The 72,089-nt window shown below is 42.4% G+C and overlaps 1 long non-coding RNA gene across 1 annotated transcript; it reads left to right on the top strand.

The window, feature by feature from the left end:
* The first annotated feature begins 26,178 nt into the window (after positions 1 to 26,178).
* On the top strand, positions 26,179 to 65,566 carry LOC120524059. The gene is made up of 4 exons (XR_005632740.1): positions 26,179 to 26,427; positions 26,793 to 26,954; positions 45,863 to 45,987; positions 65,089 to 65,566. It is a non-coding gene; the product is annotated as an uncharacterized LOC120524059 (long non-coding RNA).
* The last annotated feature ends 6,523 nt before the right edge of the window (positions 65,567 to 72,089 follow it).

The raw sequence follows: 72,089 nt of genomic DNA, 5'->3' as shown, positions 1-72,089 counted from the left end.
GAGAAACACGAAGGCAACAGAAGACGAGCCGCGGATGAGTTAAACTTGGGATTGATGTTGTTCCACTGTTCACGGAGACGATGCTTAGACCTGATGATCGTCTCCTCTTAGTACCGTACTGAGTAGTCTGGCCTTGATCAGCTGCTAGCACAGTACTAGGTCAGGTACGCTGCAGCTGATCCTCTATGTTGTCACTTAGGTGTGTCTGAGGGTCTCCTTCAGGGATTGTCTGAGATAAGCACCACCACTACAGGGGGTGCAGTAGCCAACTCTCATATCTCCTTCTCTCTTATCACCCACAGTTCAGAGAAGACATCTACTGCGGGCCACTGACCACACCCCCTTCTGGTTTGGGATCTATAAAAGCGAGGCACTCCCCGTGTCCAGCAGAGAGCGCTAGCTCCATGTGATATGAGCTCTTTTTGTAATTGCGGCGTGTTACATAACCGAATCTACACTCACCTAAAGGATTATTAGGAACACCTGTTCAATTTCTCATTAATGCAATTATCTAATCAACCAATCACATGGCAGTTGCTTCAATGCATTTAGGGGTGTGGTCCTGGTCAAGACAATCTCCTCAACTCCAAACTGAATGTCAGAATGGGAAAGAAAGGTGATTTAAGCAATTTTGAGCGTGGCATGGTTGTTGGTGCCAGACGGGCCCGTCTGAGTATTTCACAATCTGCTCAGTTACTGGGATTTCTAGGGTTTACAAAGAATGGTGTGAAAAGGAAAAACATCCAGTATGCGGCAGTCCTGTGGGCGAAAATGCCTTGTTGATGCTAGAGGTCAGAGGAGAATGAATGGGCCGACTGATTCAAGCTGATAGAAGAGCAACTTTGACTGAAATAACCACTCGTTACAACCGAGGTATGCAGCAAAGCATTTGTGAAGCTACAACACGCACGACCTTGAGGCGGATGGGCTACAACAGCAGAAGACCCCACCAGGTACCACTCATCTCCACTACAAATAGGAAAAAGAGGCTACAATTTGCAAGAGCTCACCAAAATTGGACAGTTGAAGACTGGAAAAATGTTGCCTGGTCTGATGAGTCTCGATTTCTGTTGAGACATTCAAATGGTAGAGTCAGAATTTGGTGTAAACAGAATGAGAACATGGATCCATCATGCCTTGTTACCACTGTGCAGGCTGCTGGTGGTGGTGTAATGGTGTGGGGGATGTTTTCTTGGCACACTTTAGGCCCCTTAGTGCCAATTGGGCATCGTTTAAATGCCATGGGCTACCTGAGCATTGTTTCTGACCATGTCCATCCCTTCATGACCACCATGTACCCATCCTCTGATGGCTACTTCCAGCAGGATAATGCACCATGTCACAAAGCTCGAATCATTTCAAATTGGTGTCTTGAACATGACAATGAGTTCACTGTACTAAAATGGCCCCCACAGTCACCAGATCTCAACCCAATAGAGCATCTTTGGGATGTGGTGGAACGGGAGCTTCGTGCCCTGGATGTGCATCCCACAAATCTCCATCAACTGCAAGATGCTGTCCTATCAATATGGGCCAACATTTCTAAAGAATGCTTTCAGCACCTTGTTGAATCAATTCCACGTAGAATGAAGGCAGTTCTGAAGGTGAAAGGGGGTCAAACACCGTATTAGTATGGCGGTCCTAATAATCCTTTAGGTGAGTGTATATAGATATAATATAAAAAGGTGATACCGCTCCCTTAGTGATACAGCGGTAAGAAATCACATAGGAGGAATAATGACAAAACCCAGTCTGGGAGTGGGGGGCCCGAGGTGTAGAGTCCGCCATCATCGTCGGCACAATGGAAGGATTTTCAGGAACATTCATCCGTCAGCTTTTAAAGGTGTGTGCTTGGCCGTTTTCCAAGGCTTTATACTGTTTTTTCCATGTGCAGACCCCCCTACTTAGGTGAACATGCAATTCCAAGCAAGGCAATGGAGTTTAAACAATTCCATGCTGACTTGACAGATAGAAAAACAGTACACAGCAGCTCTCAGTCTGACTGCACGTTTTCCTGTTGTTTCAATTTGTCTTATGTCATACTGCTTGCCTAGTTGTGAACCCCTGTGCATGTGAGTAGAAAAAGGCAGATTTCTAAGTGTCACACACATGCAACTAAGAGGGAGCCGAGTGGACCAAGTAGAGGTAATTACCCACCAGGCCAGGGGGTGGCAGGGTGCCCTAAACCTACCTCTGTTATCTCTGCAGGCCAAAAACGGGAAAACCTGCCTGATTCAACATCACGTCCGGTTCCGGTGCCCAGACTGACGTCACTTCTGCCTTTCGGCTTGTAAAGCCGCCATCTTTACTCAACTGGGCGGCATGGTGTTACAGTGGTAGCACTGCTGCCTTGCAGTTAGGAGACCTGGGTTCGCTTCCTGGGTCCTCCCTGCATGGAGTTTGCATGTTGTCTGGGTGGGTTTCCTCCCACAGTCCAAAGACATGCAGGTTAGGTGCATTGGCGAACCTACACTGTCCCTGGTGTTTGGGGGTGTGTGTGTGCCCTGCGGTGGGCTGGCACACTGCCCGGGATTGGTTCCAGCAGACCCCCGTGACCCTTAGGATATAGCAGGTTGAAATATAACTGACTGACTTTTCTCAACTAGTCAGTTCTAGTCAGCTATTTCAAAATGCTTTTGCAGCCAGGGACAATATACGGGTGGCTGCCCCAAACCTTTTTGTGTGTGTCAAGGCTGTTCATTTCACAATTAGATATATTTGCAGAGAGCACAGTGACATATTAAACTTATACACTTACTGTATTACACTCCCAAAAGGTGGAGTGTCACTCAGGAGATGAGTTAACCGCATTATCGAGCTCTGGACCCTGTCACTGGACCACTCTCCCGAGCCTATCATTTTGTTGACGCGCCTGTTATTTCAACTCAACTGGGTGGCACGGCTGGCACCCCAGCGTTTAATTTCGAGTCCTGTCCGTCCTTTAATTGACTTAACAATGTCAAATCCTTAATTTCTTATAGCAGAAGTGATGGCCAAGGACAAGAAAAGAGAAGGTCAAAGCTTTTGGGATGTGCCAGATGTCGAATCCCGAAATCTTTGGAGCTGTGGACCGCTCTCGGTTCTGAAAGTTGGTCTCATTCAGGAGGCATAAACATTTGGGCACTCTACCAGGCTTTGTACGTTTAACACAGGTGCTTACAGCTTCTTTTCGTTTTCACCTAAATCTGCTGAGACGTCTACTAGGAATAAAATGGACTGCTGTGGCCCATTGCACATAACGTAAGTGACATGTTAGATTAGCATATCATAACAAGGGGTGACGTAAAGCTTTCCCAGCTCTTGAATTGAACGCTGAATGCTGAATGCTGGGGGCCGCCGTGCTGCTTTGCCCCGCGTGGCTCTCTGTTAGGAAGCCTAGAAATTTGCCTTTCTTGGGTCACGTTAACTTTGTGCTTGGTTGAGGGAATGACGCGCCGTTTCCCTTTGGAAAAGTTTTTCTTTGTGCAGCTGATATCATGCCAAGTGAAAAAGCAAAAGAGAGAGAAAGGAAAAAAAATGAAAAAAAGCGTCTGGCTCCTGGCACAGCTGCTTTAGCGTCCAAGCGGTCCGGCACCCTGAGGAGACAAGGCCAGCGTCTGCACTTTTAATTCAAATGTGAAAGGGCCGATTTGCACTTGGCACATGTCAGTCTGCTTACTTCTTTCCCAAAGGCCATTTTCAACGATGTCTGCGGCAATTTTTACACACTAAGCTTTTATGTTTGCTTTCAGGGACTAAAGAGATGGGGGCACAGGAATGGGGGTCAGTCATTTTGATTTTTGACTTCTGACTCAGTCAATAAGCAGAAATGAAAAAAAAAATACTTTAAAAAAAGTCTGCAGGAACAAATGTGAGGCAGCTTATGATGAAGTGCACCACCGAATGTCCACCAGGCTTGGACAATTCATGGGCTCCTGGGGTACAATAACGACCCCACCTCTAAAATATGGAACCCACCCCCCTACTATCTGGTCCAAGAAGTCAAATTCAGAATAGGCCTGGTAAGGCGAATGATGCAGCTAGAAGTGGATTCATCATCATCATCATCACTTTATAGAATCAGATGATGTTAAAAGTGTCGTCCAGCAGGGGTCAGTGAAGGGGCTGCTCTTCTCTTTAACATACACGAATGATCTAACAAGAGTCTAACCAATAAGCCAGTTAAGTCTGAAGATGATGCCAAACTAGGAGGATTGGCAGATGATCTAGAATGAGAGGGATAGGCTTGAGTAGATTTATGGCAGATGAAATTTAATGTCAGTAAAAGTATAAAAAAAACATTGATTTGGAAGGATTAGACCAATGTAGATTATTTTTCTAAATTATATAATTTTGTATTTTAAAGCTACAAATAGAAGAAGAAAAAGGGGATGAGGAACAGGAGGAAGAAAAAGAAGGAGGAGGAAGAGGAGGAGGAGGTTGAAGAAGAAGAATGAGGAAAAGGAGGAGGCTGAAGAAGAAGAAGAAGAAGAAGAAGGAGGAGGAGGAGGATGAAGAAGAGGAGGAAGAGGAAGAAGAAAAAGACTTTGCATTTATATAGCGTTTTTTAAGAAACTCAAAAATCTAAAGATCAATTAATTTAGATTGAGAGAAGGGGAGGCTAGACAGAGGGACCGAACTGGAAAAGATGTGCAGCAGGTTAGGGAGATAAAGGATAAAGATGGAAACGTACTGACAAGTGAGGAGGGTGTGCTGAGAAGATGGAAAGAGTACTTTGAGAGGCTGATGAATGAAGAGAACGAGAGAGAGGAGGTTGGATGATGTGGAGATGCATAAGGAAGTGCAACGGATTAGCAAGGAGGAAGTAAGGATAGCTATGAAGAGGATGAAAAATGGAAAGGCCGTTGGTCCAGATGACATACCTGTGGAAGCATGGAGGTGTTTAGGAGAGATGGCAGTGGAGTTTTTAACCAGATTGTTTAATGGAATCTTGGAAAGTGAGAGGATGCCTGAGGTATGGAGGAGAAGTGTACTGGTGCCGATATTTAAGAATAAGGGGGATGTTCAGGACTGCAGTAACTACAGGGGGATAAAATTGATGAGCCACAACATGAAGATATGGAGAAGAATAGTGGAAGCTCGGTTAAGAAGTGAGGTGATGATTAGTGAGCAGCAGTGTGGTTTCATGCCAAGAAAGAGCACCACAGGTGTGATGTTTGCTCTTAGGATGTTGATGGAGAAGTAGAGTGAAGGCCTGAAGGAGTTGCATTGCGTGGACCTGGAGATAGCATATGACAGGGTGACAAGAGAGGAGCTGTGGTATTGTATGAGGAAGTTGGGAGTGGCAGAGAAGTATGCAAGAGTTGTACAGGATATGTACGAGGGAAGTGTGATAGTGGTGAGGTCTGAGTGACGGAGGCATTCTAGGTGGAGGTGGGGTTACATCAGGGATCGGCTCCGAGCCCTTTCTTATTTGCAATGGTGATGGACAGATTGACAGACGAGATTAGACAGGAGTCTCCATGGACTATGATTTTGCTGATGTCACTGTGATCTGTAGCGAGAGTAGGGAGCAGGTTGTGGAGACCTAGAGAGATGGAGATATGCTCTAGAGAGGAGAGGAATTAAGGTCAGTAGGAACAAGACAGAATACATGTGTGTGAATGAGAAGGAGACCAGTGGAATGGTGAGGATGCAAGGAGTAGAGTTGGTGAAGGTGGATGAGTTTAAATACTTAGGATCAACAGTACAGAAAAATGGGGATTGTGGAAGAGAGGTGAAGAAGAGAGTGTAGGCAGGGCGGAGTGGGTGGAGAAGATTGTCAGGAGTGATTTGTAACAGACGGGTATCAGCAAGAGTGAAAGGGAAGGTCTACAGGACGGTAATGAGACCAGCTATGTTATATGGGCTGGAGACGGTGGCACTGACCAGAAAGCAGGAGACAGAGCTGGAGGTGGCAGAGTTAAAGATGCTAAGATTTGCATTGGGTGTGACGAGGATGGATAGGATTAGAAATGAGGACATTAGAGGGTCGACTCAAGTTGGGCGGTTGAGGGACAAAGTGTGCTAATGATAGAGCTGCCAGGCAAGAGGAGAAGAGGAAGGCCTAAGAGAAGGTTTATGGATGTGCTAAGAGAGGACATGCAGGTGATGGGTGTGACAGAGCAAGATGTAGAGGACAGGAAGATATAGATGAAGATGATCTGCTGTGGCAACCCTTAACAGGAGCAGCTGAAAGAAGAAGAGACCAATGAGAAAGGTGGCATAAAGAAGGAAGACTGGAAACAGACCTGGCAAAACCCACCTAAGAGAAGAAGAACTTGCGCTGATAGAATGAAAATCAAATTCATTTGAAAGTCATCCCACTGTGTTACTGTGTCGAGGGTATCGCTAAAATATATGAAAGTGTACTTCCATACCAAACTGCAGATGCTGCTGATTGTGAAGTAACCGATTTCAGCATGGGACCTGGATGGAGTCTCCTACCACGGCTAATTTGGTTTGCACTCCGCTTATAAAAGGTGTTCAACAAAATCAATGGCCTTCTGCTCACGCACCTTACAGCAGATTGAATGAATCGTACCTCTAGAAGGCAGCAGAATCTGTCCTTATTTTGTGTGCAGTGGTCTTAAGATGAGGGGGAATACATACCGGGTACAGTGAAGCAAAATCGTATGTCTTCAAGTGAGGATGAAGAGTAGCAACAGGCAGTAAGCTTAACATGCAGCACAGGAGAATTAATGGAAAGAATTATAAAGGACAAGCTGTGTAAGCCCGTGCTGTAAAAAGAAAACTAGAGTTTTAGTAGAAACTATTGAACTCGTCAGAAAATAAACTGAAATGTCGAGTTGTCAGGTTATTGAAAGGAATTTCCCTGGGCAGCTCTCTCCTAGGAGGATTTGTTTTGCCGATGTGCTCGCATCGTTTGTGTATTAGCGGCGGGAGGAAAAGTAAAAGGGATACCGTTTTGTCGATGTTAGCAGCTAAGCGGCATTGCCTTTCTTCTGAGGTTTCGTTTTGCCGACGTGTTCGCCTGGCTTGTGTTATTAGTGGCTAAGTGAGTTGTCTGTTCCCTCGGAGGTGGAGCCCTTACCTCTCATTTCCGGGCTGGACAGACTGACAGACAGACACACTTCCACACATAGAGGTTTATATACAGGGTGGTCCAGATCTAATTATGCAGATCCAGATCGTCTGGATGACTTTGATTTATGCTGGGACGATTCCAGTTCGGCGTGAAGATGATTCTTCATGTCGTCAGTCCGCACACTTCTCGATGGTCCGGGCTTTAACGGGTGATTTTCTATGTAATAAACTTAATAAGTTATAGTGTAATGAAAATTGCATAATTAGATCTGGACCACCCTATACAGTAGAGTCCCGCTAATCTGAAAATCCGCCTAATCCGAACAGGACTAGGGAAAAAAAATAATTTTTATAAAATTTCTGATCTGGGAAAAGTAAAGAAAACAAGTTTTTTCAAGTTATGTCGTACGTTTAGTGTACATTTAAGAAACTTGCAATTTTCAATTTCGCTGTCTAACTAAAAATCCAAAATACAGCCTTACTTAAAATTGAAACAAGTTCGAATTTACTCACATATGTAGAATCCATGTTCTGTACAGCATTTACACAAAACGTAAAAAGCAAACCATTATCTAAGAGATAAAGTCAGTGATCTTCTTCTGGCGCAACAAACAAAACGGCTTGAAGAAGCAATGTTTCGCCAACGCCGCATAAACATAACATCTGTTGGGGTTGCATCGCGTTTTGCTCAACGTAGCGCAAAGCGAGATCAAGGGCACTGGCTGCGGCAGTGTGTGGAACAACATCAGTCGGCGCGTCCCCTTCCTCCTCACTGTCGTCTGCGTCTCCCTCTTGTGATGCAAGACAAAGCTTTAAAGTTAAGTCCTGTCTCATCTGCGTTGTAAACTTGCTGGGGCGAGTAGGAAGAAATGATGCATTTGAACTCCTCAAGGTATTCAACAGCTGCTTCGTTGTCCGCTGACAGTTTCTCCCCAGTTATTGTAAGCTGCCTGATTCCGTGTCTTTTCTTCCATCGGTCTAAGAAACCACAACTAGCCGTAAATGATACGTCACCGTCCATGAGCTTGTTCAATTGAAGCACCTTTTCTTGAATTAGAGGGCCAGTGATAGGGACTCCTTTCCGTCTTTCTTGTGTAAACCATAAGAAAAGTGTTTCATCCAATTTTTCGTAAGAAGACACTGTCGTCTTGCTACGTTTTTCAATCGTTTTTTCACTTGTGGTAGTGCAAAACTGCTCAATTTTACCTCTGTTCTTTTTCCAGTCGGAAATTGCTGCTTTCCCGACACCAAATTCCTTCGATAACTGAGTGGCACTTTCACCTTTGTCAAGTCTTTTAAGCACTTCCAGTTTTTCTTTTAATGTACACGAGTTATGTTTACGTTTGCTTGCCATGATGATTAACAGCAGGGACAAGCACAGAAGGTAAAGAAACCACACTACACACCACTCAGAAGGACTCACAAAACACAGGGCAAGTGCGCGCACACGAACAATAAATAACATTGCACAAAACACATCACTCAGCAGTAGCAGGTGGCACACTGACTCAGTGACTCATAGTTTGGGAACAGAAATCAAGGTCTAGGTCACTGCCCTTCCGCTACTACTCACCTATCGCCCGTCATATCGATTTTACCTCCGATCACAGTCACACTACAGTGCAGTGTACTAGAATACGTAATGTCTTACCTTTAATTCTTGACACATCAGACGCTTAATACGCCTCATAAAGTCAATATATGGCATTATATGACAAAACTCCACCTAATCCGAATTTTCGTTAATCCGAACAGGGTTCGGTCCCAATTAGTTCAGATTAGCGGGACTCTACTGTATAAGATAAGATGAACAAACACTTGGCAAGAACAGAAGTTTTACTGAACAGTCAGCATGGGTTCAGAAAATGTGGTCATGTTTTACTAACACGCTGGAATTCTATGAGGAGTCAACAAAAGGATATGATTAAAGTGGAGCAGATGATATTATTAATCTGGACTTTCAGAAAGCATTTGATAAGGTGCCACATGAGAGGGTGGACATCAAATTAAAAGAAGTGGCAATTCAGGGTGATGTTTTTAGATGGGTGCAGAATTGGCTCAGACACAGGAAGCAGAGGGTGATGGTGTGAGGAACCTCATTAGAATTGGCTGGCATTAAGACTGGTGACCAGCAGGTCGGACCAGCTGGTACGACCACCCATGTCAGTGCTGGGGCTGCTGCTATTTTTATATAAAACTGCTCAAAAAAATTAAAGGAACACTTTGAAAACACATCAGATCTCAATGGGAAAAAGAAATCCTCCTGGATATCTATACTGATATAGACTGGGTAATGTGTTAGGAACGAAAGGATGCCACATCGTTTGATGGAAATGAAAATGATCAACCTACAGAGCCCTGAATTCAAAGACGCCCCAAAATCAGAGTGAAAAAATGATGTGGCAGGCTAGTCCATTTTGCCAAAATTTAATTGCAGCAACTCCAAATTGTACGCAGCACTTTGTATGGCCCCTGTGTTCTTGTATACATGCCTGACAACATCGGTGCATGCTTCTAATGAGATGACAGATGGTGTTGTGGGGGATCTCCTCCCAGATCTGGACCAGGGCATCACTGAGCTCCTGGACAGTCTGAGGTGCAACCTGGTGGCATTTCATGGACCAAAACATAATGTCCCAGAGGTGTTCTATTGGATTTAGGTCAGGAAAGTGTGGTGGCCAGTCAATGGTATCAATTCCTTCATCCTCCAGGAACTGCCTGCATACTCTCACCACATGAGGCCAGGAATTGTCGTGCACCAGGAGCCACTGCACCAGCATAGGGTCTGACAATGGGTCCAAGGATTTCATCCTGATACCTAATGGCAGCCAAGGTGCCTTTGTCAAGCCTGTAGCGGTCTGTGTGACCCTCCATGGATATGCCTCCCCAGACAATCATTAACCCACCACCAAACTGCTCATGCTGAATGATGTTACAGGCAGCATAATGTTCTCCATGGCTTCTCCAGACCCTTTCACTTCTGTCACGTGCTCAGGGTGAACCTGCTCTCATCTGTAAAACGCACAGGGCACCAGTGGTGCATCTGCCAATTCTGGTATTCTATGGCGAATGCCAATCGAGCTGCATGCTGCTGGGCAGTGAGCTCAGGGCCCATTAGAGGACATGGGGCCCTTGGGTCACCCTCATGAAGTCTTTCTGGTTGTTTGGTCAGAGACATTCACACCAGTGGCCTGCTGGAGGTCATTTTGTAGGGCTCTGGCAGTGCTCATCCTGTTCCTCCTTGCCCAAAGGAGCAGATACTGGTCCTGCTGATGGGTTATGGACCTTCTATGGCCCTCTCCAGCTCTCCTAGAGTAACTGCTTGTCTCCTAGAATCTCCTCCATGCCCTTGAGACTGTGCAGGGAGACACAGCAAACCTTCTGGCAATAACCCGTATTGATGTGCCATCCTGGAGAAGTTGGACTACCTGTGCAACCTCTGTAGGGTCCAGGTATCGCCTCATGCTACCAGTAGTGACACTGACTGTAGCCAAATGCAAAACTAGTGAAGAAACAGTCAGAAAAGATGAGGAGGGAAAAATGTCAGTGGCCTCCACCTGTTAAACCATTCCTGTTTTGGGGGTCATCTCATTGTTGCCCCTCTAGTGCATCTGTTGTTAATTTCATTAACAGCAAAGCAGCTGAAACTGATTAACAACCCCCTCTGCTACTTAACTGACCAGATTAATATCCCATAAGTTTCATTGACTTTATGCTATACTCTGATTAAAAAGTGTTCCTTTAATTCTTTTGAGCAGTATATATAGATATATAGAAATTATTTAGATAGGAATATAAACAACAAGCTGGTTAAGTTTGCAGATGACACCAAGGTAGGTGGATTGGCAGAATATTTGGAATCCATTGAATCATCACAGAAGGACTTGGACAGCAGACAGGCTTGGGCAGATTTGTGGATGATGAAATTTAATGTCAGTAAATGCAAAGTGTGACACGTAGGAAGTAAAAATGTTAGGTTTGAATACACAATGGGAGGTTGGAAAATCGAGAGTCCGCCTTATAAGAAGGACCAAGGAGTCATCATAGTGGACTCATCATTATCTACATCCAGATGGTGTAAAGAAGCGATCAAGAATGCTAATAAGATGTTATGTTATATAGATGTGTGGAGTACAAGTCATTGTTATTTAACAAACTGGTAAGTCCTCACCTGAAGTACTGTGTGCAATTTTGGTTTCCAAATTAGAAAAAAAAAGACATAGCAGCACTAGAGAAAGTCCCAAGGTGAGAAACTAGGCTGATTCAGAACTGAGATATATGAGCTGTGACGCGAGATTGAAGGAGAGGAATCTTTTCAGTTTAGGCAAATAGAAATTAAGAGATGATGTGATTGAAGTTTTGGAACTATAAAAGGAAACAGTCCAATGGATCGAGACTGTGACATTACGATGAATTCAGCAAGAATACGGTGACAGAAGTGGAACTTGAGTAAATTTAGCACAAGCATTAAGAAGTTTTTCTTCACTCAGAGAAGCACAGACACATAGAGTTAGTGACCAAGTAATGGGGTAGATAGTAGGACTTTAGGGACTTTCAAAACTCAACTTGATGTTATTTTTAGAAGAATTAAGTGGATAGGACATTGGCGAGCTTTGTTAGGCTCACTGGCCTGCTCTCACCCAAGTTGTTCAAATGTTCTAATGATTTTTAAAATCTTTTATTCTAAAAGTCAAAGTGGAAAGGTATTTTTTCTTCTACACAGGTGTGGTTATGGTTCAAAGGACTGGACCTTGGGTTCAGGGAGCTCTGATGTCAGATGTTGATACCCCATAATAACTTCTTCATCCCACAGAGAACCACAGACACATGTAGTAAATGACCAAATGGTGTGGTGGACAGTAGGACATTCAAAACTTTACTTTATTTTTGTGGAATTAAGTGGATTGGATTGACAAGCTTTGTTGGGCTGACTGGCCAGTTCTCATCAGACGTTTTTCTATTATTCTAATGTTCTAAATGCCAGTTTGATGATTTTTTCCAGGTTAGCCCCCTCAACTGAGTAAGCGCCTTAATGTAGCAGAGTGGTTTTAATGATCATTGATCCCCGATCGATGACGTTGTACGCTTGGGAGCGATGTCAGAGGAGAGGTCCTTCTAAGAATGACCCAACCACCCACCAAGGGTCTGGACCACCTACAGCAATGTCAGAGGAGAGGTAATGTCTACTCATGTCAATATCAGAGGAGAGGTCCTGTCTATGACCCAACCAACCACCAAGGGTCAGAGGAGAGGTCCTTCTAAGAATGACCCAACCAACCACCAAGGGTCCAGCCAAGGGACCACCCATGTCGGCAATGTCAGAGTAAAGGTCCTGTCTAAGAATGACCCAACCAACCACCAAGGGTCCAGCCAAGGGACAATCCATGTTGCCAGTGTAAGAGAAGAGTCCCTGTCTAAGACTGCCAAAACCACCCATCCCACCAAGGGTCCAACCAAAGTGGTGCAGCTTCCTGCTGTACCTCGTCATCTTGCACTTGGCATTTCATGTGAATTCCTGACAGGAAGTGAAGCCATGTGACTGAGGATTGCGCACCGACACTATCACCAATATCAACAGGCTCTTCCTTCCATCGATCTTCCTCATCGTTTCTCCTGCACTAAAGTCCAACAGCTATGGGCAACAGACAAAGAGAACTGCCATTGGGTGATGGTGTATGTTGTTAGTATGGAACCCACACGTATGTTGGCATTGGTGTGATGGCCATTTAGAGGCAAACCCAGGACAAGTACCTCGATCGTGTCCTGCCACCATGGCTAGGCAGCCTTTTTCAAGGATAGCACTGCCCACCCCTGATGGGGAGGGGTCCTAAACAAAGTCTGTCCCATCTTTACTCAGCCAGGCAACTACACCTGGTGAGTCACCCCTCAAAAACAATATTCTTTCCACCAAGTCTTTAAACTCTACAGTCATAGCCAGAAGTTTTGAGAATGACCCAAGTATTGGTTTTCACAAAGTTTGCTGCTTCAGTGATTTTAGATCTTTTTGTCAGATGTTTCTAAGGTATACTGAAGTACTTTGTAGAATTATAAGAATTTCATAAGTTTCAAAGCCTTTCATCGACAATGACATGAAGTTTTCGCACAGGGTCAATATTTGCAGTGTTGGCCCTTTTTCCTTTTTCAAGACCTCTGCAATTCACCCTGGCATGCTGGCAATCAAGTTCTGGGCCAAATCCTGACTGGACACATTCTTGCACAATCAGTGCTTGGTGTTTGTCAGAATTGGTGGGTTTTTGTTTGTCCACCTGCCTCTTGAGGATTGACCACAAGTTCTCAATGGGATTAAAGGTCTGGGGAGCCTCCTGGCCATGGACCCAAACTTTCGATGTTTTGTTCCCAAGAACTTAGTTATCACGTTTGCCTTATTTCACAGCTGTACTCTTTGAGATCTTGAACAGCTACAAGCTGAGAACAATTTTTCATAATTTTTCAACACCACCTCCAATCACATCTTTTTCTTCAGTCTCCCTTTGGGCCTCATTCCATCCACCTTCATCCCAGTGCACCTCTTTACCTAGTCATCCTCACTCCACATGCCCATGCTACATCTACACCACATCTTTCTCATTGTCTTTCTTGTCTTCTTAGGAAATCAAGGCATGGGCTATCAAAAAAAGGTCCTGTTAAAGCTTATTGTGGAATTCCTTGTGTGATGTTGAGTTGTACAAGAAATACATTGTTGTTGCTGCAACTCATTTATCTTCCTCTTGCTCCAAGACAATACCACATCCACCAAGTCTTTCTCATCTTTGTTCTTTTCTGCTTTGCTTATTTTTCCACCGTAATCAGCCATGTCTCATATTACTCTTTACAGAGTGTCCCTTTCAGTGCCAAAGAGATTTAGAATGAGGGAACAGCTTCTATGAGGTGTGATTCCTGCCACTAAAATACCAAACTGATGCCTAAAATCAGTTCACCCAAATTTAGTCCCAGGCCTAACTACGGGCCTCCATCCTAAATAGTGTCAGATATCACAAGAGTTATGTGTGTAATGCCAAGATGGAAAAATGACAGAGTGATTTGAACTTAGGAGGATTAGGAGATGAAAAGGAGGAATCAAAATGGTGGTCAAACGGAGAGGTGGAAAATGTGATGAAAGCTAAAAAGGAGGTAAAGAAGATATGGCACCAATCAGGCAGTGAGGAGAAATGTATAGGTAGACAAACAAGGAGGTAAAGAGGGAAGTGGCAAGAGCTACAGTTGTGCTTGAAAGTTTGTGAACCCTTTAGAATTTTCTATATTGCTGCATAAATATGACCTAAAACATCATCAGATTTTCACTCAAGTCTTAAAAGTAGATAAAGAGAAACCAGTTAAACAAATGAGACAAAAATATTATACTTGGTCATTTATTTATTAAGGAAAATGATCGAATATTACACATCTGTGAGTGGCAAAAGTATGTGAACCTCACAGGATTTGCAGTTAGTTTGAAGGTGAAATTCGAGTCAGGTGTTTTCAATCAATGGGATGCCAATCAGGTGTGAGTGGGCACAACTGTGTTATTTAAAGAACAGGATCTATCAAAGTCTGCTCTTCACAACACATGTTTGTGGAAGTGTATCATGGCACGAACAAAGGAGATTTCTGAGGACATCAGAAATAGTTGTTGATGCTCATCAGGCTGGAAAAGGTTACAAAACCATCTCTAAAGAGTTTGGAATCCACCAATCCACAGTCAGACAGATTGTGTACAAATGGAGGAAATTCAAGACCATTGTTACCCTCCCCAGGAGTGGTCGACCAACAAAGATCACTCCAAGAGCAAGGCGTGTAATAGTCGGCGAGGTCACAAAGGACCCCAGGGTAACTTTTAAGCAACTGAAGGCCTCTCTCTCATTGGCTAATATTCATGTTCATGAGTCCACCATCAGGAGAACACTGAACAACAATGGTGTGCATGGCAGGGTTGCAAGAAGAAAGCCACTGCTCTCCAAAAAAAACATTGCTGCTTGTCTGCAGTTTGCTAAAGATCACGTGGACAAACCAGAAGGCTACTGGGAGAATGTTTTGTGGACGGATGAGACCAAAATAGAACTTTTTGGTTTAAATGAAAAGCGTCATGTTTGGAGAAAGGAAAACACTGCATTCCAGCATAAGAACCTTATCCCATCTGTAAAACATGGTGGTGGTAGTATCAAAGTTTGGGCCTGTTTTGCTGCATCTGGGCCAGGACGGCTTGCCTTCATTGGTGGAACAATGAATTCTGAATTATATCAGAGAATTCTAAAGGAAAATGTCAGGACATCTGTCCATGAACTGAATCTCAAGAGAAGGTGGGTCATGCAGCAAGACAACGACCCGAAGCACACAACTCGTTCTACCAAAGAATGGTTAAAGAAGAATAAAGTTAATGTTTTGGAATGGCCAAGTGAAAGTCCTGACCTTAATCCAATCGAAATGTTGTAGAAGGACCTGAAACGAGCGGTTCATGTGAGGAAACCCACCAACATCCCAGAGTTGAAGCTGTTCTGTACGGAGGAATAAATGATAGGTTTTAGTGAGGGAGGGCACAAAGCAAAAACTTTAAATAGGAGTTGTTTTGCATTTATTTAGCAAAAATATCTGCCAATGGGATAAACAAAATTTACTTGACAAGATTTCTTAAATTAAGCTAAAATATCATAATACACATTTTTTAATAAATCAATAATGCTTACAATAAGAAAAACAAGATTTAGTGTCGTGACATCAGTACTCTTCATTTGATTAGAATTTATTTTTTGCACTATGTGAGGTCTTTTTTTTTTGGCTATAGCCAAGTGGCTTCCAGGTTTTTACTCCTGTTGGCAATCATAGGATTCTGACGTCACGTCTCATATTAAGTCCTCTAATTACACCTATTTAAGATGGCGGCACAAAGGAGTCAGTATCCTGAGAGTTGGATTTCTTTTGTTAGAACAATTCCCGAGCTCAAATTACTTTCATTCAGAGGAAAGCTACTCAAATAAGTTTTAAAAATTGTGGCTAATGGCCACCTTTATGCTTTGACTGTGTTCTTGCCCAACATTATTAAGGATCTGTGTTGTTATCTGGAAGGTTGCCCATTCAAATCCCGTTACTGCCCAAAGGGATCCCACTCCATTGGGCCCTCGAGCAAAGCCCTGAAAATTGCTCCAGGGTGCTTTGCAATGGATGACCCTGTGCTATGACCCCTCAAAGGTCAGGCGAAAATAACAAAGTATGTCACATTTTAAAAAAATCAAATTTCTGTTTTTCTCTCATGATTTTTTTTTCCTTTGAGCTTTCTGGCCTGTCTGTTGTCTATGCTTCTTGTCTATCTACAGTTTGGTCCATTTCTTCAATTATTTCCTAAACCACAGTATTCATTTTCTTTTTTTCACTCTCATCTCCTCCTTTGTCTTTATAAGTATGTCTTCATGGTATTGGTTATCTGCATGGCAGTAACCCGCATTACAATGTAGTGAGGCAGAATTGGTGCACCTGGATTTAACAACGTTTACTGACAAATCACGTTACCTTGAAGAACTTTTTGCTACCTTAGCCATGTCATGCTGAAACAGTAGTGGTAACTTCTCCAATCTTCTGAAGAGCTGCACAGTGGAAATCAGATTCATGTCAAACAGACACTTCAAGGTAATAACCCCAAAGAGATAATAAGAGATAGGAACTCAGACTGAGGACATCATATGTTAGAAAGTTGCAGGGGACTTGCGTAGGCCGAAAGGCCTCCATTAAATCTGCAACAGACTTTTTCCATTGAGAAATCAACACAGTAGAGTATTAAAATGAAATATATGAAGGGCCTTCTAAGGGCAACTTGGTGATTAAAGAAGAAATATTAAAATCATCTTTTACAACTCTGAGCCATTTGGTAGCAAGGGAGTCTCAAGAGTGGATTCTTAATTCCAAACACTTGTATGAATTTTTTAAGGTCAAATTTCTTGAAGTTTTTCTGGGTAATTTTTCTATGTTTTTCTGCCCGAAGTGGAGGAGTTCAAGTATCTCGGGGTCTTGTTTACGAGTGAGGGAAGAATGGAGCGTGAGATCGACAGCCGGATCGGTGCGGCATCCACGGTGATGCAGGCTCTGCATCGGTCTGTCGTGGTGAAAAAGGAGCTGAGCCGTAAGGCAAAGCTCTCAGCTTACCAGTCGATCTACGTTCCTACCCTCACCTATGGTCATGAGCTATGGGTAGTGACCGAAAGAACGAGATTGCGAATACAAGCGGCTGAAATGAGTTTCCTCCGCAGGGTGTCTGGGCTTTCCCTTAAAGACAGGATGAGGAGCTCAGTCATCCAGGAGGGGCTCAGAGTAGAGCCGCTGCTCCTCCGCATCGAGAGGAGTCAGATGAGGTGGCTCGGGCATCTGATCAGGATGCCTCCTGGATGCTTACCTGGTGAGGTGTTCTGGGCACGTCTAACCAGGAGGGGCCCCCAGGGAAGACCCAGGACACGCTGGAGGGACTATGTCTCCCGGCTGGCCTGGGAATGCCTCAGGATTCCCCTGGAAGAGCTGGAAGAAGTGGCCGGGGAGAGGGAAGTCTGGGCATCTCTGCTCAAGCTGTTGCCCCTGCAACCCGATCTCGGATAAGTGGAAGAGGATGGATGGATGGATATTTTTTTTATAAAATGATGTATTGTTTTCCTTTTTTCCGATCCATATATTGGTGCTGTTATTCAGTGTTTAATGTTTAACCCACTGAATCCGAATACAGGGTCACGGGGGTCTGCTGGAGCCAATCCCAGCAAACACAGGGCACAAGGCAGGAACCAATCCTGGGCAGGTTGCCAACCCACCGCAGGACACACACAAACACACCAAGCACACACTAGGGCCAATTTAGAATCGCCAATCCACCTAACCTGCATGTCTTTGGATTGTGGGAGGAAACCCACGCAGACACGGGGAGAACATGCAAACTCCACGCAGGGAGGACCCGGGAAGTGAACCCGGGTCTCCTAACTGCGAGGCAGCAGCGCTATCACTGCGCCACCCTGCCGCCCTTGTTTTAATTAATCTTTTAAATATTTAGTTTAATTTTTTTGTGTTTGTAATACTTTGTGTTTATATATTTTACATACAGTACAGCATATACTTCTTTGCTACATCATTTGTGTTCTGTGAGTGGAACCTCAAGAGGCGGGTCCACCGTGATGTCACTGCAAAAGGACCTCCCTCTGCCTGTTTATTCCAACTACGGACTTTGGTTTGGCAGAGAGTAATTGGGAGTTTTTCTATGAAAATTATTATTGTAAAGAATAGTTCTGCTATTCTGAATTTTTGCTTCTATTTTCTGATTTTGGACTTCTAATGCTTTGTGTGGTCTTTTTTAGGCAAACCAACAATTTTGTCTTATTACTTCATTCTTCTACCTTTTGATTATTTAAATACATTCTTTATTTCTAAAGGATATTTGTTTGCTTTTTTTAAGCCAGAGGTTTAAGATCATCCTTTCCCCTAAAATACTTTTTTGATTGTTTTGAACTTTAAAAGCCTGTGATGACCTGTGTTTTTTTTTACCCTAGCATTACCTTAAACTCTGTGCTTCTAGTAGTTCATGACCAGGAGTGAGTCAAACATAGACACATGCTGAGGTGCAAATTAAATCTGTATTATAGTAGATAGATAGATAGATAGATAGATAGATAGATAGATAGATAGATAGATAGATAGATAGATAGATAGATAGATAGATAGATAGATAGATAGATAGATAGATAGATAGATAGATAGATAGATAGATAGATAGATAGATAGATAGATAGATAGATAGATAGATAGATAGATAATCAGCAAAAAGCAGCACCAGGCAGAATGGTCTTTCATCCCCTGACTCAACACATTGGCACACACATGCGCATGGGAGGCAGAGTGCACTGATCCTTCCTCTTATTCATTAGCAGACCAACCATGAGAAATTCCGCCTGGACTCGACGATGTCACTTCCGGTTCCTGCCGTGATGACATCACTTCCCCTGCCCAGCTTTAAAACCACCATGTTTGCCTGTTTGTGCTGTTCTGTGTTGGACTGAAGTTACTACTATTAACACTGGTACCATTTTGAACCACAAACTTCCATAATGGCAGCCTATCTCAAGCATACAAGCGGCTGCCCCCAAACATTTCTCTGTGTCATTTGGAATCGTCTCACAACATCCATAACCAGATCAAAGAGGTAAAGACTTCAAGAAGACCCCTGGTGCAGATGTAGTCGAACTGCCCGAGTCCGCCATCCTTCAGTGATGTGCGGTGAGGCTCATGGCTGGTGAGGCACTGACTCCTTCAGAGTCAGAGTTACAAATAAATGAACCCAAAAAAGTAGCTTATTCACCATTCAGTTGGCACATTGACTACTGGTGATGTTTCATATCTCATCAGCATTCTTTAAACACACACACAGGTAGGGCACATATTTGGCTAAGAAAGAACGTTACGTTTATAGTGGTGAGAGAGAGAGAGCGGAGAGAGCGCATTTGCTCCTCACCCTCCATGTGTTCTAAATTTGACGTTGCAATTCCACAATTCATACTCATTCAAAACATATGAAAGTACAGAGTGATGTACAAAAAAAACGGACTTCAATTTTGACCTTAATTGAAATATTTAGTTATTTTAAAAGCTTTTAATTCTGATGCTTTAATCAATTTTAATACAAACTGTTCAACAAAAGGATAACAAGAAAAAAAAAAGAATATTTAATTTAAGGTCAAAATTTTGTTTTTAAATATTGCATTGTTTTTTTCTTAGTATGATCCCATCTATATATATAATTCACTAAGGCAAGACACCCGTGGAAAGCACGCCGGAAGGGGCATGGATTCACTAAGCCGCCGACAAGTGAGACACCTATGGTGCACACAGGAAGGAGCCACGCCCACCAACTCCAAGACCATTGGATACGACCACAACTCACAGAGCCATGCCCACCAACTCGGACGCGACGACACAGAAAAACCGGCGTCATTTATATTCGTCTGTCGTAGAGGTCACATGCAGCTCCGACCCATGTTGACTGTTAAGAGAGGCATGTTTCTCGCGGAGGTGAATCGCCATATGCGGCGTGTAAAACTGTTTACGAGGGGTATCCGATAGAATCCTTAAAACGTTCCTTCTCCTCTCCTCCCGTTTCACCCTGAGCGCCGCATGGGCGATTGTGTGTTGGTTCGCTCTGTGCATTGGTTAAAACAGCAGTCTTTAAAAACCAATAAGCCCTGTGCCTCTGTTTCATTACCGTCTCACCTGCTTCACCAATGCAGGCTCCGCAACAGGCGATCCGGCGGCGTCATTCCCATGACCGCCCGGGCAATAACCAGGTAACCAAAGTCTTTGGGTTCAGGGGGGAGTATGGTTACAAAGCTGAAACTTAAAGGAATTGACTGAAGGGCACCACCAGGTGTGGAGCCTTTTGCTTCATTTGACTCAACACAGGAAACCTCACCCGGCCCGGAAACGGACAGGATTGACAGATTGATAGCTCTTTCTCGATTCTGTGGGTGGTGGTGCATGGCAGTTCTTAGTTGGTAGAGCGATTTGGCTGGTTATTTCCGAAAACGAACGAGACTCCCGCCTGCTAAATAGTTACACGACCCAACAGCGGTCGGCGTCCAAATTCTTAGAGGGACAAGTGGCTTTCAGTCACGTGAGATTGAGCATTAACAGGTCTGTGATGCACTTGTATGTCCGGTACTGCACTCGCGCTACACTGAATGGATCAACGTGTGTCTACCCGGAACCGCAAAGAACAATGAAAAATCAACGTGGAAACCGACTGAGGCGGAGTTTGGAAAGTTAACAGTCAACGTGACTCACAGGTGCGTGTGGACTGTACACAGACGAAAACGACTCAGGTAGGGAGTTGGGGGCGGGCACATAAGCGGGCAGTGTGTACTGAACGAGCGCCGTTCAACCCCATCCTTCGCTTTGGAAGGAGAAAGCGCGACGGCGCTCTTCTGGTTTTCAGTCACGGACAATTGTATGTTGGTTCGTAGCGTGCATTGTTGCAATGTTACTTTTCTTGGTGGTTTATTAAATTACGGATTTTTCAAATGTTTATTTTTTCCTCTGTGCTTAAAAATCATTTAAAAAGCGGCCTGATTATGCCGTGGGTTGGCTAGTTTTTTATAAAATTGAAAACCGTTTATGGTCTTACCTTCGTTTGTAAATGAAGTCCATGCGCCTATCCTTCTCCATGAAAATCTCCGTCACTTTCTTGCAAAAGTCCTCCTTATTTTCCTTTAGTTGTACAAATCTTAATCTTCCATTTTGGCAGTCAGTCGGAACAAAAAAATAAATGGACCGCTGCAGTGCACTTGACGTTCTGATATTGCTAACTTATTGGCATCTCTGCGTAGAAGAACAGCAGTGATGAGCACGTGTTGGGATCACATGCGTCTCCTTCAGGGCGGCACGGTACTGTCTGCCTCACCTTGTGCCTTTTCACTGCGGTTTAATGTCCAATCAGCAAGACTAAATATGTCACACACATTCATTAAAGATATTATCCAGACTGTGGAAAGTCAGGGTGTATAATAAACGTGTCTGCAAACTTTACATTGGCGACACACAGAGAGACAGCAACAACAACAACAACATTTATTTATATAGCACATTTTCATACAAAATGTAGCTCAAAGTACTTTACATAATAAAGAATAGAAAAATAAAAGACACAGTAAGAAAATAAAATAAGTCAACATTAATTAACATAGAATAAGAGTAAGGCCCAATGGCCAGGGTGGACAGAAAAACAAAAAACTCCAGACGGCTGGAGAAAAAAATAAAATCTGTAGGGATTCCAGACCACGAGACCGCCCCGTCCCCTCAGGCATGCGCCAATTGCAGGCATCAACCCAGTGTGTGAGGGAAAGCGCAGTCCGAGGTGAGGTGAGACTCGTTGCTCTTCGCTACAACACCTCGCGTTTCTCCCCTGTATTTGAACAGGAAATGTGCAAATTCAGCAATTTAGGCTATAGAAATGATCAAAGTTACTGGAATCATAAGACAACAAATTTATAGCACAGACCAGTGGACAAATTTATTTTATATTATAATTATTAGTTTTTTTACTTTTCATGATGACAGGTAAGGCTCTGCCTCCCTGTTCCTCTAGGCATCGCTAGCTCCCTAGTAGGAATAAGATCTTTTCAATTGTTTTCAATCAGTTTTAAGTAACCTGAAACTATATAGATATAATATTAAAAGGCGATATCCCTCCCATAGTAATATGGCGGTAAGAAATCACATAAGAGAAAATAACTTAGCTTTCTTTAATGATGATTTACAAGGCATTACAGACCAAGGAAGCCATAGCAAGACCATTATCGAGGTGGCACCTCGATGTATACAGTTTGCCATTTTCGCCGCTGCGCTGGAAGGGTATTTTCAGGACAAAATGGAGATACCTCCCATTCGTCCGTCGGCTTCAAAGTGTTTGGCTGCTGTCCAAGTCTTTTATACTGTTTTCTCCACGTGCAGGCCCTTACTTAGGCTCCAAACAAGGCAAGGAGAGGATTCAATTTCATCTCTAACATACAGAAATAGTACAAAGTTCGCTGATGACACTGCTATTGTGGGCTGCATCAGGAGTGGGCAGAAGGAGGAGTACAGAAAGTTAATCAAAGACTTTGTTAAATGGTACGACTCAAACCACTTACACCTTAACACCAGCAAGACCAAGGAGCTGGTTGTGGATTTTAGGAGGCCTAGACCCCTCATGGACCCTGTGATCATCAGAGGTGACTGTGTGCAGAGGGTGCAGACCTTTAAATACCTGGGAGTGCAGCTGGATGACAAATTGGACTGGACTGCCAATACTGACGCTCTGTGTAAGAAAGGTCAGAGCAGACTATACTTTCTGAGAAGATTGGCATCCTTCAACATCTGCAGTAAGATGCTGCAGATGTTCTACCAGACGGTTGTGGCGAGTGCCCTCTTCTACCCGGTGGTGTGCTGGGGTGGCAGCATAAAGATGAAAGACGCCTCACGCCTGGACAAACTTGTTAAGAAGGCAGGCTCTATTGTAGGAGTAAAGTTGGACAGTTTAACATCTGTGGCAGAGCGACGGGCACTAAGCAAACTCCTGTCAATCATGGAGAATCCACTGCATCCACTGAACAGTGTCATCTCCAGACAGAGGAGCAGCTTCAGCGACAGACTTTTGTCACCGTCCTGCTCCACTAACAGACTGAGGAGATCGTTCCTCCCCCACACTATGCGACTCTTCAATTCCACCCGGGGGAGTAAATGATAACATTCATTTTATTTAAATTTTTTTCATTTTTATTACTCTTTAATTTAATATTGTTTCTTTGTATCAGTATACTGCTGCTGGATTATGTGAATTTCCCCTTGGGATTAATAAAGTATCTATCTATCTATCAATGCCCATTTTCATAATTGTACCTTCTCTCTTTAAATGCTTGCCTAGCAGTTCTAAATGCTGAGAGCCCCTGTGTGCTAACTTTGGCATGGCCAGTACATGTGAGTGGATTTATATAATAATTTTGTACAAAGCACAGTGACATTAAACTTATTATTCTGATTTCACTCCCCTGACCGCACGTCCCTACCATCCCTCATGCATATCCTGGACAATTCTTACATACTTCTCTGGAATTCCATGATAATATTAATAATAATAATTATAATAATAATACAAATTGGAATAGTATAGAGCGAATAGATATGACAAATTAAACTTAAACAATCAAAATGGCAACAGGACTGCAACTCTGGGCTTTGACTGCATTGCTAAAGGCTAATTAATTTTAAACTACTAGCCAACCCGTGGCGTACCATACGCCGCATAATCAGGCCGGTTTTTTAATGATTTTTAACCAGAGGGAGAAAATTAACATTTGAAAAATCGGTAATGTAATAAATCAGCAAGAAAAGCAACATTGTAACAATGCACGGAACGAACCAACACACAATCATGGGTGACTGAAAACTGGCGGACCGCAATCGCGCCTTCTCTTGCCAGACGGAGGGATGGGGGTGCACGGCGTGGAGTGTGGAACGGGAGGAGAGGAGAAGGACGTCCATTCAGCTCCGTCCGTCTTGTTAGTCTGCTGATTTCTCGTTCAGTATCAGTTGTGCACACCTCCAACTCATGTGCCCACCTCCAACTCGTCACTTGAGTCGTTGGCTGCTTTTCTATATATTATCCACCAAGACACCCGACCACGGTAGTAGCGAGATGGGAGGGGGGTGTGCACAAAGGGTTGGGACGCAACCAGTGGGAGCATATGAGTCGCACTTAGTGGGAATTTCATGGTTTGCAGCCCAAATGGGGTTCAACGGCTTATCCACGCCGGGTAGACACACGCTCTCAATGTCATGTATAACTATTTATTGAATGCTAAACACTTCTGGAAAGACACGGATGTCTAAAACGGGTTGGTGTGAGAATACAACAGTAAGTGAATGAAAAGATGGAACTGTAGAGAGAGCAAAATACAACACAATAGTGAACCCGCGGCATAACAAACGCCGCATAATTATGTATTGATGGTTGAACACTTCTGGAAAGACACAGTTGTCTAAAAAGGGAGGGTTTGAGGATACAACAGAAAGTGAATGAAAAGATGGAACTCTAGTTTTTTAAAGACTGCTTACTTCATTGTGTTTTAACCTCAGTTGTAAAGGAATGTTTTAAGGACCCCATGGGATACCTCTCGGTTTTGGCTGCTTTTCTATATATAATCCACCAAGATACCCGACCAGGAGTAGGAGGGGGGTGTGCACAAAGGGTAGGGACGTAATGAGTGGGAGCGTATGAGTCACACTTAGTGGGAATTCCACGGCTTGCAGCCCGAATGGGGTTCAACGGCTTACCCACGCCTCTCTGCGCTGGGTAGACACACCGTCAATGTCATGCATAATTATTTATTGAATGCTAAACACTTCTGGAAAGACACGGATGTCTAAAACGGGTTGGTGTGAGAATACAACAGTAAGTGAATGAAAAGATGGAGCTCTGGAGAGAGCAAAATACAACACAATAGTGAAGCCGCTGCATAACAAACGCCGCGTGGCTAAGACGTGCATGTGAACTCTTACCACAGACGAAAGGGACTAACTGGGTGGTCGGTGAGTTTTTGCGTCCGGGCAAATGGGCAGGCAGTGTGAATGCCTAGAGAGCGAGGGTAGACGCCGTCCGGTGAAAAAGGAGTGTTGGTGGGCAGGAAAAAGTCTTCCGTGTTCCTGCAGGAGCATCGAAGAAGACGCATGTTTGTCGCGGAAGCGAATAGCTTTATGTAGCGTGTAAAACAGTTTGCTATGGTGCACGCGGTCGTGCTTCGTAACCGAAAAGTTGGTTTTTAAAGACTGCTTAGTTCATTGTGCTTCAACCTCAGTTGTAAAGGATTGTTTTAAGGATCCCATGGGATACCCCTCGCAAACCGTTTCACACGCTGCATATGGCGATTCACCTCCGCTAGAAACATGCCTCTATGAACAGTCAATGCACATGACATTAACCTGACCTGCACTGCATGTTGCCTCTACGACAGACGAATATAAATGACGCCATTTTTTCTGTGTCGTTGCGTTCCGAGTTGGTGGGCGTGGCCCTGCGAGTTGTCGTCGTATCCAATGGTCTTGGAATTGGTGGGCGTGGCTCCTTCCCGCGTGCGCCATAGGTGTCTCACTTGTCGGCGGCTTAGTGAATCCACGCCCCTTCCGCCGTGCTTTCCATGGTTATCTTGCCTTAGTGAATTATATATATATATATATATATATATATATAGAGAGAGATAATCATCGTCCATATAGGCTAACAATAAAACTTTAAAACTGAGAAAATATTCTTCTCCATTGTTCATCAAAATGTCATTAAAAATCCCATTAAAAGAGGGCTACAAAGTCCATCTCTCACAGAAAAAAGTCTAATTGGATTGTAATATTGCTTCATTTGCATACATACGTGAGGATGCAGTAAATGCAAATCATGGGTAAATGTTTAAAGATAATCATTGCACTTCAGTTTCATTGCATTTGATGTTTTTGTTAAGCTTAGCAAATTATTTCAGTAACCTAAATGAAATGTTTATGTTGTCACACACATGTGCATGGGAGGCAGCTAAAGGGCTTGAAGGAGGGCAATTCCACACCAGACCAGGGGGTGGAAGAATGTACTGATCCTTTCTCTCTTTCTACTGCAGACCGATTAGCGGAAATTTCGCCTGGTCCTGATGATGTCACTTCCAGTTCTGGTCCCGATGACGTCACGTCCTCCGCTCTCCCTTAAAACTGCCATCTTTACCTCAGTAAATAAGTTCTGTTTTGGACTCAAACCTGCCCACAACTGTATACCATTTAACCATTTTGCAGCCAGGAAACACTATACGGGTGGCTGGCCCAAATCTTTGTTTGGCTCTTTGTCTCGTCTTTGACAATGTTTATGAAGCTACTTTGGTAAGAATTTGATAGATTTGTCACCATCATCATAAGCTACCTGTTAGGCTGGTGACTTGAATAGAAACATACAGATTGCAATTACATTGTATGTTGTAACTTGATTATGTCATGGCTGTGTTGGTTTTTTCTTTAAAGAAACATTAAATACACAAAATAGATAGAGCAAATAAAGTCTGATTTTGACGTATTTTTATAAATGCACCCCTCAAACGTGTATTTTTCTTACACAGTCCTGTAAGCTGACATTGCTATAAGTAATTGAATGTCCCCCTCATCATTCTTAAATTGTCAACCCACTGTTTTCTATCCCAACCCTCCGCATTTCACTCTCCACCATCCTTGCTCCTCTTTGGGACCTTCAGGTTTCTGTGTACAGGACTGGCTGTGATGATTCCATTCAAAGAAAAAGCCATGATGGGGTGCCATTTACACGTTTACCTTGGGCAGTTAAAACGTGAGAGCCAGCCCTGGAAGGATCAGACGGCTTCCCTCAAGGTTGTCACCGAGTCTTGTCGGAGGTTATTGTGAGTATTGCTTATGTTTAATATTTTCTGGTTTATTATTTGATTTTGCTTCTGCCCTTGCTTTGGTGTATTGTAACCTTGTTTACGTCACTTTGCCTTTATAAGCCACTCTTTTATTGTTCTTTGGCCATTTTTTGTTAACTCTTTCTATTGTTGCACATTCATAATGGCTAACACATTATAACACTCTAGTACTGCTGTTTGTTAATAAATATCTTAAGATCACCAGGAGGGCATAGCAGCACCCCAGACCCCCATGCATAACTAAATGACTCGATAGATAGATAGATAGATGCTGTATATAAATATATAAGTGCTATACAGCACCTATATATATTATACAGGGTGATTTTTGTTGCTAGATTAAAGTAAATTGTAAGGTTATTTCTAATGGACAGGTATAGGGGTGAGAATTGTTAGCAATAAAAGGCATTTACTGCTAACATGATGTTAAAAGGTTTCTATATACAACTTAGGTCCATAAATATTTGGACAGAGACAACTTGTTTCTCACTTTTGTTCTGTACATCACCACAATGAATTTTAAATGAAACAACTCAGATGCAGTTGAAGTGCAGACTTTCAGCTTTACTTCAGTGGGTTGAACAAAACGATTGCTAAAAAATGTGAGGCAACTAAAGTATTTTTGAACACAATCCCTTCATTTCAGGGTCTCAAAAGTAATTGGACAATTGACTCAAAGGCTATTTGATGGTCTGGTGTGTTCAAGTCCGTCGTCACGTCTTATCAATTAAGCAGATTAAAGGCCTGGAGTTGATCTGAGGTGTGGTGCATGCATGTGGAAGATTTTGCTGTGAACAGACAACATGCGGTCAAAGGAGGTGAAAGAAGCCATCCTTAAGCTGCGAAAACAGAAAAAACACATCCGAGAAATTTCTACAATATTACGAGTGGCAAAGTCTACAGTTTGGTACATCCTGAGAAAGAAAGCAAGCACTGGTGAACTCAGCAACGCAAAAAGACCTGGACGTCCACGGAAGACAACAGTGCTGGATGATCGCAGAATCATTTCCATGGTGAAGAGAAACCCCTTCACAACAGCCAACCAAGTGAACAACACTCCCCAGGGCTTGGTCGGCGTATTGTAGCGGTCAGAAGCCGCTAAGATTCACACCGTCGTGGAAGACGGTGATTTATTTATTTTATATGAGGATTACCAGGGACAACCCCAGCCTTGGCACGACCCACACACGACAGAGACAAAGAAAACGCACTGGGAACTTAAACGATAAAAAAGTATAATGAAATTAAATTAACTAAATGAAAACAATAATACCACCCCTGATCCCTTCGGCGATATTACAATTAACAGATAAACACGACAAACACGCAGTAAAGTCCATGTATGAAATAATAGCGGTGAAGTTATGTCCAGTGATTTGAATGAAGCGAGGGAAATGGAAACACACAGTCCTACCGGTAGTTGCTGAAGTAAGTTGACAGATGAATGGTTCAGGAGCGCTCCTTCTTCCGTGAAAGCCAAATAATCCAGACAACGTCCTCAGTAACAGTAAACAGGTAGACGAATGATTCCAGACCCCAACAAACAACACAATCCAGGACACGAAGATGTAAAGCAGACAACGACAGGCAGTTTCAACAGTTATAACAAGCACCAAACAAACAAGAACAAAACTTTTTTTCCTCTCTTCATCCCCTGCCCTCCTTTTGAACCCGTCTGGCCACCTTTGCTCCCAACAGCCCTGCAAGGACTGCTGGGAGATGCAGTTCTAACCAATGGTAGCACTGCTACAGTATCGATATCCAAGTCTACCATAAAGAGAAGACTGCATGAAAGTAAATCCAGAGGGTGCACTGCAAGGTGCATGCCACTCATAAGCCTCAAGAATAGAAAGGCTAGATTGGACTTTGCTAAAGAACATCTAAAAAAGCCAGCAGAGGTCTGGAAAAACATTCTTTGGACAGATGAAACCAAGATCAACCTCTACCAGAATGATGGCAAGAAAAAAGGATGGAGAAGGCGTGGAGCAGCTCATTATCCAAAGCATAGCACATCATCTGTAAAACACGGTGGAGTCGGGCAGTGTGATGGCTGCCAGTGGCACTGGGACACTCGTGTTTATTGATGAGGTGACACAGGACAGAAGCAGCCGAATGAATTCTGAGGTGTTCAGAGACATACTGTCTGCTCAAATCCAGCTAAATGACGTCAAATTGATTGGGTGGCGGGCGTTTCATGATACAGATGGACAATGACCCAAAACATACAGCCAAAGCAACCCAGGAGTTAATTAAAGCAAAGACGTGGAAAATTCTTGACTGGCCAAGTCAGTCACCTGATCTTCACCCAACTGAGCAGGCATTTCACTTGTTGAAGACTAAACTTCAGACAGAAAGGCCCACAAACAAACAGCAACTGAAAGTAAAGGCATGGCAGAGCATTAAAAAGGAGGAAACCCAGCATCTGGTGATGTCCAGGAGTTCAAGACTTCAGGCTGGCATTGCCAGCAAAGGGTTTTCAACCAAGTATTTTAGAAATGAACATTTTATTTCCAGTTATTTAATTTGTCCAATTACTTTTAAGCCCCTGAAATAAATTGATTGTGTTAAAAAATACTTTAGTTGCCTCACATTTTTATGCAATCGTTTTGTTCAACTCACTGAATTAAAGCTGAAAGTCTGCACTTCAACTGCATCTGAGTTGTTTCATTTAAAATTCATCTCTGTCCAAATATTTATGGACCCAACTGTAGTTGCTATAAATTCTATACATGGTAAGGGCTATAAAGGTAGTATATATGCTATGTAAGTGTTGTATAGAAGCTATATCTACTATATAAGTTCTATATAGTTCATAAAAATACTATGTAAGTGGTATATATTTGTTATGTACTATATAAATGCTATCTAGGTGCTATGTCTATCATCATATAGTGCCTTGTCTGTCTGTCTGTCTGTCTGTAAGTGCTATCTAAGGTGCTATATATAATTTACAAGGTAGATTACAGTTAAAATGTAAGATTTCTGCTAATAAACATTTACATTGACTACTGTTGGCACTGTTGGAAGGCACTATAAAGGCCTGCTTAAATTAATATGTAGGATCGTCTCTAATAGCCTGGCAGAGTGGTTAGCGTTGGTGTTATGTTATGATGAGAGGCGCCATACAAGTGGGTTGCCTCTTGCTACATTAAAGTAAGGTCTATGATTATTTCTAACAGACTCTGGCTGTGTGGTTCGTATTGATGCTGTTGACCATTAAAGGTTCTATTAAAGGTGATTTTTCAATTGAGACATCATAAGATATAGGGCAGCACGGTGGCACAGGTCCTCCCTGCGTGGAGTTTGCATGTTCTCCCCTTGCCTGCGTGGGTTTCCTCCGGGTGCTCCAGTTTCCTCCCACAGTCCAAAGACATGCAGGTTAGGTGCTTGACGATCCTAAATTGCCCTTGGTGTGTGGGTGTGTGGGTGTATGTGTGTGCCCTGCGATGGATTGGCGCCCTGCCAGGGTTTTTGCTTCCTGCCTTGTGCCCTGTGTTGGCTGGGATTGGCTCCAGCAGACCCTCATGACCCTGTAGTTAGGATATAGCGGGTTGGATAATGACTGACTGACTGACTGACATCTGAAGATAATGTAAAAATAGTTTGAACAGACATGCCCAGTGGTCACTGCTGATTTAGTTAACGGGGAAAGGTGCTATACAAGGGGATTTTCTTGAGCGTAAATAAAGTGAAATTATTTCCAGTGCATTAATGCAGCAGTCCATGTTTATGTTGCTAATGATGAAAGTTGTTACACACTGTAATTTTTTTTGTTGACAATGAAGTGATGCTTATAAAATGTGCTGTACGTGGTGTTCTCTTGTTTAAATTGATGATGAAGGATTATTTCTAATGGACTGGCATAGTAATTAACATTCATCTTTTTTATGATGACAGGCGCTATACAAGGGCATTGTCTCTAGCAATGTTGAAGATGTCAGGTTAATTCTGATGAACTAGCACAGTGATTACTGTTGATGTTGTTGACATTAAAAGGCGCTATACGTGGGGGATTTTCTTCTTCTATATTATTGGCTCCCAAACTCAGTCCTGGGGACCCACTGTGGCTGCGGGTTATTGTTTGTCATTGGACTCTTAGCCTAATTAAGTAAGTCATTATTTTTCAGCTTCTGTGTTTTGGAGTCAATGTAGAAATTACAAACTAAGTTTGGTAGATTTTTATTAAAATGTAATAAGCAGTTATATGGGGAATATGTAGTTGTTAACAGTATTTTCAAACTAATTTTCATTCTGTTTTTCCAGGTGTTCTGGTTATTTAATTGATTATTATTGGGTCTGACACTGAAGTAATTACAGCTTTCTTCATCCTGGGTGTCTGTTCTGTTGTTAATTGTCACTATTAGGGTTAAATGAAGGCAACAAACTACAAAGGGAAAAGGGGAAAATAATAGGAAAAGAACAAAAGAGAGTTGGGCATTAATAGCTTTAGAAAAAAATAGAAGTATTTCTAAATGTCTTATAAATGTAAAAACCATGCTGTTGTGTTTTTTTCTGAATGCAAAGTAAGAGAAGAGTAAAAAAGACCAGCTAATTTAATGAGATCAGTTGTTATTATTAATCACCGATTGTGAATCTGGTTGGAACAAAATACTGCAGCCACAATGGGTACCCATGCCCAAGTTTGAGAACCACTGTTTTATATTAACATAACGTGTTAGTTCATTTCTAATGGCACCGTTTGATGTTGTTTGATATTAAATAACGCTGTACACAGGGGTCTTATTTTAGTATAAGATGTAAGATTATTTCTATTGTACTGGTTGGTATAATGGCTAATGTTCATATTGTTATCAACATGGGATTCACCAGATTCAATCAAAGTGTAAGATTGTTTCTGCTAGACTCTGGCAATGGTTAGTGCGGACGCTGTTTACTGTAAAAGGCGCTATATGGAGGGATATTCTATTGATAGATCGAAGTAAAATGTAAGTTTATCCTTAATGGACTCCATCGCAGTGCTTATTGCTGCTATAGGACACTTCGCGGTTAATCTTGCTTCACCATCATGGCCTGTGCCCACTCTGCGTGGTCTCCCGACGTGTTTGTACAGACGCCCCGATTCTCATCCCAGGTCCGCACTCACATACGCGTTCTTTTCCCGTGTCTTCCAGTCCGCGGTCACCACACCGGATCACGCTGGTCTGAGAGTGTCATGTGACTGTGTGCAGATCTGGGCTCAGTCGGTCCGAGCCAAACCACCTCGAGGCTTTGAACCCGTGTCGTTTTATTTATTTATTTTTTTTAATTCCGCCGACCACAAGGCAGGAGGAGCGCGAAAAGGAACCGGCGCGGCAAATGGAGTCTTATGACAATGTTATCAGTAGCGCTGAACTGATAATTACGGTGACAACACTGAGATCTTTCGCCACACTTACTGTGTAATTAATGCGCTTTTATGAGAGACAGACTTCTATTATGCAATTATGAAAAGTGATCTTTTACATTTTACATTTTAACTAAAATTTAGTTAAGTGACTTAACAACATGTATTATTTCTAATAAATATTCAAAGGAATGCATTTAAATCAGCCTTGTCACTCTTCTGTTTGCGCATTTAAATAACAATGTAATTGCTCTACTTAAAAGAGAAAAAAATCTCGGCTAGTTTAGATTAGCTGTCTAACCTACACAGTGTCGCTGTTTACTGTTTGCATCTCTAATGGTCTTATTGCCGTTTAAAAGAGCCCTGATTTTTGATCGTCTTCAAGAATGCCGCAGTTAAGTCAGTGCTACAATTTGAACCTGCAATAATCTGTCAAGATGCCATCGAGCCGCTCGCGAGGAGATGCGCCCAATTGCTTTGTGGCACTTTGTCACTGTTCAGGGGGAAAAGAGTTTAACGTGTCAAAATCCAACACCTCGGTGCTGCGACGGCGTCAATGTTCCCTTTTCGGCGCCTCTCACTTTTCGGCATTTTGGGAAAGGAATAAAGTTTGGCGTCTTCACAGGCGGGAGGGGTCGGACACCCTAAAACGCGGCTGCTTTCTGCCGCGACCCCGATACAGACATGTACTAATAAAAAAAAAAAAAAAAAAAATAAAAAGGCTAAGGTGATAGTTAATTGCATTCCGAATTCAGTTTCTGTTTACATAGCCAAAGAAAACTGAGGGGGGCAACGACCCTGCTTCACAGATTCACGGGACACTCTAAAAGATGGTGGTTCTGTAATGGCACTTTACCGGGTGGCGTGCTAGAGACCGTGTTGCATTTTGGGAAGGGTTTCTTTGTATATGACTTTGGTTATTTGGGCTACGAGAAGGTTACTGATATGTAATATATGGTGGGCTACCTAGCAGGACAACACCGATCAAGAAAACCTGAACTTAGCCCGTGTGATTGTCCGCAGCAACAACGATAGTCTTTATAAAATCAAGTGAAGTGAAGTGAAGTGGCTTTACTGCCACACCATCCATACACAGGGGTGTAAATATACATATTCAGTGGTGTGTGTATATATATATATATATATATATATATATATATATATGTGTGTGTGTGTGTGTGTGTGCTGCTCAAAAAATTAAAGGAAAACTTTTTAATGTGAGTATAGCATCAAGTCAATTAAACTTGTGGACTATTGATCTGTCAGTTAAGTAGCAGAGGGGCTTGTTAATCAGTTTCAGCTGCTTTGGTGTTAATGAAATGACAAGCAGGTGTAGTAGAGGGGCAACAATGAGACGACCCCCAAAACAGGAATGAATGGTTTAACAGGTGAAGGGAGGCACCTGACATTTTTCCCTCCTCATCTGTTTTGTCACTCGTTTTGCATTTGGAAACGGTCAGTGTCACTACTGGTAGCACGAGGCCATACCTGGACCCTACAGAAGTGGCACAAGTAATCCAACTTCTCCAGGATGGCACATCAATACCACATGCCATTGCCAGAAGGTTTGCTGTGTCTCCCAGCACAGTCTCAAAGGCATGAAAGAGATTCCAGGAGACAAGCAGCTACTCCAGGAGAGCTGGACAGGGCCCCTCGTAGAAAGACCTTAACCCATTGGCAGGACCCACCGGTATCTGCTCCTTTGGGCAAGGGGGGGCAGGATGAGCATTGGAAGAGCCTACAAAATGATTTCCAGCAGGCAGGCCACTGGTGTGAATGTTTATGACCAAATAATCAGAAACAGACTTCATGAGGGTGGCCTGAAGGCCCGACTTCCTCTAGTAGGCGCCGTGGAGCTCAATTGGCATTTGCCATAAAATACCAGAATTGGCAGGTCTACCACCAATACCACTACCATAGACCACCAGAAGAAGTATTGCACTGGGGCCCATATTCTGATAGCAAAACAGAAACATCGTAGACCCCTATGATCCTGGTGCCCTCAGCCAGTGTCCATTGTGCCCATATATGAAGATGGCCCAGGTGTGCATGTCCGTTAAGCCATTGTTGTATTGCCTCTGTTGTCTGTTGTAGTTACTTTGTATTTTTTAAATTGCTTCTTCTTATTGATTGACCTTTGCGTAGATATACAGTACTATACCACACTATCCCTCCATTCATCCATTTTCAAGCCCTGATTATTCTGAGTAGGGCTGTGGAAAAGCTAGAGCCTATCCCAGGAGGAACAGGCAGGAACAACCCCTGGACAGGGTGTATACTAATCTAAGCTCTGCTATATAAGACTAGACTAGACTAGACAAGACTACTAAACTAATACTATTCTATGTTATGCTATGCTACACTATACTATGCTACACTATACTATACTATACTATACTATGCTATACTACACTATACTATGCTATATTATACTAGACTAGACTAATACTATGCTATACTATGCTAGACTAGACTTATACTATGCTATGCTATACTATACTATTCTATATTATACTAGACTAGACTAATACTATGCTATACTATGCTATATTATACTATGCTATGCTATACTACGCTCTACTATACTATGCTATATCATACTAGACTATACTAATACTATGCTACGCCATACTATACTATACTAGACAAATAATATTCTATGCTATGCTACACTATGTTATACTATGCTGTGCTATGCTATGCTATTCTATACTACGCTATGCTATGCTATACAATACTACACTATACTAGGCTAGATTAGACAGGACTATACTATACTATGCTGAGTGATACTATATTATACTAGACTAGACTAATGAATAAGTAGATAAATTAATTGATGGAAATAACTTGAAACAGGTAGTAATAAATGATTTAATGGTAACAACAACTAACAATAAAGACATTAGTACCAGATATTCTGTATATAGATAGATCTCTAGGAACAGCTATGAGGGTAGGGGTGTAACACAGAATTCAGGGTCCAGACATTCAATGGGTAGAAGGTGTTGGGCAGAACTGTTTCCAATACTTCAGTAACTTCTGCCAGATGTAAGTGCCTTGAGCATGGGAAAGAAGCTACATAAAAAACGTGTTATTATTATTATTATTATTATTATTATTATTATTATTATTATTATTATTATTATTATTATTATTGAGTGGAACGAAGAAACCATCAAAGGGTGGGAGGTGTCCTTCACAATGCTGTAGATTTTGCAGATACAGTGCTATGTAAAGATGTCTTTAGTGGATGGTAGAGAGGTCCCAATGATCTTTTCTGCTGAGTGTAGGACCCTGCAGTCAGAGACACTAACCAGACGGTGATGCAGCTGGTCAGAATGCTTCAAAGTGGGTATGATATGTGCTGCATGATGGACAATGAGTACTTATTTGATGGTACATGGTGGTGCAGTAGGGTCACTCAGACAAAGGGTGATAAGGATTTGACTAGTAACCCCATCAGTTAAGGGCTGTTTCCTTAACCACTAACAGACCACTTCCCACCCCAAACCACTCACAAAAAGACACACTTTGTATAAGAAGAAGAAGAGAAGACACATTCTTCACATTTATGTAGAGCTTTCCTCACTACTCAAAGCACTTTGCACAATGAATGGGATGTGTTTTGATGTGTTTTATTTGTGTCCCTCCCCAGGTTTTCACAGCTGATGTAATGCTGAGGTAAACGCTGCCCAGAAACTAATGTCCAAGATCGTCATCATTAAATGTTAATGAGTTACAAAACATTGAGAGAAGGTCATTTAATCATCCACATCTTGACAACAGCAGACCAGAATATCAGAAAAGAAGTGACTCAGAAAGAAGAAGAAAAGACAACATAAAAATCAATGTAAACAGGGACAAAGGGAATCAAAGAACAGCAGCCATTGATGAAGAATGTGAGAATTCAGGAACATGAGGAGTCACCTGACCCAGCTGTTAGAAAAGGGGCAGGGCCTAAGTGAGACTGGATACCGATTGGCTAACGCTGTAATAACACAATTTATAATGAGCCAATTGTTCTTCCTGATTGGTCCAGAAAGGGGTATTTGCACATTAGGAGACATCTCCAGTCACTCAGCTCAGGGCTGTCTTAACAGCATCATAGGCCCCTAAGCAAAGTAAAGCAATGGGGCCCCTGTTTTGATAGCAAAACAGAAACATACACCAGGCATCAGAAAAAACGTGGGCCCCTATGCTCCTGGGGACCCCGGACAACTGCCCAGCGTGCCCATGCGTTAAAATGGTCCTGACTCAGGACTTGACTCATTCGAGTCCTTGCAGTCCAGGGTTGCCGTTCCGGTGTGTAGAACACGTGGAATTTTTTGCACTTCTTTTCTCCCTTGTCAACCACTTTACACTTTTCGTCATCATATCATCAGCAGATCTATGTGTTTCTTTTCAGTCCATCCAGTTTACAGAAGTCCATGGGCGCTCTCCCTCCGCTGGAACTTTGTTTTTAGGAACCAATGAGTTGCTGTTCAATGTCAGCCACTCGTGGTTGCTGGCCACTTTAGTGTGTTGCCTTCTCATCACACAACATGAACTGTAGCCTTCATGCAAAATATGCGACGTTCAAAGAAAAGTGACGTGGGAGTTCATGGGGGACCGCCCCATACATTATCACTTTGACATGTTTGTGACTTTATGGAGGAAATCATGGCTTCAATGCCTCAATGCAGTGCATGGAGCAGCACACCATAGAGCACGTGTGTCGACTTCCAGTCCTGGAGGGCTGCAGTGGCTGCAGGTTTTCATTCGAACCATCTTCTTTATTAGTGACCAGTGTCCATTAGTGCTGCTAATTATCTTCTTTTGCCTTAAGCTTTAATTAACTTGACTCGGGCCCCTTAGTTGTCTCTCTTTCCTTAACTAGCAGCCAAACAATAATTGGACACAAAACAAGCCGCCACATGATCAGTTTATCTGTGTCCATCAAGCAATATATGAAAATAAAGTTGAAGGTCTCAATAAGGTTGATCTCTCAGGTCACCAAAACATTTTGACGGTGTACTTAGAACAAACAAAAAAATCAAGAGTTTTGGAAATGTCTGCTGTGACAAGCATAATAGGTTTAATTAGCAGAGAGATTGGGCTTCTCATTAAGAGATTGGTTGGAGTGAAACTGGTTGGAGTTTGAAATCCCAGTTTAGCTACTCATCTGTTGGCTCGTTTCATATCTCATTTCTGTTTGGCTGCCATTTAATGAAGAAAAGGAATAAATTCAGAGGACTGAATCCTTAAAAACAGGACTTTTAAAATGAAGGGAAAAGAAGTTAATTAGCAGTGAAAACTGGTCACTGATTAGGAAAAGGGTGAGAATGAAAACCTTCAACATCCCTGCCATAGAGGCAGCTATGCAGTGTGATGTGGTGCCAAGTGCAAATAATTCTCCCCAATCCAAACTATTAACAGACTTGTAAGTTGGCACCAGCACTTGTGGTCAACCAATCACAACAATTCACCCACCGAACCAGACCCACGATAGACCCTGGTTGAATGAGAAGTTGATACCCTGAAGTAGGAGCTACAAAAAGGACATGGAACTACAAAATTCTGAAGTTCCTGGGGTAGGAATGCTACAAACGTTCCTGCTTTTCTAAAATGTTCCTGGTTTCTAAAAAAAATTCCTGTGGTAGGAAAGTACCTCATGTAAATGACAGGTCCCATATTTATTTTCTACCTCTTTCTTTCTTCTTCACCGTATCAGCGTACTTTATTGGGATGGATAGATGTAGATAGACGACATCTCACTATGTCTTCTGATTTCTGTTTCTGATGCCGGTCTGCTTGGGGTTTGCACATGCCATGCAGGCATTCTTCAAAAAAGTTGCCAGAGCTTCCAGAAATGACCCATATATTTATTTAGATCCATAACAGGTTCAATGAATATCCATGAACAGATGATAACTGATTTCTGAAACAGCAATGGGTTCATGAGTGTAAACGACTCGTGCTGCATTAGAGGAACACAGGCAACGTTCAGCTGTTCTCCATCTATCACATCTTGCCTACTTGCCACTAAAGATTTCTGTTTTGTCCACATATTAAAAACCTTTTCAAAGCCTGAAACACCCATTTTATATACAAAGACCACTCCCCAGAATGAAATAGTTCTACCACACAACCCAGTAAAGTGCCATTGCAGATGCAGAATTTCAAGAGTGTGCCCTGAGTTTTGGGCACAAACTGATAAAGTGCTACTGAATTCTGGCCCGGTCACTAGCTGTGTGGCTCTCTGCATGTCCTTCTGCTCTCACATCCCAAAGATGTGCTTGTGGGTGTGTGTGCGCCCTTTCCAAGGTTGCTTGCCAGCTTGTCCCCAGTGCTGCCATGGTAAGGATCCACTCCTCGCAATAATATTTCCACTATTATTAATCTCCTTGGAATAATATTTCCAATATTATTAATTTAATAGAATTCCTCTTTCTGCCAAATTCATCTGCCATCTTTATGTGAACGCTGCAGGTGGAAGGTCAAATTAAGATCTTAACAGAAGGGTCAGTGGGCACAGCACAGAAAGGGAGGCGAGGCTTCAGCAATTCCAGCATGTCATTTTAAATTAGGGGTCAAATGGCAACAGTCCTGTGCTCCTACATAATAATAATAATATAATTCTTTACAATTATATAGAACTTTTCTCACTACTGAAAGTGCTTCACACAGTGAGTGGGTGGCCAGTTCAACCACCAGTAATGTGTAGCATCCATGTGGATTTTGTGATGACAACCATTTTTGTGCCAGTATGCCCACCACACATGAGCTGTAAGGTGGTGAAGTTAGCCAATTAGAGGCAGGCGAAGATTAGGGGACCAGAATGACCAGGCCAGGGTAAGCAATTTAGATTGGACATCGGGATACACCCTACTGTTTATGAAAGATGTCCAGAGATTTTTGATGAGCACAAAGAGAGGACTCTTTATACTATATAGGCGCTATATTCCCTCATTGGACAAATTAACTCTATCTATCTATCTATCTATCTATATATTATATAATGCATTTCATGTCTGTCTATCTATCTATTTTATAGTGCTATTCACATCTATCTATCTATCTATTATATAGTGCCATTCTTATCTATCTATCTATCTATCTATCTATCTCTCTATCTAGTATATAGTGCCTTTCCTATCTATCTATCTATCTATCTATCTATCTATCTATCTATCTATTATATAGTGCCATTCCTATCGATCTATCTATCTAGTATATAGTGCCTTTCCTATCTGTCTATCTATCATCTGGACTCAGACCCAGACCCAGTTTTGTGACTCTGGGGCTTTTACTTGCCCCTCACTGACTCCCCCACCCCACACTGTCCGCACTACCCACCCTTATAAAGTGGGTGCACCCCACGTAAAGACGACTTTGCGTGGTATGCTGGGCCTCCTGCTGTACAACGCAGTCTTATTTGAAAGTACCTGGCGTACAGGGTAAACTGGCATGTGAGTGGGCGTTTTGGTGGAGTGGCTTTAAGTTCAAGTTGGTCGTCTCTTATGCTCGATTCTGTCATGAAAGGTTCCTGTTATAAGAAAAAAAATGGAATCGAAACCCCGAGGCAGAGCGAATAACAGCATCCCCCACTACGTATGATTAGGTTGTCATTCTATTTTGAAAATATACGATGTCTGCTTTTACGTTACTTTACTGTAAAAGCTTTTAATTTGGGTTCGTGTTTTTAAAGTCTTTGTCGGAATTTTACAGGACCGATTCTCGGGACTCCTTCCTGAAACTGAATGAACGCTTTACAAAACGGGTTGATGAATTTCAGATGGTTAGACTTTGACCTTCTACTTGAGCGAATGAATAGCTAACTGCTCTCACGATTCCTTATTGGGGGCACATCGGATTATTTGCCATCCCCGGTAAAAGAAATAAAAAAAAACAAGAAAGAGCACGATGACGCCTGACGATCACGGCTGCTGGGCAGACCATTCATATTGCGACAGCAGACGCGCAAAGGGTTAAACAAAACAAAACAAAAGAATCGGCCCCGAAGTGTGTGAACGACAGAACGAAATAAACGACTAAAAGCGAACCACAGCCCCGCGAGCCGCTGCAGACTGGTCACAAGTCAAAGTCTGACAGAGATCCAAGGTCAAGAAAATAGCTTCTTTGAGACTCCTCGGCAGGATTATCGTTTCAGGTTCAGAGGAACAGGATCTGGAGTGTCGTAAAAGTCAACACAATGAACTTGACAGACAGCCAGATTTCTGTTCTCAGCCAGTTTAGAGTTACTATAATCTCATTATTATGCTTGAAAGACGACAAGTAATCGAATCTCAGGTAGCCGCTCTGTCTTTACTCAGCCGCATCTTTTCTTTAATGCCGATTTCCCTTGATTACCTGAACCAGAGGGGTTCAGTTTTCAGCCACTTATCTTGCAGAAATAATCATCTGATCAGCCTTTCAAGGCCCTCGCCACGTTTGACAGTGTCTGGTGGGTCAAACCCTAAATTAACCCCTCGCGTCCCCCGGCTCGGCAAAGGATTTGAATGACGCGACGGCCATCTGTAGCGGAGCGGACTGGAGGAGCAAGAAAAAAGAAAGAAAGAAAGAAAGAAAGAAAGAAAGAAAGAAAGAAAGATTTTTTTAAATTTGAATTGAAGCTTATGAATAGATACTCAACAAATCATTTACAATATTGCAAGTAAAGCAAACAAAGAAAACCCCAACTCACCTGAAAAAGACAACAATACTTAATTCATATGTCAGATAAGAAAAATGAACTCATTATCTTCAGGTTTACAAATTGCCTCACGAACACACCATTTTTCCTCAAATAATAATAATAATAATACATTTTAATTATATAGCGCCTTTCCCAGAATACGCATTTGCAGTCATTCCATTGAATTTATATTATATTACATATCCATGAAATATTCCCGTCATGTCACGTTGTTTATTTGTCTTCACTTTCTCTTTTCTGGATATATAAATGGCCATCTTGGTCTGTCCGATGAGGAAATTACCAATCTGAAATTCATCTTCCATCCATCCATCCATCCATCCATCCATCCATTATCCAACCCGCTATATCATAACTACAGGGTCACGGGGGTCTGCTGGAGCCAATCCCAGCCAACACAGGGCGCAAGGCAGGAAACAAAGCCTGGGCAGGGCACAGCCTGCCGCAGTGAAATTCACCTTGATCATTCTTATTTCCAATAACACAATAAATAAATACACACTTGTTAAAAAAGGAGTTAAGTACACTAAAAGCAGAGGTACACTGTAAAAAAAAAAAATGTTAAATTTACGGTAAAGTACTGGCAGCTGTGGTTACCAGAATTTTCCCGTAAAAAGTAAGGGGACAATATTTTTAGGTCTACGGTAGTACTAGGCTGTTGCATTATGCATGTAGTGAGAAGTCAAGCAAAATGACACCTTTTATTGGCTAACTTAAAAGATTACAATATGCAAGCTTTCGAGGAAACTCAGGCCCCTTCTTCACTCAAGATGTAATCATGGTCTATGGTATAAATTTGTGGTAAATAACTCTGTTTTCTTTACAACAAATTCCAATTGAAGTGAATGCTTTACCATAACCTGAAATCTATGCACTGTAATAAATATGTCAATCAATAGACCCTTACAAAATACTGTCAGGATCAAGTACACAGTTTGCATCAGTCAAGTAAAAACAACTAATAACAAACATGTATTACATGTATTAATTACAAACATAAGGAAGTTATGTCACATTGTTTGGTGTTGAAGTAAAGCTTGCTTCTGTGGTGTATGGTGTCCTATAGGTGTACCAGCTTATCGAATGCAACCCACCATAAATCAGCTTCCATGACTTCAATAAAGCTTCAGCACGCAGGAAAAAATAAGTATGCTAGCTTTGTTTAAGTTTTGTTCCCTTCTGTTCAGAGATATGCGGTTCACCGGGAACAATATGGTAAAAGAGGCGTGTCTTTATGCAAATATCATAACTTCGCTGTTGCAGAAACAGAGTTTGACCGTTTTACATTTTACACTTTTTTACCGTCGCTATTTAACAGTTGTACGCTGTAAAATTAACAGTGTAACTGTAATGTATCAGTAAACGGTATATATATTCTGAAGGCAGAAAAATATCGATTTTACAGAATTTGTCTGTAAAAATAATGACGTAATAAGATATACAGGTAGTTTGATAGATAGATAGATAGATAGATAGATAGATAGATAGATAGATAGATAGATAGATAGAAAGGCACTATATGATAGATAGATAGATAGATAGATAGATAGATAGATAGATAGATAGATAGATAGATAGATAGATAGAAAGGCACTATATGATAGATAGATAGATAGATAGATAGATAGATAGATAGATAGATACTTTATTAATCCCAAGGGGAAATTCCCATACTCCAGCAGCAGCAAACTGATAAAGAACAATCCTAAATTAAAGAGTGATAACAATGAAGGTATAACAGACAGACAATAATTTTGTATAAGGTTAATGTATACCCACCAGGGTGGAATTGAAGAGTCGCATAGTGTGGGGTCTTCTCAGTCTGTCAGTGGATCAGGATGGTGACAGCAGTCTGTGGCTGAAGCTGCTCCTATGTCTGGAGATGATCTTGTTCAGTGGATTCTCCATGATTGACAGGAGTCTGCTCAGCGCCCGTCGCTCTGCCATGGATGTCAAACTGTCCAGCTCTGTGCCTACAATAGAGCCTGCCATCCTCACCAGTTTGTCCAGGTGAGGTGTCCCTCTCCTTTATGCTGCCTCCCCAGCACACCACGTGTAGAAGAGGGAGCTCGCCACAACCATCTGATAGAACATCTGCAGCATCTTATTTCAGATGTTGACAGACGCCAGCCTTCTAATGAATTATACACACATATATTGCACAGAGCATCAATATTGGCAGTCCAGTCCAATTTATCATCCAGCTGGACTCCCAGGTATTTATAGGTCTGCACCCTCTGCACAGTCACCTCTGATGCTCACGGGGTCCATGAGGGGCCTGGGCCTCCTAAAATCCAACACCAGCTCCTTGGTTTTGCTGGTGTTCAGGTGTAGGTGGTTTGAGTCGCACCATTTAACAAAGTCCTTGATTAGGTTCCTATACTCCTCCTGCTGCCCACTCCTGATGCAGAACAGAAGGTAACTTTCCTTTTTTTCAGAAAATGTATTTTACTTTACGCTGTACAGTATTTTTACTGTTAAATTTACTGACATAAGAGAAAAGTGAGAGTTGGACTCTGCCAGGGCTGCCCTTTGTCACCGATTCTGTTCATAACTATTTTGGAAAGAATTTCTAGGCGCAGCCAGGGCGTTGAGGGGGTCCGGTTTGGTGGACTCAGGATTGGGTCACTGCTTTTTGCAGATGATGTTGTCCTGTTTGCTTCATCAGGCCGTGATCTTCAGCTCTCTCTGGAGCGGTTCGCAGCTGAGTGTGAAGCGGCTGGGATGAGAATCAGCACCTGCAAATCCGAGAGCATGGTCCTCAGCCGGAAAAGGGTGGAGTGCCCTCTTAGGGTTGGGGGAGAGATCCTGCCACAAGTGGAGGAGTTTAAGTATCTCGGGGTCTTGTTCACAAGTGAGGGAAGAATGGAGTGTGAGATCAACAGGCGGATTGGTGCGGCGTCCACAGTGATGCGGGCTCTGCATCGGTCTGTCGTGGTGAAAAAAGAGCTGAGCCGTAAGGCAAAGCTCTCAATTTACCAGTCGATCTACGTTCCTACCCTCACCTATGGTCATGAGCTATGGGTAGTGACCGAAAGAACGAGATCGTGAATACAAGCGGCTGAAATGAGCTTCCTCTGCAGGGTGTCTGGGCTTTCCCTTAAAGACAGGGTGAGAAGCTCAGGAGTTCAGACTAGAGCCGCTGCTCCTCCGCATTGAGAGGAGTCAGATGAGGTGGCTCGGGCATCTGATCAGGATGCCTCCTGGACGCCTCCCTGGTGAGGTGTTCTGGGCACATCCAACCGGGAGGAGGCCCCGGGGAAGACCCAGGACATGCTGGAGAGACTATGTCTCCCGGCTGGCCTGGAAACGCCTCGGGATTCTCCCAGAAGAGCTGGAAGAAGTGGCCGAGGAGAGGGAAGTCTGGGCATCTCTGCTCAAGCTGCTGCCCCCGTGACCCGATCTCAGATAAGTGGAAGAGGATGGATGGATAGATGAAGAGAAAATAGTGATAAACACACACTCTCTTTCTCTCTTTCTCTTTGTCTCTACAGAGTGGTAACTCTCAGGCTAAGGAGCTACACTGGCAACTGGTTGCCAGTTTGAATCCCCTTAATGTCAAAAGTAATTCTGTTTCGTTGGGTCCTCGAGCAAGGCCCTTAACCTGTAATTGCTCTGTCCTGGGTATGACATTAATCTGCATCCAGCCCTGAATATAGTTCCTTCAACCTGCAGGGAAAAACCTGGGGAATGTTGGAAGAATTGGCATAGGTACTGGCTGAACCTGGGGCATTTGTCTGTGACTGATGGATCAAGTAGTTGGAATTAGCAGCGATGATCCCATGCAGCACAAGCCATTACAAATCACCAGTTCTTTTATCTGATGGTGGGCTATATAAGTTCTACTAAGCTGACCCTGGCCACCCAAGTCTGCTCCTCCAGGGTGTCTCTGGTGTTGTCCTCAGTGGTTCCCAGTGACATACCAGTCTGTAGAGCACTTCAGCACTTTCCCCACAGCACTGTCTAATGAAGTCAGTCTATGTTGTTGACGCTGTGCATACATGACTTCAGTATCCTTTGGTTCCAAACCAGCCGGTACCTCAGTCACATCAGGAAAGTCTTCACTGGACTCAGGTAAATCTCTCCTAGTGAGGAAATCCCCTATAATTTTGCTTCAGCTGGGAGGGTGGCATGGATCTTTTGCAGCAGTTGGTTAGCCTGCCTCAGTGAGTGAAGTCTCAACACCTCCACCATCTTCTCAGAGCTGTACCAGCAGTGCCTTTCCATATCTATTAGGTGACGGGCCTGGAGTATTTTAGAGTTCATTAGTAATGACAGGCTGTGTGACACTGAGCTCCAGGACCGGGTATTCAAGAGCCCAAAGGACACTGGCAGAGCTCCAGTCAACACGATGCTCAATGAGATTGCAAACTCTGAGTAGACAGCTATTGAAAGGCATAAGCTGCCTACTGTCCATTATATAAAGTGCCTTAGTGTCAATATTTAGGCTTCCTTCTTGTCGTAACAAGACACATGCGAATGGCCTCCAGGGCAGGTCTGTTGGATAATACAATAGTTTTTGCAGAGCTTGCAGCAGGAAAGCATTTCGTCGGCTGCAAATATCATCAATCCTCCTTCAGAGACAGGTAAGTAGAGCACATTACTGAAAAGAGCATAACATTGATGTTGTTCATTCAATGTAAATTTTCTCTTTCAAGCAACTTAAGATTAGTCATTTAGTCATTTCAAGTTGTAGCTCAATCTCAATCAAAGTAAAAAAATTTGTTTGTACCAAAGTAAGTCATAGCGGTTGGAATAAACATAAAAATTCTATTTCAGTTAACCTAATATTTTAGGTTGTTCGTGTGCTGTGTTTGATGGGCCGTTTGAATTTTCTTCCAGTCAAACTTTCCAGCATGCTGGCTTTCCAACTGCCAAAAAAGAAGAACACTTTCCTGAGTGGAGTGGATGTGGCTGTACAGGTCTGGTCATTTTCAGCAGCAGACTCTTATAATGGAGGATTTCTGGTAAGTGACCCTGTTTCTCAACTGTTCATGTTAAGTATAAGAACTCATACTAAAACATACTTTCAAGAAATCTGAAGAAACGTTTAATCATTTTTTGTTGTATATTTAAGATTTACACTGCAAAATGCTTGTGTATTTGCACTAGATTTTTAAATGAATGTAAAAAGTACAGCATTGGCATGTGTTATGTTCATAATATTTCTAATAGTATAAAAACAGATAGATAGATAGATAGATAGATAGATAGATAGATAGATAGATAGATAGATAGATATGAAAGGCACTATATGATAGATAGATAGATAGATAGATAGATAGATAGATAGATAGATAGATAGAGATAGATAGATAGATAGATAGATAGACATGAAAGGCACTATATGATAGATAGATAGATAGATAGATAGATAGATAGATAGATAGACATGAAAGATATATGGTAGATAGATAGATAGATAGATAGATAGATAGATAGATAGATAGATAGATAGATAGATAGATAGATAGATAGATAGATAGATAGATAGATAGATAGATACTTTATTAATCCCAAGGGGAAATTCACATACTCCAGCAGCAGCATACTGATACAAAAAAAAAAAAATAAAAATTGTTTATTGTTAACGTTTACCCCCCGGGTGGAATTGAAGAGTCACATAGTGTGGGGTCTCCTCAGTCTGTCAGTGGTGCAGGACGGTGACAGCAGTCTGTCGCTGAAGCTGCTCCTCTGTCTGGAGATGATCCTGTTCAGTGGATGCAGTGAATTCTCCATGACTGACAGGAGTCTGCTCAGCGCCTGTCGCTCTGCCACGGATGCCAAACTGTCCAGCTCCGTGCCTACAATAGAGCCTGCCTTTCTCACCAGCTTGTCCAGGCGTGAGGCATCCCTCTTCTTTATTCTGCCTCCCCAGCACACCACCGCGTAGAAGAGGGCGCTCGCCACAACCGTCTGGTAGAACATCTGTAGCATCTTATTGCAAATGTTGAAGGACGCCAACCTTCTAAGGAAGTATAGTTGGCTTTGACCTTTCTTACACAGAGCATCAGTATTGGCAGTCCAGTCCAATTTATCATCAAATTTATAATGATAATTATTATATCATATGGTGTGAGCCTGTAAATAAACTTCACACTATTCCAGTGTGGTGCTGAGGTGTCACCCGTTGCATGGCTGCACTCGGATCCCAATCCATGTGGCTGATTGTTTGGTGGATGCAGCTGCGTTCTGTAATCAGCACATGCTCCCAACCTGGAGTCAAGAAGAGACCACGATGCCAGACCACACAAGAGACATCATGGCAGGTTGAGCAAGAAAAGAGAGAAATGAGAAGACAGGGGTGTGAGGCAGGAGAGTCTGATGTGGTCAGGGCCACGTTTGGGATGTTTGTTCGTCCTACTGACCTCCAGTGCAGGAGAAGTGGGGATGCCAGCCATGGATAACCCCATGGTACTCTGTTTCCTGTCAGTAAGTTGGACAACCAATCAATAAATCTATTTATTTATTTATTATAGTGCCCTTCAATAGTGACCACCATCCAAAGGCACATCAGAGTCAGCTATCTGCAGGCATCTTATAGAACTGAAGTACTGGAAATTGAGATTTACTTCCTCGAGACAGGCTTTGGAGTAGCAACTGTGAGGCTTTGTATAGCGCCTTTTATTTCTAAGCTGCTTTACAAGTGTTGTTGTACAGTACAAGTACAGTATTGAACCCACAACCTTACAATCTGATATAGCGCCTTTCACGGTGGGCATCTCAAGGAGCTTACTAGGCACAGAACGGTTTGGCATGCTGGGTGATGCAGTCAGGGTCACACCATCCTTCTGTCATAAGCACTGAACCAGCACCATTGCAGATTTACAACATATAGCGCCTTTCATGGTGAACATTATCTCAAGGTCTTTTAAAAGTACATAATTGCAGTACAATTTGTTTCCTACCTGTAAAGTGACAGGAATTGCTCAGAATTAGTTGCGGGCTTTGAATGAGCAGATCTCAAATCTTATATAGCGCCTTTCACAGTGAATGGCACCCCAAATGCGTCATTAGGACTGAGGTGTAGTACGGTTGCTTTCATGTGAGCGCAGGCAGATTAGGTGACTTGCTCAGCATCAGTCAGTAGTGAGACTGAGACAGTGACAATTTTATGTAGCGCCTTTTCACGTCAAGACGCTTCACAAGTACACAGCTATAGAAGGGTCGGTTCCACATCTGTGCAGTGTGAGGCTTGTCATGCTAAGGGACTCGGTCAGTGTGGCATCAGTGGGCACAGACATGAGGAATATGTGGAATGAGCCTCCTAAGAGTCTTTATTTTAGCGGACTGTTTCCAAATGTCTTTTAAGTGACTTTCTTGACACTACGTAGGGAGCTGCTGCTGTGCATTGAACCCGAAACCTTACACCTTTCATAGTGCCTTCCCCAGAAGGTTTACAAACGCATAATAATAAAGTTTATATTGCAGTGAGATGTGAAGTGAATTGCTCAGGGTCATGCAGCCATCCAGTAGTGAGCTATATAGTGCCTTTCATACACTGAAAAGGTACAACATTGATGTTGCTCATTCAACATGCATTTTCTCTTTCAAACAACTTAAGATTCGTCTTTTAGTGTTGTAGCTTGAAATATTTGGTTTCACAGCTCAATCAAAAAAAAAAAAAAAATTGTTGGTACCAAAGTACATTATGGTGGAGGAAACAGTAAAAATCCTATTTCAGTTAACCTAATATTTTAGGTTGTTCGTGTGCTGTGTCTGAGGGGCCGTTTGTATATCCTTCCGGTCGAACTTTCCAGCGTGATGGCTTTTCAACTACCAAAAAAGAAGAACAACTTAAAAAATAGATTTACTTCAGTATAAAACAAGTGAATTGCACCCAATCACTCTAAAACGATTTACTTCAACTTAAAAATTGTGGGTTCAATAAGCTAAAAAGAATTATATTGGTTAAGATTGAAAATATTAAATGTGAATCATTACCTTACTTTGTTCAGTGTAGTCAGCACCATCCAAAAGTATGCTTTACAGGCAGAGAACAACTGTCGCTGTGTGACAGAAAAAATCTTATCGATCTTATATAGCACCTTTCATAGTGAGTATCCATAGTGGCTTTACAAGTTTGACGTCAACTGTTTCCAAGTTTCTTTAATGTGAACATAACATTGGCGAAGCCAGCGGCTCTCAAACTTTCGAATTTCGTGCCCAAACCCCGCCCCCTCTTTTCTACCTGTAATAATTCTGCGCCCCCTGCATAATATAAGATAGATGAGAATAACCCGTGATACAACTAGGTATGATACTCGTGCGGTGTCGCGGTATCCTATCATTTTTACTTCCAGAAGATTTGCATGTGTTCGGCTAACTTCGATGAGATATTTGCAATTTTTTTTTTTAAGTGCTTTAATAACTGGTAAAATGCCTTGTGTGGTTTTTGGTAGTAATTCTAATCCCAAAAACAATGAATAAATTATTTATTCTTATTTAATTATTTTTTTATGTAAAGAAACGATTAAATATGTTTTAATTTTTAAAATCTCGTAAACGAGGACACCGATGAAGTCAATCTGCCCGAGACGAACGTATTTTCGTCCGACAAATATTATACCGCCGTTAGTTTTATCATGAAAATAACCCAATACGCAGTAAATTATTTAACTCAATTTGCCAATATTGGCTACGCGGCCAATGTGGTGCAGTCGCGCCGCGTTTTCACCTGATCTACTGTTACCCGAATACGCGACTATAAAAGCAGCAGCAGCGCCGCGTGTCAGTTAGTCAACTGATCTATGCCTTATGTTTTATTTTAATTTTAGCTTTAATGCATTCGTCGTGATTATTTACTTGCAAATTTGAATTTGAAATTAAAATGTAAAAAACTCATTTTGATGTCTTGTTCATTTATTTGTACAGCTTCAGCAACCCCCCATACCCCCCCCCGGGGGGCACGCCCACAGTTTGAGAACCACCGGGCTAAGCAACGCAGTGAGACAAATTTGGGTATTGAAGAACTTTTACAGTGAACATCTCAAGAGACTTTACAAGCATATTTTTTTAGCTGAAAACCCAGGCTATGTAGGGTTACCACTTTTAATACAAAAAAATAAGGGACGCATACTGCAGCGGGGGCCACATCCCTTGGGGGGTCAAGCGTAATTTCATTCTCAAATACGGGACGATTCCGTTTTTTAAAGCCTAAGGCTATGTGACGTGCTAAGCATTACACCTTGAGTCAATGTTGTGTACTGAACCTGCAACTTTGTGATTTTATTAGTGCCTTTCAAAGTGAACATGCCAAAGGGCCGGACAGGTACAGTATGAAGTTTCTTCAGTGTGAATACACACAGGCTAAGCGACATGCTGAACATGTTACAATAACTTTGATACTGAACCTGCAACCTCGCAGTTTAATATAGCGCCTTTCATGGTGAAACTGTCACTTCAATTATAATGGGAGCCGTTTCCAAGTTTCTTCAGTGTGAACGCACACAGGCTAAGCGACATACTTAATATATATATATATAATAAAAGCCCAGCGCGGTGTCCGGGTCCGCGTTCCTTTTGGCTGTATAGCCGCCCCGTAGAAAAGCCCCAGTCCGTCCCTCTCAGAATTCCTGCTTACCCCCCTCCGTTCTTTCCCCTTTGCTTTTATTTTTCCTGTTCCCGAAAATCTTTTCAAAACAAAAGTAAAGAAATAGACAGAGCGTCACATTAACGTCTTCTCCCCTCTGCCTATTAAATAATCAATAAAATGAAATAAAAAATCATGAAAGAAACAGAAACCACAACCTACCCTTACAGCGTCCACCGGGCTTCTGACGTTACAGCCAAACACGTGGTGTGTGCAGGTTATGAGGTGTGCCGCTAATTAACGCCCGTACTACAACAGATTATATTGTTCATATACTATTAACTATTTACAGGGATCAACTTTTTTGGGGAAGTTCATAACAAAAAAAAATTAATTAAATTATAAATAACATGTGTACTTGAGTATTTCGAGCCCCGCGTCTGAGTCTGATGGTTCCCCTGGTCACCAATTCGTGTGTTGCACTATGCCTTTCCGTCTTCAGCTACCCATGTGCACTTGTACAGAGGAGACCTTATGGAACAATGCCGAAACGAAACGCAACTAAACCTGCTGCTGCGAGAGAGGACACATTACAGCGTGATCACGAAGCAAAGAGGCAAAGGCGTAGCAGTCGCTCGCAAGAAACGGACACTCAGCATTCACACAGATTAGCTCAACGACGCGTCTCTGCCGCACAACGAAAGGCAACTGAAACCCCTACAGAGAGAGAAGACAGATTACGCCGTGATCGCGAAAGAAAGAGGCAAAAGCGTGTCAATGAGACACCCGACGAGAGGTCCTTACGATTGAGTCCTTCAACTGTGGTCATCCAACACGCAGCGTAGCGCGCGCCAAGTTGCTAGTTTTATAATATCTTGGGTGCTGAACCTGCAACCTTGGAATTGTATATAGCGCCTTTCAAAGTAAAACTGTCATTTCAAGTACAATGGGAGTCGTTTCCACGTTTCTTTAATTTGAGCATACATAGGCTAAGCGACAGGCTTAATATTTTACAATAACTTTGGTGCTGAACCTGCAACCTTGAAATTGTATATAGCGCCTTTCATGGTGAAAATGCCAAGAGTCGTTGCAAGTATAATGGGAACCGTTTCCAAGTTTCCTTTATTTGAGCACACATAGCCCAAGCGACATGCTGAATGTGTTTCAATAACTTTGGTGCTGAACCCGCAATCTTGCAGTTTAATATAGCGCATTTCAAAGTGAAACTGTCATTTCAAGTATAATGGGAGCCGTTTCCAAGTTTCTTTGATTTGAACACACATCGGCTAAGTGACATGCTTAATATTTTACAATAACTTTGGTGCTGAACCTGCAACCTTAGAATTGTATATAGCGCCTTTCATGGTGAAAATGCTAAGATTCATTGCAAGTGTAAGGGGAGCCGTTTCCAAGTTTTGTTAATTTGAGCACATATAGGCTAAGCGAGATGCTGAAAATGTTACAATAACTTTAGTAATGAACCTGCAAACTTGCAGTTTAATATAGCGCCTTTCAAGGTGAAACTATCATTTCAAGTATAAAGGGAGCCGTTTTCAAGCTTCTTTCATTTGAGCACACATGGGCTAAGCGACATATTTCATATTTTATAATAACTTTGGTGCTGAACCTGCAACTCTGGAATTGCATATAGCGCCTTTCATGGTGAAAATGCTAAGATTCATTGCAAGTGTAAGGGGAGCCGTTTCCAAGTGACATGCTTAACATTACCCAGTTAATCGATATTAGGCATTGAAGAAGCATCTGTGCGATTTCATATAGCGCCTTTTACAGTGAGCATCCCATAAAACTGTACAAGTATAAAGTTAAACGTTTACAAGTTTTCTAGTGTGAACGCCCACATGCAGGGAAAGCGACACGCTTGATATTTTACAAGTAGTTTGGTGTTGCGCCTGCAAACCTTGCGTTTACGAGGCTTGATCAAAAAGTTCGGTAAATGTATAAATTAAAAAAAAAAAAACTACATTACAGTAGATGACTCGTTTCGATTAATTTTTCTTAACATTCAACCCCCTCGCTTCGGACACACTTATCCCATCATTCTGAAGCAGTTCTGGAAGTCCTCTTTATTGAGTGTCTTTAGTTGCGCTGCCGTGGCCGCCTCGATGTCCTGAATCGATTCAGAACGTTTACCTTTCATGGGTATTTTGACTTTGGGGATGATCCAGAAGTCGCACGGTGCCAGATCCGGTAAATAAGGTGGACGAGGACACGCCGTCATGTTTTTATTTGACAGAGGTTGCCGTACCAGAAGCGATGTGTGGCAAAGTGCGTTGCCATGATGGAGGATGAAACCGTTTGCTCATTTCTCAGCTCGTTTTCTATTCACATCGTTTCTTAAATGCTATACGAAGCCCTTATAATATCCAGAATACACTAGAGTGTTCTTGGGTACGAGCTCAGCTCACACATTTCTATCAAGGTCAGAAAACACAACCATCATCATCATCATCATCATCATCATCATCATCACCTTGATGTTGGATCTTGATTGACGCGCAGGACATGGAGGCAGCCACGACAGAGTTTTCTGTGTGTGTGTTTAAACACACGCAGGCTAAGTGACAGGCTTAATGTTACACAGTGAACTGAAGCTGGGTATTGAATCTGTGTCCTTGAAATTTTATATAGCGCCTTTAACATTGAATGTCTCAAGAGGCTTTCCAAGTATAAAGCTAACCGTTTACAAGTTTCTTTTTTTTTTAGGGTGTCCACGCACAGCCTAAGTGACAGGCTTTTAATGTTGCACAGTGAGCTGAAGTTGGGTACTGAATCTATAATCTTGGAATTTTATATAGCGCCTTTCACGGTGAAAATGCCAAGGTGCTGTACAAGTGTAATGGCAGCAGTTTCCAAGACTTTTTTAATAGGATCAGTGACATCCTTCACATTGCACAGTGAGTGAACCCGCAAGTTGGTAACTTTATATAGCGCCTTTCATAGTGAGCTATAGTGCAGTTGTCCTTATATTTATGCAGTCTGCTTGGGTCACACATTGAGTCAGACGCTAATGTGTGTCAGGAGCAGACTGGGTCTTAAAACTGGCCCGAGCATCCTTTACCGAGTGAGGTGACGAGTTTCGACCCACTCGGCCCATTATTCATTGTAATTTTCTTAAAATTTGTGATGAGTACGCGGATAGCTACTTGCTATGAGCCTATGATATGAACTCTATCTAAACTGTTGCCAAACTTAATCTGTACACTGTTGTTTAGACACAACTTATAATTTGACGACATGCTTAGAAATAAAATTTAATGAAAATTTAGCTGCGGTGGGTTGGTGCCCTGCCCGGGGTTTGTTTCTGCCTTGTGCCTTGTGCTGGCTGGGATTCGCTTCAGCAGATTCCCGTGACCCTGTGTTAGGATATAGCGGGTTGGATAATGGAATGACTGACGGACTGACATAAAAATTTAGTATCAGGGCTTACACGTTATTAGAGTACATGTCAAATGGCAATGTCACGTCTAAGTGCCAGTTCCCTAAATACCCTAGTAGTTGGTTATTTACAAAGGAATTTATAATGAAAACCTCACATGATTGAAATGTTTCATTAACTTAAGGATAAACTTTAAATGTTCCATCCTAATATGAAAAATTCCTATCCTGTGCTTTATAACTTTATTTCATCATACTAATAATCACAGCTGAAAACCACCAATAATCGCTCATGCCAACAACCAGAGAACAATAAAATGCATAATAAATAATCTAAACTAATTATTAATACAGAAAAATGAAAATACTAGATATGAGACAAAATAATTAGCAATAATGTGTATGCTAACCGAAATGTAGCGATATCGAAACAGAAATCGGCAAAAAGAAGTTTTGACAAAATTTTTTGCTGCAACGTTGTGTATTGACAACTAAAACAACTTGATGACATAATACGGTATATTATATAGGACTATATAAATCACAGTACCGGACAGATAATGTTTGCACTCTCCACATTGCATTTTTTAACTTGTAATGCATTGTTATCACTCTTTAATTAATATTGTTGTTTATCAGTATGCTGCTGCTGGAGTATGTGAACTTCCCCTTGGGATTAATAAAGTTATCTATCTATCTATCTATCTATCTATCTATCTATCTATCTATCTATCTATCTATCTATCTATCTATCTATCTATCATATAGTGCCTTTCATATCTATCTATCTATCTATCTATCTATCTATCTATCTATCTATCTATCTATCTATCTATCTATCTATCTATCTATCTATTATATAGTGCCTTACATATCTATCTATCTATCTATCTATCTATCTATCTATCATATAGTGCCTTTCATAACTATCTATCTATCTAGCTATCTATCTATCTATCTATTATATAGTGCCTTTCTATCTATCTATCTATCTTTTAAATAGTGCATTTTCTATCTATCTATCTATCTATCTATCTATCTATCTCCTTCCTGTTCTTGCTGTCGCTGTGCATGCTGGGTGGTTGTCTCGAGTGTGAGCGAGTGGAACTGGTGGTGGACGCTGAGGTGAGTGTGGTGATTCTTTTTTCTTTTTCTAATTTTCTAGTTTCTTATTTCTATCTTTCTTTGGTGAAAACAGCTACACTTGTTTTTGTACTGAGTGGCTTAGGCCACGGCAGCCGCAATGGCTGCTAATCTTGATCCGCCGCCATGGGATTAAACTTATATCGGAGGAGTTTGTTCCTTTAGAGGCGGGGTTTTGGCGGTAGTGCGGATGTGACAATTTAAGTCACATATCTATCTATCTATCTATCTATCTATTTATCTATCTATCTATCTATCTATCATATAGTGCCTTTCATATCTATCCCGCCTATGGTCCTTGTCAGGAGGATTTTCCCGTCTTCGCGGATCTATCTATCTATCTATCTATCTTGGAGGACTTCAAGTATCTATCTATCTATCTATCTATCATATACAGACCCCGTAGTCCATACTGGCATTTTAACACACTCCTCCTTAAAGATCAGAACTTTAAAGAGTTATTTGTTCATTTCTGGGGAGGCTGGAAGGCTATGAAGAAGGAGTTCACCAGCTTACAACAGTGGTGGGAGGTTGGGAAGAGTAACATCGGGCTTTGTGTCAGGAGTATACCAGAAATGTCACCCAAGTATTGCGGTCAGAAATGGCAGCTTTAGAAATTAAAATAGCTGAATTTCAACAGCTTCTAGAGAAGGGTCCAAATGAGCAGCTTCAGGCGAGCCTGACTTCTGCTAAACTGGGGTTGGCTCACCTGCTTGAGACCAGAGCTCAGGGGGCTTTAGTGAGGGCCCGCTTTCAACGACTGACTGAGATGGATGCACCAACTCAATATTTTTTTGGTTTAGAGAAAAAACTCGCAGAGTAAAATCTTACATTGCATAAGAACACCCGATGGCAGTGAGACACAAGAGCCCAGTGAAATAAGGCAGGTGGTCCGCGAATTTTATGAACTTCTGTTTGCTGCAGATGGAGATGGTGGCAGTGAAGACCAACAGGCCTTTTGCAGGACTTACGCAGCTGCCCAATGCAGATGTGGCACAGCTAAATAGAGAGGTGACCTTTGCAGAACTCACCACAGCCCTGGGACAGCTGAAAACAGGGAAGGTCCCGGAATCGATGGAATACCAGTGGAGTTTTATAAAGAGTTCTGGGATGTCATCGGCCTGGACTTATTGGAAGTGTTCCATGGAGTTTTAAAACTGGCTTGTTACCAGAGCTGCCGTAGAGCCGTGATCACGCTGCTGCCGAAGAAGGGAGACTTGTGTCTCATTAAGAACTGGCGGCCTGTGTCTCTCTTATGCGCTGATTATAAAGTTCTCTCTAAAGCCTTAGCCAACAGGATGGTCCAAGTTTTAGGGAGAGTGGTGCATCCTGATCAGAATTACTGCGTGGCTGGCAGGTCCATCTTTAATAACATTTTTTTATTCGTGCCTTTCATTTCTATCTATCTATCTATCTATCTATCTATCTATCTATCTATCTATCTATCTATCTATCTATCATATAGTGCCTTTCGTTTCTCACAATTGAAGCCAACTGACGAAACACCTCTATCTATCTAATGTTTTAGCCTATCTATCTATCTATCTATCTATCTATCTATCTATCATATAGTGCCTTTCATTTCTATCTATCTATCTATCTATCTATCTATCTATCTATCTATCTATCTATCTATCATATAGTGCCTTTCATTTCTATCTATCTATCTATCTATCTAGTAATTTAGAAAATTAATTTTAATGTGAAACAGTAACCAGTACATAAAATTTATTTCATGAAATGGCTGGCCCATGATCAGACCAGAGTCCGCGGGTCACTGGGCATTGCCCAAATGCCCTAATAGCCAGTCCGCCCTTGATGTGTGTCCCCAATCAGATCCTTTTTTTTGTTTTAAAATAGGTGGCTGACTGTCCACTGTTTTGCACTGTAATATTGTCATGCCCTAGCCATGTCTCGGCCCCCCCACGATGTACAATGCCAGGATGCCAGTTCTGCCACCACACCTTCACCAACACAGCCTACCGCTTTTCCTTTCTAATGGGCGTATGGACCCTCAGGCAGACGGAGCTCGGCTATGTGTGCTCGCTTGCTCTCTCTCTCTCTCTCTCTCTCTCGCTCTGTCAGATTGCTCCCTATTGATTGGACGTCCTGGCTGAGATAAAACGATCAGGAAGCCGTGGTACAGTAACCATTTCGAGCAGCCGCCCGCCCCCTTTTCTGGCCACTGTAAAATAAGAAAAGCGTTCCCCAGCCCGGGTAACAATGGGCTCCCACAGGGCTCTTCTGCTTTGCTCACAGCTGCCAGAGAAAGTGGAAACTACAGCAGCAGGATCACATTATTCTCTTCCAGCCTGCTTCTATGGCCAAGTAGGCCTCCCACTGCTCCGCTGTATTTTAAGTGCAAAACAAGGGAACAAGTGACATTTTAAAAGTTTTGACCTTTGTTTTTACATTGACTGAGGCAAATTTTTTCAGGCTTCTGGAAAAATAAAGACGTCTGGCATCGTCTCCAGTGGTTAAAACGTTCCCACTTTCATAGAGATGATTTATCGGAGGTTTGCAAAAATGCAGAAGACGCAGCACACGGCCCGAGTCAGGGGTTATCATCGTGAGCCACGTCTGGTAAAAATAAATAAATAAATAAACAAGCACTAAGCGAGGGCTGAGTGACCCGAATGGTGAAGACTCCTACACCTCTCCCCTAAACAGATCCCCTCCAAAAAAACACAAAAAAAAAAAACGGCCCTGATGAGAATGGTTTCTATGGAAACAGTTTCAAGGAGGCTGCTCGCTTTTTGTAAAAAGAGAGAGAGAGAGAGAGAGACCGTCATTTTGTTCAGCCCAACGGTTTATGGGAAAGTGCAGCGAGTGAGGGGTCGGCCACTTCCCCTCCAGTAGGCGAGGTCTGCTCAAGTCGATTCAGACCCTCAGGAGGACTCCAACTCCACGAGACTCGTAAAACTTCCTAAAAGTGCATCTCGTTATGGTGGCTTGGTGTGACAAGTGCCTTTAGTGACGAGATGACAGCGTTTGTTAACAGAACAGATGTTCACCTGCTCCTTTCCCACCCTCCCTTCTGTCAAACCAATGGATTAAGACGTCCTCTCCACCCTCCTTCCACCCTAAGAGGGTCCCATGGTAAAATAAAACATATGTCGGGCACAGGTACCTTTCAGGGTGAGTGTTGCACCACCATCCAAGGGCCTCTGCTGTTCCTGGGCCCAAATGTCTAATCGTGTAGCACAAGAATTGCAAGAGCATGAAGGCCGAAATCATCAAAGACTTAAGAGAAGACCACAAATAAGGTCACAGCCAGCGACCTTGAAGAGCAGTTTGCCCCTCATTAAGGCACCCTCACCTTTTCTCTGCCCTTCCTGGGACTTTAAAGGGAACCCATGTCCTCACTAGAGGATGTGTGACTTTTCAAATTATATGCGGGGTCCAACCAAGCACCTCATCATGACTATGAAGTGCACCTGTTAGGCCCCTACATGGACCTGTGCGCTATGCTGGACCCAATCCTAACAGCTGCCATTCTCTCTTTTAGGTCTTGTAAAAGTCGACCTGGGCCCTATGATGGCCAGCAGCCCTCAAAAGAGGGTCCATACAGGTTATGTCAGGTCCAGTCAGGTTAGGTTAGGGAGAATGCACTGGTACAACGCGTTGCTGCACCCACCACATGACGAAACAGCTCAGGACCTGGTTGGCAACCCTCTTGGCTGACACCGGGTCCAGACACACTGTAAGGAAATTACCCTCTATCTGCATCAGCCAGGTGTTACATGGACGTCCCCTTGGTCTTGTACAGCCGCCCGGGTCCTCAACAATGAGGGTCCTATAAGCTGGATCACCTTCGGGAAATCGCACCACATGGTCGTAGTGCCATAACTGATGCTCCCTCACAATGTACTGTATGTAATGTGCCTCGTTCAAGACCCCATAAGCAACACAAAATCAAACCAGCAGTACCCAAGGATTCTCCGTAGAGACACACATGAAGGAATCCAGTCTTCATCTCAGGTTACTGGATAACGTTCATGTCTCACAACCAGGGAGCACCAAGACTCTAAAGACTTGGACCTTCGTCCTTTTGTAGAGATATCAGGAGCCCCACAAACCCCTTTCCTGCGACCTCATGACCCCCCATGCTCTCCCAATCCGTCTACTGAGTCACCAGAGACATGAATGTTACTGCCCAGGTAAGTAAACCTCATGACGAGGTCGACACTCTCTGCGCAGACAGACACACTGCTGATGGCCGTGCCCAAGAGGTCAGTAGTGTCCATACATGAAATTAATAATAATAAGAATAATAACAATAATGTGCTGATAGTGCGTTGCCACATCCACCACAAGATGCACCACCTGGATTGGGACCTGAGTGCAGTAGGTGACACCTCAGCAACACACTGGAACAAATAATAATAATTAATAATAATAATGATAATGATAATAATAATGAGCTGATAGGGTGTTGCCGCATCCACCACACGATGAACCACCAGGTTTGGAACTTAATTGCAGCGGGTGACACCTCAACACCACACTAGAACATGTAATAATAATAATAATAATAATAATAATAATAATAATAATAATAATGTGCTGATAGTGCGTTGCTGCACCCATCACATGACAAACTACCTGGATTGGTGAATCCTCAGCACCACACTGGAACATATAATAATAATAATAATAATAATAATAATAATAATTACTTGTATGGACCCTCCTTTGAGGGTTGCTTGCCATCATAGGGCCCAGGTGGACTTTTACAAGACCTAAAAGAGAGAATGGCAGCTATCAGGATTGGGTCCATCATAGCACACATGTCCATGTAAGGGCCTAACTGGCACATTGCTGCACCCACCACACAAAGAACCTGGACTGGGACCCGAGCGCAGCGGGTGACACATCAACACCACACTGGAACAAATAATAATAAAAGTAATAATGTGGTGATAGTGCGTTGCCACATCCACCACACGATGAACCACCTGGGACCTGAGTGCAGCAGTTGTGACACCTCAGCACCACACTGAACCGTATTATAATAATAATAATAATAATAATAAACCTGGGGTTTGTTTCCTGCCTTGTGCCCTGTGTTGGCTGGGATTGGCTCCAGCAGATCCCTGTGACGCTGTAGTTAGGATATAGCAGGTTGGATAATGGATAGATGGATGGATGGATGGATAATAATAATAATAATAATAATAATAATAATAATAATAATAATAATGTGCTGATAGTGCGTTGCTGCACCCACCACATGATGAACTACCTGGAATGGTGTATCCTCAGCACCACACTGGAACATATAATAATAATAAAAATAATAATACAGTGGTAGCGCTGCTGCCTAGCAGTAAGGAGACCTGGGTTTGCTTCCGGGTGCTCCAGTTTCCTCCCACAATTGGAGGTGGATTGGCAATCCTAAATTGTCCCTGGTGTGTGCTTGGTTTGTGTGTGTGTGTGACCTGTGGTGGGTTGGCGCCCTGCCCGGGGTTTGTTCCTGCCTTGTGCCCTGTGTTGGCTGGGATTGGCTCTAGTGGACCCCCGTGACCCTGCAGTTAGGATATAGCGGGTTGGATAATAGATGGATGGATGGATGGATGGATAATAATAATAATAATAATAATAATAATAATAATGTGATGATGGTGTGCTGCTGCACCCACCACATGACGAACTACCTGGATTGGTGAATCCTCAGCACCACACTGGAAATATAATAATAATAATAATACAATTCCTTAATAAAATGATCCTGAAATAAAGGATGCAGATAGGAATTTGCTGACAAATGGGGAGAGGGTGTTGAAAAGGCAGAAGGAGTACTTTGAAGGACTTATGAAGTTAGAAAATGCGAGAGAGAGTGTAGGTGTGATAAGGTGGAGATGGTAAATCACAAAGAACCGGGGGATCAGCAAGGCTGAAGTAATGGCGCTTTTCCACTGCATAGTACGGCACGACACGGTTCAGTTCAGCTCACTTTTGGTGGGTTTTCCACTGGGAACAGTACCTGGTACCTGGTCCTTTTTTTAGTACCACCTCAGCCGAGGTTCCAAGCGTGCCGAACCGTTACCAAAACGTGACGTGTAAACTCTGCTGGTCACTGATTGGCCGGAGAAAATCGTCATTACTGCGTCACTGAACTTGCGACACGCGACACAACAGACCCGCTAGATTTTTAGCACAGCCAGCGAAGGTTCGGACGCACCATTTTGTTTTAACCAAAAATGGCTGTTTCGTGGTCTATTGAGGAAGTACAGACGTTCCTCTCGTTGGTAGCCGAGGAGCGGATCCAGCGAGAGCTGGATGGGGCGACGCGGAATGAAAAAGTTTTTCAGGAGGTCGGCGCAACTATAACGACACGTGAATAATCCCGCCCACTCTAAAGCGGTACTAAACTGCAGTCGAAACACAAACCGAGCCGAATTGAGCCGAACCAAGGTGAGCTGTACTGAACCGTGCTGTGCCATACTATGCAGTGGAAAAGCGCCTTAAGGGAAGCTATGAAGAGAATGAAAAGTGGAAAAGCCATTTCCCCGGAAGATATGCCAGTGGAATGCATGTAGATGTTTAGTTGAGATGGCAGTAAAGTTTCGAAATGGATTGTCTAACAAAATCTTGACAAGTGAGAAGATGCCTGAGGAGTGGAGAAGAAGTATATTAGCACCGGTTTTTAAGAATAAGGGAGATGTGCACAGCCACACCATGAAGATATGGGAAAAAGTGATGGATGCTAGGCTGAGAGGGGAGGTGGTGATCTGTGAGTGGTAATATGGTTTCATGCCAGGAAAGAGCACTACAGATGTGATGTTTGCTTTAAGAGGGTTGATGGAGATGTACAGAGAAGGACAGAAGGAGTTGCATTGCGTGTTTGTGGATTTGGAGAATGCGTATGACAGGGTGCCAAGAGAGGAGTTATAGTGCTTGCTGTATGAGGAAGTCAGGAGTGGCAGAGAAGTATGTGATGGTGGTGCAAGATACTGTATGTATGAGGACAGCATGACTGCGGTTAGGTGAGAGCCTGGTTGAAGGTGTGAGTGGGATTACATAAGAGATTGGCTCTGAGCCCTTTCCTGCTTGGTGATGGACAGATTGACAGATGAGGTCAGACAGGAGTCTCCTTGGACTATGATGTTCACAGATGACGTTGTGATCTATAATGGAAGTAGACAGCAGGTTGAGATGAACCTGGAGAGGTGGAGGTACGCACTGGAGAGAAGGGGAATGAGAGTCAGCAGGAGTAAGATGGAGTACATGTGCGTGAATGGGAGGGAAGGTGATGGAAGAGTGCATCTGCAAGGAAAAGAGGTGGTGAAGGTAGACAAACTCAAATACTTAGGTTCAACAGTCCAAACCAATAGAGAAGGTGAAGAAGTGAGTGCAGGAAGAGTGGACTGGGTGGGGAAGAGCAGGAGTGATTTGTGATAGAAGAGCACCTACAAGAGTGAAAGGGAAGGTCTATATAACTGTAACAAGACCAGCTATGTTGTATGGTTTGAAGATGGAGTCACTGATGAAAACACAGGTGGCAGAGCTGGAAGTGGCAGAGTTGAAGAAGCTATGATTTTCGCTTGGAGTAATGAGGGTAGACAGGATTAGAATGAATATATAAGGTGATCCAGATCTAAATATGCAATTTTCATTATGCTATAACTTATTAAATTTATCACATAGAAAATCACCCGAAAAATCCCAGTCCATCAAGAAGTGTGCGAACTGGAGAGGAAGAAGAGGAAGGCCAAAAAGGTGGTTTATGGATGTGGTGAGAGAGGACATGAAGGCAGCCAAAAGAAGATGTAGATGATCTTGGCAGTGTCCTGCTGGTCACACAGACTGCAATAAAAGTTCAACGGCAAACTCTTGCTCTCAGTGACACTCTGGTCTCACTCATAAATTATACAATTATAAAGGTATTTGCCCTCTACAGGGGGTTCTGAAAAAGACCCAAACCCTTACTAGGAAGCTTTTACTTCTAAATTGGATACAAGGTCCAAAGAGTCACCTCATCATCATCACGGAGCCCTCTAGTTAGACCCTGTGTGTACCCTGTGCTGGAGCCAGTTCTCACAGTATCTGATTTTTACCTGTAAATTATATAAAAGGTTCTGTGAGGTGTCATCTCAGATGACAATCACCATGATGGCACCTTGGCCTGACCAGACCACTATTATTCCTGCATTCTACAATAGGCCTCTGAGACGTCCTCCCAGTCAACATGTCTTTAACAGAATGAACTGGGCGGCAGGTGCAATTAATAGGAATCTCAAATAGTGGAAACAAACTGTGAAAAGGACCTTTTTTAAACCAATTAACTATACATTGTGTGGACCTGTGGCCTACCCTGGCTCCCAACCCTCTCTAGGATCTTCTAAACATCTTAAAAACAAAAGGTCTTTGAGATTCCCCCATGCACTCCACAGATATTGCCATCACTATGTGATGTCCCTAAACACTTTGTGGTGGCAAGCAACCCTCACAAGGGCATACAAAGATAACTGCAGGGTCCTTCCAGTCACCCTGACAGCAGAAGAGTTTTAACAACAAACCCATGCCCATCACTCATAAATTAAAATTTATTAAGGTCTTTGTAGTGTCACCCTGCCCTCTATAGGAGGCCTTAAGGGGACACATGCCCTCTGCAGGGGCATTCTACTTCAGATGTATACCTCAGATCCAGTCAATCACCTCAGCATCACTACAGAACCCAACATGGACCAACACCCTCAGTAGTTAGGCCCTTCATGGACATGTGGGCTATCCTAGCCACCAGTCTCCAAGTGCTTATCACCATTACACTCTATAAAGTGTATTCGAGATGTCATTCTAGACCACAATAAAGGCACAAGCTCTTCAATGGTACCCTGTTTTATTTGTTTGTTAACACTAAAATGGACCAGTGACTTGTGGTAAAGTGCATTTTGGGGTCCGTGGTGGTGTGTGATTTCAGTCTAAAAACAGCGCACTCAGGCTTGGTGGGTGCTGGTTTGGTCTGCTTCAATGCTGTGACTCCCTGGTGTGTTTAATGGGTAAACTTGTCTGATCACATATTCAAATACAAACACGATCAGTTCGGCCAATTTCATCATTAACCATCCACAGGTTGTGATCAGGGCAGGTTAGACCCGGTAGAGAATGGAAAATTAAAAAGAAATCAAGAAAGCAAGAACAGAGTGAAAGAGTAGAGTTGTTTGGGGCCAATATGAACAGATGGTCAAGGGGAAAAACTCTGTGGTGGAGCTGCATGAAAGGTGCTCAAGGGGTGGGCTCCTAGGGATCCCACAGATGCCAATGGAAACGACAGGGGTGACAGATTCGAGTTTAGCACATCCTGGTGGACTCCAAGAGATGGTGACTGGGATGGAACTAGAGGTGGTACTTTTATGGATTCATTGGATGCTGAGGCATAGAGAAGATGGAGTCAGGCTCAGTATATCCCGGTAGACTCCCAGGGAAGGTGACTAGGATGGGTGTCAAGGAGGGGTTTCTAGGGATCCAGCAGACACTCAGGTGAAAAGGGATGGTGACTGGGATGGTGACTGGGATGGGAGTCTATGAGGGGATCCTAGGGATTGTGTAGACACCAATGGAGAAGATAGGGAACACAGATTCAGGCTTAGAGCATCCTGGTGGACACTAAGGGATGGGAACCAGAACAGAAGTTGAGGAGGAGCTCTCAGTGGATGCTGAGGCATAGTGGAAATTGAGTCAGGCTAAGCACAACCTGGTCGACACCTAGGGATGGTGAACAAAGATGGGAGTCAAGGAGAAGCTCTTAGGGATACTGTGGACAATGAGGCATAGTGAAGACGAGTCAGGCTCAGCATGTCCTGATGAAGAGGATTGCTTTCGCCAGGGTCACAGCCCCACTAAGCATATCTGAAGATGGGTGAACGGGAAGAGACGAGAACATGAGTAAGAAACAGCACTGGGCAAAGAATTTTAAATGGGATTCTGACTTTTGATTACTTCCTTGATTGTAATCTGTCTTTATTTATTTTTCATTTGTTGATTCCTCACATAGCATTGGATTTTCTGGATTACAGTAGGCCCGGCCCCCCATGTCAATGGGTGATATATTCTAAGATCTTTATGGACGCCCAAAACCGTGGATAGTATCATACCCCATATATAAGTGAAATACATACTGTGAGAGACGGCCGGCAGCTCAATCCAGCCGGGACGTCCCAGAATGAGAAGAATGGAGAAGGGCAGCATTTTCAGGACACTGCCTCCCCCAGGATGCTAGGTGGCAGCTCCCCTGGCTGGTAAATGTACCCTGAATTCCCACAGGGCATCATGGGATGTGGACTCCATTTTCTCATCCCTGTTGGATGCCATGGGTGCTGCCAGGGGGAGCTAATAAAGGACCTGGGGACTCCTACTTTTCTTACAACCCGGGATGCTTGATGAAGATGATATGGCATTTGACCTGGAAGAAGAGGAGAAGCATTTCCAGGTCCCAGAATATATAAAGGACTGTTGGAGACCCAGCAAGCGGAGCCGGAAGTTGGAAGGTTGGGTGACGAAGCTGCTGGGAGTGGAGAATTGATTTATAGTATTGATTATTGTAATTGTGGAGAGTGTGGTGCTTTGTGCACTTTATTGAAGAAAAATATCAAAATTCTTCTAAGTGTTTTTATACGTGCGTCCTGGACGTCTGTCTGTTGGGTTTCCTGGGGCAACAGCGCCCATAGCGTCCACAATACCTATGACAACGTTTAATTGATAAATTACTGTGCACACCTTGACCCTTAAACTGCCACATACCTGGGGGGTTAATGCATCCCCAACGCCAAATACTTTTTTGCTTCACTTTTTAAGGAAACATCACAATTCACCAAGAAAAAGTGAAATTTTAATTTTTCTCATGCAAAGAGCATCACAATTACTGCAACGCTGATCATTTGACACACTACCAATGAACTGTAAAAGCTATTGCAACAATCTATGATGATATGTACAAGGTGCAACTGACGCCATTGATGAAATTCAGTAAATCACAGAGTTAACTGCGCTTGAACTGGCTGCACGCAGAGCACACAGAGGCCAACGTTGACACTCACAGGCTCATCTAGTGCAGCGTCTGAATCCCAGGGGCAGTGATGCTGATTCAGTAGGGGATGCCAGTGGTCATGAGCTGGCTGCTCCACGAATATACAGCACAGACTGATCAATTGCGGCGTGCTGGCACATTTCAAATGGGAAACGACTATAGCCGGTTGCGGCGTTCAACGAATGTACGTCGACAAAGATACTTGGCTCCGGCATGCTGGCAAATTGTATTGGAAACCAAATATAACGGGGTTATGGCAGTTTAAGGGTTAAGACATTACCAACATTAAATAATATTAAAATACATTGTACATTATTATACTCATGCTGTCTCTCTCTCTTTCAAATGAGCATGTCAGCACAGCGAAAATGATATCAGACACAGAGGCAGCATTCCCACGTACTGCTGAGGTTTTGCCGAGTGCTGCACACGGAATGCGGTGACACGGTCACTGCGCCATGTATCCAAAGTGGGGAAAACACTGGTATGCAATTTGAAACTTCTAAATCGTTTACTTTCTGGAATTGTCCATTTAATTTCATCAGTGGATAACTGAGACCGGGAAAACTGACTCAATGGATACAACTTCATGGGTTTGACTATATTGATCAATTTGCTAAGAAACTACACTGTACTTTGTTTTGGGACAATGCTTGAAATAAAAAGCACAATGCAATGTTTTGCACCATCTCTTGCTGTTGGGTGTTCTCATTCACTTTAGTCCATATCAATTCATGACCATCGATATCCTTGGCCAAGAAGACGCAATGACAACTGTGGGCAAACTCAGGCATCACATGCCTTAATGAGGTACTTGGCCCTGACTAGACTGCTATCACTCAACCAATTAACAGAAACTCTTCAGGTAGTCATTTTAGTCTCCCTGCCTCACTAGGGAGCATAAGAGGAGCGGTTCTCTTAAAATGGCCTACGTGGACTGTCAAACAATTGGCCCTTTCATCCCTTCAGTTAGATGGCACCCTACTCTTTCTAGCACGCTTTCCACACTTTTTTCTTTTTTAACATTTTATGAATTTATTAAAATCAAACAACATTCCATACAAGCAAGTCAAATTTTACAAAACGTCAACCCCCATCCATGAAAAAGAGAGCTCGGCCAACATAGTGAAACTTTAATTGTAGAACAGACAATTAAGTTAATAAATCAAATAAAAAGTGGAAGAGAATCCACATCCTCAATTTATATGCTTATTCTAAAATATTATTAATTAGATCCTGCCAGGTTTTATAAAAGTTTTGTATAGATCCGCTAAGTGAATATTTATTTTTTTCCAATTTCAAGCAGTATATAACATCGGTTACCCAATGACTGAAAAAAGGTGAGTTAGGATTCTTGCAGTTGAGCAAGATAAGTCTACGTGCCAATAGTGAAGTAAAGGCAATCACAGTTTGTTTGTCCTTCTCCACTTTAAGCCCCCCTGTGAGCCCACCAAACACATCTGCTAGTGGATTAGGAGGGATTGGGACACCAAGGCTATCTGATAAGCATTTAAAGATTTTGGTCCAGAATGATGTTCATTTAATGCAGGCCCAAATCATGTGACTCAGTGAGGCTGGAGCTTGATTGCAACGTTCGCAGGGTGGATCTCACCCTGGAAACATTTTGGACAATTTTAAATGAGAGAGATGTGCTTGATAGAATGATTTTAAGTTGAATAATCGTACGCTTTGTGCATATGGAGCTTGAGTAAATTATGTGCATTGCTGCCTTCCATTCTTTCTCCGAAATAGATAGATAGATAGATAGATAGATAGATAGATAGATAGATAGATAGATAGATAGATAGATAGATAGATATGTAAGGCACTATATAATAGATAGATAGATAGATAGATAGATAGATAGATAGATAGATAGATAGATAGATAGATAGATGCTGCACTATATAATAGATAGATAGATAGATAGATAGATAGATAGATAGATAGATAGATAGATAGATAGATAGATAGATAGATAGATAGATAGATATAAAAGGCACTATATAATAGACAGACAGACAGACAGATAGATAGATAGGAAATTCCCATACTCCAGCAGCAGCATACGGATAAAAAAACAATATTAAATTAAAGAGTGATAACAATGCAGGTATAACAGACAATAACTTTGGATAATGTTAACGTTTACCCCGCCTGGTGGAATTGAAGAGTCGCATAGTGTGGGGTCTCCTCAGTCTGTCAGTGGTGCAGGACGGTAACAGTAGTCTGTCGCAGAAGCTGCTCCTCTGTCTGGAGATGATCCTGTTCAGTGGATGCAGTGGATTCTCCATGATTGACAGGAGTCTGCTCAGTGCCCATCGCTCTGCCACGAATGCCAAACTGTCCAGCTCTGTGCCTACAATAGAGCCTGCCTTCCTCACCAGTTTGTCCAGGCGTGAGACGTCCTTCTTCTTCATGCTGCCTCCCCAGCACACCACAGCGTAGAAGAGGGCGCTCGCCACAACCGTCTGATAGAACATCTGCAGATGTTGAAGGACACCAGTCTTCTAAGGAAGTATAGTCGGCTCTGTCCTTTCTTACACAGAGCATCAGTATTGGCAGTCAAGTCCAATTTATCATCCAGCAGCACTCCCAGGTATTTATAGGTCTGTACCTAAATGTTGAGTGAGAGATCCTTTTCCCAATGTACTCTGGGGTCTTTAAAAGAGAGGGACTTTAAAATGTTTTTATGTGTTAGAGAAATGCTGCCCAAGTCCTCAAGACTGATCAATATTTTTTTCTGGAATAGAAGTATATGGTAGGTGAGGAAATTTGGGCAGGTTTAGTTTAACAAAGTTTTTAATTTGAAGGTAGTGAAAGAAATGTGTTGCTGGGAGGTTAAATTTGGAGTGTAATTGTTCGTAGGATGCAAAAACGTTGTTTATGTACAGATCTCTAAATAATTTAATCCCAAATGTTTTCCAGACATTAAAAACTGCGTACATTTGAGAGGGTGGAAAAAGGTGGTTCTCGTGCAGAGGTGCCACAGATAAAAGCTTCTCTGTCTTAAAATTCTTCCTACATCGGTTCCATATTCTGAGTGAGTGACGCACCATTGGGTTGTTAGTATATTGGTGGTGACTTGTACTTATAGGGGTACAAATCAAGGAATATAAAGAAGTGCTGCAGGATTTTATTTCTATTGCGGACCAGGCCTGTGTCTGTTCATCTATTTGTGTCCATGTCCAGATTTTTACAGTTTGTATATTTGCCAACCAGTAATAAAACTGAAAGTTGGGTAGTGCCATGCCACCTTCTGCCTTAGATCTTTGTAGGGTTGCCCTTTGGATGTGTGGATGTTTTGAATTCCATATAAATGAGGTTATGGTTGAATATAATTTCTTAAAATATGATTTATTGATATATTGGAATGTTTTGAAATAGAAAATGAAGCTTAGGAAGGATATTCATCTTAACAGCGTTAATTCTTCCAGTTAAAGTGAGATGAAGGGTAGACCATCTATGCAAGTCATGCTTAAGTTTTTCCAAGCAAATAGCAAAATAAACACAAGAGATCTTTGAGGTGCCATATCACATGCTACACATTATCACATGCCCAAAAAGTGACCTTTATCTTAATGGCATCCCATACTCATTAAGAAATGCCCTTTAAAAGACTTATGGCCATGGCTGGCATCCTGCTCTCAATAATTAGGTCTCTATGTAAACCTGTGCTCTACACCCATTAGACCCTAGGCCCACTATACCCTTAAATAGGCAAACAACCCACATAAGCGACATCTGTACCTCAAATTATAAAACATGCATTTGAAGTTCCCCTCAGACACCCTAAAAGTAATAAAGGCTCAATAAGGAGCCCCCACATCGGCAGCCTGCTCTGATTCATAAATTATGAAAGAGAACTTTGAGGTTCCATTGTCCTCTTAGTCTTCATCTACTCTACAAGGGGCTTTAAGGGGATGCAGGCCCTTAATACTGAGGATCCTAAATGGACTTGCACCCAGCAAGCATCTCCTAAATTATACAGTTGTTTCTGTTGTACTAATGTGTCACCTCTAGATAATACAACACATTTTGGAGGTGCCCTCTGGGCACACTACATTACATAGTTCTTCACTCTCCAATTATCCTCATTGGCACCCTAATTTGGTAAGGAGTCATGCCGCAAATGGACCGAATCCTTTACATAACCTCCTGCCATTATTGTTAGAGGCTCCCCTCAAAAGGGTCGCTCACCAACCTGAGTTTACTCACGTCGAGATCACCTGTCAAATTAGAATTTATTAAGGCAGCTTATCTTTAAGGCAGCTGCTACAGCTGTGCCGAGACATCCCAAACTATCTCAGTGTAGGTGAAAGGATTTTAAACAAAAAGAAAGAGCTTTCTGCTGCCACCCCCACAAGGGCACTGGTGCGTGTCAAATGGGGCTTTTGTTAAGGGACTTCTACGGGGCCTATCAAGGAGATCGGGCTGGACATCCTTCTCCACGAAGAAACACATGGAAACGTTTTGACAAGAAGAGGCCATTCAGCCCACCGCAGCTTATCACTTCCTATTCACCAAAGTGAGATTTGTAGCTCCCCAGGGTGCCACTTTAAATCTCACCTCCAGGTCAATGGATCCATAGACTTAAAATTCACAGCATAAAGGCACGCATTCTGAACTCTGTGTGGGACCTCTACTGCCCCCAATTCCAATGGCTCCCCCTGTGTTTTTACTGAAGAACTGACAAGAATGTAGCGGCTGGAAGCATTCTTGTTTCGACTTTTGTTCATTGTCACTCAGGACCACTCTGTCTTTCCTTGTAGCTCACACCCCAGAGTCCTGGAATCAGTCAAGATGATCTATCTATCTATCTATCTATCTATCTATCTATCTATCTATCTATCTATCTATCTATCTATCTATCTATCTATCTATCTATCTATCTATCTATCTATCTATCTATCTATCTATCTATCTATCTATCTATCTATCTATCTATCTATCTATCTATCTATCTATTATATAGTGCATTCCTATCTATCTATCTATCTATCTATCTATCTATCTAATCTAGTTCTTTCTATCTATCTATCTATCTATCTATCTATCTATCTATCTATCTATCTATCTATCTATTATATAGTGCCATTCCTATCTATCTATCTATCTATATCTATCTATCTATCTATCTATCTATCTATCTATCTATCTATCTATCTATCTATCTATCTATCTATCTATCTATCTATCTATCTATCTATCTATCTATCTATCTATCTATCTATTATCTATCTATCTATCTATCTATTATATAGTGCCTATCTATCTATCTATCTATCTATCTATCTATCTATCTATCTATCTATCTATCTATCTATCTATCTGTCTATTATATATCCATTCCTATCTATCTATCTATCTATCTATCTATCTATCTATCTATCTATCTATCTATTATATAGTGCCATTCCTATCTATCTATCTATCTATCTATCTATCTATCTATCTATCTATCTATATCTATCTATCTATCTATTATATAGTGCATATCTATCTATCTATCTATCTATCTATCTATCTATCTATCTATCTATCTATTATATAGTGCCATTCCTATCTATCTATCTATCTATCTATCTATTATATAGTGCATTTCCTATCTATCTATCTATCTATCTATCTATCTATCTATCTATCTATCTATCTGTCTATTATATAGTGCCATTCCTATCTATCTATCTATCTATCTATCTATCTATCTATCTATCTATCTATCTATCTATCTATCTATCTATCTATCTACCACTAAATCCACTTCAGGAATGCAAGAAATAAAGCAAATACTAGAGGAAATAGACATACAGCTGGTAACCACCCTATAGGGGGCATTAATCCATCACAAGGGGCAATCATGCAGATCATCACAGTCCTTCATACTTGTTCAATACAGAAACACAATATGGAAATAACTGAACAAATAACAGCCTTTGAGATGTGCAAGGAAAAAACAAAGATACCTG

The sequence above is a fragment of the Polypterus senegalus genome, chromosome 2 (genome assembly GCF_016835505.1).
Source record: "Polypterus senegalus isolate Bchr_013 chromosome 2, ASM1683550v1, whole genome shotgun sequence".
Classification (NCBI taxonomy): Eukaryota; Metazoa; Chordata; class Cladistia; order Polypteriformes; family Polypteridae; genus Polypterus; species Polypterus senegalus.
The sequence above is the reverse complement of the archived record's forward strand: the minus strand, read 5'-3'. Positions and strand labels throughout refer to the sequence as shown.